The sequence below is a fragment of the Phaseolus vulgaris genome, chromosome 8 (genome assembly GCF_051622355.1).
Source record: "Phaseolus vulgaris cultivar YP4 chromosome 8, ASM5162235v1, whole genome shotgun sequence".
In the NCBI taxonomy this organism is placed as follows: domain Eukaryota; kingdom Viridiplantae; phylum Streptophyta; class Magnoliopsida; order Fabales; family Fabaceae; genus Phaseolus; species Phaseolus vulgaris.
Genome location: NC_143505.1, coordinates 55515935 through 55566444, shown reverse-complemented (window position 1 = coordinate 55566444; position 50510 = coordinate 55515935). Strand labels below are relative to the sequence as shown.

Here is a 50510-nt window from a genome sequence, read left to right as displayed (position 1 = left end):
TTGTTTCTGAATTAGAATAGGATAATTTTTATTTAGCTTTACTGAAAAATCTTCACATTAACTTATTTAGATCGTCTAATACCTTTTTATTAGACCGTTTAGTGTTTCCTTGATCATCTAATATTTTATTGAGATCATCTAACACTCTTTTAACTTTCTACGATGTTTGATCATATATTCTAATATTGATAATTCATGTTTGGCCTTCTAATCAAGATTTGACTATCTAATTCATGATTCACTTTTCTAAAGTTATGTTAACATCCTACTTCATGGCCGATCATCTAATCTATAGTTGATTTTTGTTCTTTTATCATTATTAGTAGATATTTTTTAATGATCACATGACTAAGGTTTGTTATATGGTCCCTTAATTTTTAAAATATTTAATTCAAATAAAATGTATTTATATTTGTACCTATAAATATTACACATTTCAGGATGTTACAATTTTATGTATAGTCTTTTAGGAATAATCACATAGTTATTACAAAGTTTTTTTTTCATTTGCGTATTGTATTTGAATAACAGTAGTTGTATCATAATTTTATATCATTTTCTGTTAAATCTTATAAAAACTAATAGCAATAATAAAATATAAATTTTTCATACTTTAATATATTCTAAAAATGATATTAAATTCATATAAACTTTCAATCTAATTTTGAAAATAAAATAGGATTCAATTAAAAGTAATTGAGTGATGTAACACTTTTTTAAAAATTGAATAACAATAATAATAAATTTATCATTTTTTTTTAATATTTTAGTATGTTTTAGAAACTATACATTAGTCTATCTCTTTCTCTCTCTCTATATATATATAGAGAAGACATTAATTTATTTTATTATTAATCTAAATTTTTGTATATCGCTATGACGTAAATTTTCAACTTAATAGTGAGTTTTGAGTAACAGAGATGTAATTTGAATTCTCCTCGTAAGTATTATATGCGAAGGGGGAGATAATTTGAACTGTTAATAACTTTTAATTGAATCATACTTTACTTTTTAAAACTTATTATTAGATTGGAAGTTTTGTATCTCATACATTTTGTATATAAATTATTTGTTGTGTTATTTCTATAGATTAAATAAAGTATATTAAAATAGAAATCATTGATAATTTTACTATTTTTTCAATTTTTTAAAAAATTAATATGAATAATTAAATGGTTAGATCTATGATTTCACTTTCTATACAAAATTATTGATAAAACAATATTTATTAAAATTTAATTCAATCTCTCCCATATACTAACCTTTTTATTTTTGATTTCTCCTTGGAAGAGAATGCTATGAAAATCATTTTCCAGTAAAAAGACATCAAACCATGTTGTCCATAAATAATTAGGGTACAAAGATGCTTTCTTTATCTTTGTTGAATGAGATATGTGCCCTTAGGTTTACTGTTTCTAGGGTTTGGTATACCTCCATTTACATTCACTTAATGCCCTTTATCACAACTACACCAGCGTTTAATTTGTAATCTTCTCAATGATTTGTCTAATCCATCCTTAATTACAATAATTGTCAAACGTTGTTTTATACCCATTTTTGTTAAATTCTAAACACAGATAAGGTTTCTTCAAATCTGTTTTACCAAAAGCGATTACTTTCTGAAATTAATTTTAACTAAATTCGAAACAACTTTTCAGTTTCACAACATATGGAAATAGAATAATGTTTGGTGCACTTCAACACCTAATTCTTTACCTCACATCTATTGATCTCTATTTTTAGGAAGCTGAATCTAAGTACATAAAATTAAAGTATTATTTTAATTCATGCAAATATGCTTCCTTTCCTTAATACTTTAGCATTAAGCTTCTTTTTTCTCTCTTTACTTTCCAGATTTTCTTAGTGCTATTTTATTCATAAAGGGTAAATTTTGTTCCATCATCTTGTTTTTTTATTGTAAATAATATGCTTATTTGTTAAAGAACTATTATTCACGAGGACGTTAAAGGATATTCGTTTATACAATCATTACAAATTGGATTCTTCTGCTTATAATAACAGAAAAAGATAACGATATCCATATCAACAGAGAAAAATCACATTCGTTCGTATCTTTTATATGTTCAAAAAATGTTAATAAAACACATGTTTTTTCATATTTGGAAGAAAGCAGATATTCCCAATGTTCCTTCTACTCTATTAAAAAAATTAACATCATGGCTTTAAAATATGTTAACCACTCATTTTCGGTAACATCGGCCCTAATAACCGGAGAAGAATAGTGATAAAAGTATGACTTTATGCTATTATTGATAAATATTATACGCAGCAAATAGCACAGTATCTACTTTCTGTTCTGAAATCAATCATCTCCGGAGAAACTTATTTCAAAACAAAAGCCAGAAAATTCTTCTTGTGCACAACACACTTTCATTTGTCTTATCAATAGGACTGTGGAGTTTATGGGAATCCCATGCAGAAAAAGTTTGGCATTCAAACCATGTCATGGGGTTTTATGGTGTCCACTGAAGCCAGATACTAGATGAAATGAAATATGACTCATCTTCCCTAATTAATCATGGAGGATGGTAGCGTCCCCAACCACCACATGTGTGTTCATTCTATTCTATTACACAAACTAAGATAACCAAGTTCAATACATTTTTTAAAACTGAAAAATGATCATCCAAAATCGTGAGGAGAAAAATGATCTTTCAGACATGTGAAAACCTAAATTTGTGGCCTTCGGGCATTAAACATGCAAGGCCCCTGCTAATCATTATAACATATCAAATACAAGACCTAATTTTCCGACATCTTAAAGTAAATGTCTCTACCCTTAGATGTACTAGTCCTATTCACTTCTACTTTTACACAATTTCTCCAAACTATTGTTTGATTATCGTAACAAAAAAGAGGTATTTATAAGAGTAAGATGTTTTTTGGGTTTCACAAACTATCCTAAAAACAATACTTGATAAAAATGTGATATGTTGTTTCTAATCCCAACATCTTAAAAGAAACACACGGTTTTAGTATTTGATAAATGATCAAAAACTAAATTCACGTCGCCTGTATATCACTCACTTTTGAGAAATGTTTACACAAAAACATGTTAAAATTTTACACGAACTTAAATCAAATCTTGAGATAGTGCGAAGGATAAAAAACATAATTTTCTCTATTTTAAGAAAGCCCTTGGTCAAACAAAAAGTTACAAAAGTAATACGAAACTAGCAATGAACACACCCTACATATCAGATCCATATCATCGTCATCAACTACGTTACGGTCTCCAAAGCAATGATATTGGTAATTATATTTCAAACCCTTGCAAGTAACATCAAAGATTTCTTGAAAAAATCCAGATTCTTGAACGATTTTTTTCTCATCACAAAGAACAATAATTAGGATAAAACAAAACTGCATATGAATTCAACACCCTACTCACTGTTGCACACTCAAAACCCAATCCCAATGCAATGATAGAATGCAGATTAAGCAAGATGATGACGAAGAAGCAAGCAAGGACAGTGTGTAATTGATTAGAATGTAATTTATTCTATGATCTGATTGCCATAATTTTTGTACAAAAAAAAAAAGAAAAAGAGTAAGTTCTAATTGGGGTAAGGTAAGGTAAGAAGCAGATCCATGAAGAAAGCATAAGCACCAACCAGTATTCAGATCAGGTCCAATGCTATGACACAGGATCCAAATAACTTACAACAACACAGCCACAACCACCACCACACAAACCTCCATCCCACCATGCCTATAATATTACTCTACAACACCACAACAATCTAACAACTCGTAAACATTAATTAATTAAAGGACATCGATTGAACAACAAGAAGAAGATGAGGAGGAGGAGGAAGATTATACCGATCCGTCATCAGAGGCAGAGTACGGTGGCCGGGATGTCATCGTCGGCGCCGGGCGGCGGGAGGTTGAGATCAAAGGGGAGCGGTTGCCGGAACGAGGAGGTGAGGACGCAGTCCTCGTCCTCAACGACGGAGGAAGAAGAGTCGCAATCGCTGTGGCAATCGTCGAGAGGAGGGATAACAACAGGGCTAACGACGGGCTTGCGAGGGTGGAGAGTGGAGGAGGAAGGAACCCTAGGCCCGCTGAAGGACTCGACCGTGCTGCTCATGCCGCTGGTGGTGGGCCGGTTCACCTGGACCGGGTCGAACTTGGAGAGCCCGTGGGCCTGGTATAGCGGAATCTGCGAGTGCGAGTGGTCTGTCTCGGGGTTGGGGAAAGGAAAATTGGTCTTCGCTTTGGGCCCGCGGAAGGATCGGGCCGCGGCGTCGTAGGCCCGCGCGGCATCCTCTGCGGAATCGAAGGTGCCGAGCCAGACGCGCTGTTTTTTCCACGGATCTCTTATCTCCGCCGCGAATCGCCCCCAGGGGCGCTTCCTGACTCCACGGAAGCGCGTCTCCTTGGGCGGAGGGTGGTGGTCCGCCGAGGGATGGACGGCGGCGACAGCGGCGGTGGGTCTCCCTCGGCGCATGTTTTACCGGAATAGTTTGGTTGAAGAAGATGGTTGGATCGAGAAGCAAGAGAGCAGCAATTTGTTAATCTGTTTTGTTCTCCATTTCTTTTCCTTTCTCGTTTAGGTTTGTTTGGGGTGGCATGATCCTCCTTTGCTCCAATAGATTCATTATACTCCTCTCACCTTAAATCTCCTTTTTACCCTTTTGTCCTTCTCTGTGCTCTTTGGGGCTCTCTGCCCCTTATGTGATTATTGTGTTAGGTCTTTGCTTCTCCTAATTATTCTTGTTATTCGCACCAAAGCGCAATGCCCAACCACCACTCTCTCTCTCTCTCTCTGCAACCAACCGTTTCCACTTCCTTATTACTTTCTTTTTCTTTTCTCATATCTAATCCATTCAAATTTACTTCATTCATTCTAAATACTATCCTTATTGCATACTTAAAGCTTCCCAAAATCTATGAATGCTTTTAATTATACTCTGTCTCTTCTTCACTAATGGAACTCTAAATCACCATTTACAAAACTATACTACATATAAATACATGCTATAACAAGTAAAACTCTATCAACTACTGCACCTTCATTTCAAAATCAAAATATCAAGATTATTAGTTTCAAATGCATGTATAATCTTATGAAAATTGTAGATACAATCATTTCCCTTCATAAAATCTGGGGAGAAACACTCACCTAAAATGTTTAAATTATTTAAAGCTTCAAATTTTTTAGTTGAAGTTGGAAGAATTTGAGCTACATTTTCATACATTTACACCGTGATTTAAAAATAGTACTGCGGAACCACATTCATGCGTAGGCGCAAAAACTTACATTTAAAATTAAATTAAATACTTCATACAACAAGAATTGTATATATTTATGACAAATGTTATACTTCCTTGTGATTTTTGTATAAGCCATTTTCATAAAAGAATACTGTAGTTAATAAAAAATTAATCATAAAAGATAATTATTTTGGTAATTTTTTATTTTCACTTGATTTTTGTCTATTTTGTTTTAGAAGTAAGATCGCCAAAATTTTATAGTAAGAAAAAATTGATTTTAATTGAATGCATTAAATTTTGCTAATTTCTCAATATTTTTTATAAAATGTTTAATTGATAAAATAAAAAGTGCTTGTCATAATAATCTAACTAAAATTCATTCGTTAATTAAATTAAAGCATTTTAATATTATTAAATGAAGTAATGTAAATAAAATTTACTTATATTTAAATATAAAAAAGGTTTGATTTTCTTTATAAATGAGAACAGATGAAGTAGATTTTAATTAATTTCAAACAATTCAGAAAATGCATCTCAGACATTTTCCTTTGGTATATTTCTAAAAATATGAGGGAGTTAATTGAATATATATACATTCCGTCTTGTGACATATGTGTTAACCAAATAATAATGCTTTGCACATTTTCTATCATACAAGGAAAAGATATCAATAGAGAAAACAAAAGGTGTACTTAACAATATAAATAATATAATGGATATAAATAATATATATATATATATAATTTTTTTTCACTCTAAAAATAAAAATAACAAACCAAGAAAACCCAACAAATATATGAAAAAGAATATTGATTTTACTAACCTAAATTTAGAACAGATATTTTATTTTCATAATTCTAATTCCCTTACCACTCATTAATATTAAAGATATGAATGAAAAAAAAAAAATAGTCTACTAAAAAACTAAAATAGTAGATGTTGAAATTTATTTTGTTCCCCATATATGATAATTAATATTGTATGTAATAAAAAATATTTTGTTCGTCTTAAAAGCATCTCTGCCTATCCAACAATACAAAAAATAACTACTTTTATAAAACCCTTATATTAGAGTAAGGATTACAAGTAGGTATTATAAATAATATGAAATGGTGAGATCCACAAAAAAAAATATATATATAATAATATTTTTATTATTTTTTATTTTATAGGTTAAAATTTATTATTAACTTGAAAGATGAGCACTACTTTTTTTTCTTAGCATTTATCTTTACCTTTATTCAATTGACCACTACATACATCTTATAAATACCTTGAATTAATCTTTAACCTTTCCTCTTCAACTTCTTCCATAACTCTCATACCAACAAGTGTTAATGAAACCTAATACAAACTCTGAAATTGAATTGAAAAGTAGGGATAAAACTCTATGTTCTTTCATATGCATAATTTGATTAATATACTTATTATTCTTTTAATAAGTTACAAAATCTTTAATCTAATAAGTTTCTCATTAAAATAATTAAAATGAGTTAAAAATTAAAAAGACAAAAACAAGTAAGATTTTTCACAAGTATCTCTTATATCTTAGTACGGAATAAGAGATATATAATTGTTTCACTCACTCTAATGGAACAAATAGAGAGAATAGATAAATGAAAGCATATTGAAAACAAATATTTCGTTTTCTTTAAATCCACAATCTTTTTAATTAGAGATGTTTATCTTGTTTTCTTTATATTTTTTTCTTAAAAAGTTATTTTATTTTCATTTTTTCCTTTTATTTCCTTCAATAATGGTCCTAGCTATAATAGAAGACCAATTATGTGGTTGAGTTTTATTGGAATGAAGTTGTCATGTTTAGGACGTTACTATAATACTTAATGTATTATCAAGACAAGATGGTTAAGTGCAGTCAAATTTGACTCGTGACACTACAAATTGTTATGGTTCAAACTTAAAAAATATTGGATAAAATAGTATAAAGTTCTAATATTTTGGATGCAGTTCTTTATTTAATAGCTTTTATACGACATATTGTTTGATATAATACATCTGTAAACAATATTTATTCTTAAATTATTTCACGATATCTATAAAATTTAATGGCTTTATATGCACCTTTTGTTAATTAAATTATAAAAATAAATTTTTTAAATTCTTATGTTCTTTGAATAATATAATTTGAAATGTATAAAAAATTATAGATAATACCGTCCCATCATTCTTAACTTAGGTATTATGGGAATTATGCCTACTGAGTATTGTGCGTAAAAAATGTGATGTTAAGTTTAAAGTAGGGTGAATTATATTATCACGAATAACTTTGATTCAATTAACTAATAAAAACAAGTTTTATACCATTATAATATGTAATATTAATGATTCTATAAAAAATGTTTTGAATACTTATAAAGTGAGAGTTAAAAAAATCAACAAGAAATACTCAGTTGTATTTGTTGGAAATCTCACATCGATTAGAAATTAAAGTCTTTCATGGTATATAAGTAGATGCAAGCCGGGTTTATGAGATTGAGTTAGGCTTAAAGTTCACATCGTAATAACTTGACAATTATAATCAAACATTATTACAAAACAATAATTAAACAAAACATGAATAATATCATTTGAAAAATAACTAAGCAAAACTAAGAAGTGAAGGTAATCAACTTTCTGAACTCTAAAGATTAATAGTTTATTTCAAAGATTACAAACTTAATTAAACATTTTTTTTAATCTCAAGTAAGTGTCTTTTTTAGTTGAAAAAATATTTGGATTATCTCTTAAAATAATTATTGAATTTTGTAAAGAATTGTGAGAGTTATGTAAATTTATAATTGATAGTTTTTAATTCATAAAAACTAGTTTAATTGATCAAAAGAGGACTAAGAATAAAGATTTTAGGGTTAATCAAAATACAGAAATATTTTTGTGATTACTGCAATATAACTGTTACCTATACTCAATGTGATCTAATAGACGTCAATTATAAAAGAAATCGTCGCCTAACTTGTTAAGCATTAATTACACTCCTCCAAGTAAAAGTTAAGTTTGGAGCATATTTTAAATCTAAGTTAATACTTTAACAAAAAAATCAAATGATAAAATATATAGATGATTTTTCATCTAAACAAATTCTTCATCGAATTTTTTTATTTTATTTTTTTGTTTCATTATGATTTCAGTTTCATCAAGAACTCTTTTTTCAAAGATTGAATCAATTTGTTTTATACATATGTATATATTAACAAGATATTATAAAATATTATTTTATGTCAATTTGAGAATGGTTGACAACAAAGATTTGTGTAGTGAAGTGAGCAAACTTAATATTTGATTAAAACTTTGTGATTAGTTGGTGTAACTAATTTGAAGTACGCAGTTTAATCTTTTATACATTCCATAGTAACTTAAATGTTTAATATTATTTGCAATTATTACATTGAAACTTCAAGGTTGTATATCTAAGAAGGCAAGTAGGTTGATGATGGAGGATGTAATATGACATTATGTATATGTTCATACATAGGAAAAAGTTTCTTTAACACCATGAACAATGAAAAACATATATTTTACAAACACTTATATTAATAATATTTTTAATTAAAAAATAAAATAAAAATGAATAAATATAATTTATTGAGATGTGAAAGGTATGTTTTTACTGTGTTAACAATGTCAACATATCAGCACCCTTATACATAACTAATGCATGGTGATATTTTCATGTTTTGGTACACGAATCTAAACATTCAAATTGGTATATAATTAATGTAACATATGAAAAAGTGTAAGATTGGTGAGATGTACTTATATTATAGTATTCTAATTAGTCATATTCATGAATATAATGAGTTTACAAATATAAAGACTACCTCAAGTTGGTCAAATGAAACATATATAAAATAAAGTAGTTATTATTAATGGTGTATTAAAACATACTAGGGACAACTACGACCATCAACATGACACTGATGAAGAAAATCGTGCAAGTGTTAATAAAGGTGTCAAGGTTAGAAGACTATAACCACAACTTAATCTAAATGTTAATGTGCTTAAAATGAGGTTGTATTTATGACGTTCAAGAAGGTTTATACAATTTGGCCAGTGCTCGTTGTCAAGGTTTTAAAAGGATTAATAAAAGATTTGATAATTTAAAAAAAAAACAATTATAAAAGTATAAGATGTTGTGCACTTAACATTTTCTATATACAATTCTCTACACTTTTTTGCTAGTTTGTTTTAACTTGGATTACTATAATTTTAATATTTTCTTACACTTTTATATTCTTTGATGACCACAAGGTTGATTTTATTTAAGTTTTACAATTATAATTAAGACATTGTTAATATATATGAATTAATGTCAATATTACATTTAACTAAGTGTTACTATTGTATAAATTATTCTTAGTTATTACATCTCATGAACAAAGTTTTTTAACTTTCAAGAGTGTTTTTTATTTGTATCAATGCATACAATTAATTACTTAATGTGATTCATGATTCAAAGGACAGTCAACATCATTATTTTCACTTATCATGACTACTTATCAACTTTCTATGTCATAATCATATTATTGAAACATTCATAAATTATAATATAAGCTTACTCAAAATTTACTAAAATGTTTATGTTTTGAAAGATATAATATGTGGTGCTTACCATAAATTATGTTCTTATTTGTGCAAAAGTAACATCTAAATTATATTAACATTCTATTATATTTAGTCATTTTTATTGCCATGACAATGACACTACTTATCTAATTTAATTATTTCAAATTAATTGTAATCACTCAAATTTTTCACTCATTCTCATTTTTCTCAATTATTTTAAAATATACTATAAATTTCTCTATAAACATTATTTCCTAATGATAAATTTTATCATGAGTTATATTTTTCAGAAAATGTGAAGATTTTTAAAAGGGATTTTTACCGTCATACTTTTATTAAAGATGGGGAAAAAATTATGAATGTGAGGAAACAATAGTCTTTACCTAAACACCTAAGCTTGTTTTAGTTTTGGAGACTTTGCACAGTGTAAAAAAAAAGTGTATTTGGTATGCATATAGAATTTGAACACAAAATTTATAAACTCACTGAACACATAATTTCAGATCATGCAAGCATAATTTTGATGTTGATCTTAAAATCCTTCAAAAAAAAGTTAAAGACAATGTATCTAGCTTTAATATTTGTAGGTCACAATTCATTGTGACTCATGAGAATTATTATTCATTAAGTTTTGAAATCATAATCTCAATGTTCCAAATCAATTCTACTGAATATTGAAACGAGTAGGCAACTTGGTCCACGAGGTGCAGCCATCATGTTTTTATTCCCAAAGCAATCATTCCATTTTATTCGATAGTGGTGTGACATGAAAACGTAGAATCCTTTCTATTATTCTCTTCTGGAATATTCGCAAACATAATGTTGATGTATCCAACTTCAACCTGCTAAATTATAACTAGTAATCTGTGATTAATCGATGGTTAATTGTTACAATAAGTGATTAGTAGTTAAGTATGATTAATGATGAGTTAACAATTCATTGGCCTAACTCTTCCAACTTGAATGTACCATTGCTAATTGGGACATTGGTTGTCTTTTCCCACACTTTGTTTTGATTCATGGGAACATTCCTGTCTTTTTCTATTTCTTTTTCCAACCATGTTAATTATATTAATTGGATCAAATTTCACCCAATGGAACTTCATTTGGCTTATTATCATTTGTCTCATGTAGTAAAGGGGTGAGCTATCTCAGTGTAATTTGGAAAATCAACTTTAAAACTATATACACTGGTTTTAAAACATAATATATTATTTTGTAAGTGTCAGTTTCTTCTATTAAAAACAACTTTAAAGTATTGTTTTACATCCTTAAACTTGTTTTTGTATCATATAAAATTGAAAACTTCATCAACCTAAATTGTAAATTTGTTGTTTACTGTTACAGGAATCTTAAACAAAGTTTTAGAACATGATTTTTTAAACTAGTTCACTTCACTTGTCCTGGTGTAGACTTCAGATTTTGAAGACAAGATTTAAATAAATTTGTTCAGTCCAAAGGATTTGAACTCTGTGTTCAGTTTTCATTGCAGGCAAGGCCCATTATCAAATTCCAACTATAAATGTAGAAGACTAAAATTTATCATAATTCAACATTGAAAAATGAAATTGAAAGCTTTGATTTTTTTCAATTACAGACCTGTGTTGAAAAAAGTTTTGCCACACAAAAACTTGGCACAGGTGGTTCGAAAATCTCATGATCATGTAAGAAAATATCTTGTGTACTCAAACAAGATCATATCTTACTATTTAAGAAAAAGAGAATCTAAATCCATTAGAAAACCACCACCAATACCACCACCCCAGTGGGTAATGCATATGGATTCCGTATTCCCTTATTTGTCTTCTTCCTTTTTATTTTATTTTCTTTCCTTCTTTATTTTCTCCTTCAAATTGGTATTTAGAATTCTAACCATGTCACAGAAGAATTAAATCCTCCATGTGTACTTTTCCTAAATTACAAGATAAAAAGACAAAAATAAGTTTGACAGACCCTACTCACGTGATAAATAAGTCTTCTATAATTATTGTCTTTCTTGTTTATACTCACATCAGAGACATGAAAGACCCAAATGACCAAATCTGCTACAAAGCAGGCGACAATTATCTTCAACTTCCAAACTCCACATTTCCGTCTCTCTAAATTATTAATTGTTAGTTATGCAGGCCCTTAAAAAACGGGGTAAAAATTTGGTGACAAGTTTTTCATGCATTCCTGAGTTTTTCATTTTGCATTTTTAAGTGTTATACCAAACCAACCTCAACAAGGAGAGGCAAAAAATGAAGGGTCATAAACTTTCTACCTGCATTTTATTCACCACAAAAAATGCATTCCATTCCCCACAGGCTAGCGGTTGTCACAACAACCTCTGAACAACAAACTATCCAACTCGACAGAATTGCAGGTGAAAAGGGGGGAATAGATGGTATGTATGATATACTTCTCCTGAAAATGTGGGGAAAAATAAATTGTCCCAAAGAAAAATAAAACTTGAAGTAGTTTAGTCATGTAAAGGCTCCGAGGAGGCTGGGAAGGAATTTGGTGTAGTATCAGCTTGTTTGGATGAATCTTCTGTGCCAGCTTTTGCATCAGAGTGCTGAAGCTTGTTGTCACTTGATAATTTAGAAGGAGATGTCTCAGGTGATTGTACACTTGACAACCCTCTTTGGTTACTAATGAGAGGAGCATCAAGTGCAGATAGAGCAGGTGAGGTCAAGCCATAGTTCTGAGGGATAGTCAATACTGGATGATCAAATTTGCATGTTGGACCAAATTTGCACATTCCATAGATTCTGTAATAAGAGCATACAGCTTGCCCCTGCAGATAAACCAAGATTGGAATCAGGAATCTAAATACCAGAAAGCCGATTAAAACATGGATTGTGAAAATAATTTGTTAGGACATTAGGGAGGACAATATCAAGAAAATTGTTAAGCAATAAATAGTACATGCTCTGATTTTTTCTACTATCATGTCATGCAGTCACAAACTATTATGCTAGTTTGTTAACTTTTATAATAGTTACTTTACAAGTGATATCAAAAATTATTTTTGATGGTTGACAGTATTAAACATGTCGTTTAATGTAACTAGGCATCTGGAGAAGCTGAACTTACAGGTCTCACAGGAAGGCCAAGTGGATTTATTAATGATTGAGATACTCTTTCTTTTGGATGGTGGAACTTGCAATCAGATCCATATTTGCAGGTCCCAGTGCTCATAAAGTATCTACATTCTGGTTGATCAGGTCGATTTGGGAGAGCTGAATTTATGGCCTGCCCACCGAAAAGTGACTCCCCCAGATTCATGAAGTCATAAACAAGATTAGATCCAAGATAACCAGTAGGCATCGTTGGGTTCATACTTCCCTATTTTGAGAAACAAAGTCGCAGTCAAAAACAAAAGATTTTAATTCAATTTGCATAAAGTGCCGTTAATATGCTCCTTCTATGTATGGAGTAACCAAAACCCAACATCATTAATTATCATTAAAAGGCGAGATACTCCAAAGATTTCCTAAAGAACAAGCCACTTTTTGTTTCAGATATTAATAGGAATATAGATTCCAAATGTGCTTCACAATCACCAAAATAAAATAGATGGAAAGTGTAATGAATAACTATGTATTTATGTATCTAGACATATCGGTCAGACATTTGGAATTAAAACATGGTAATGCTAATTTACAATCCACTTGCATTTATATATCAATCATACAACAAAATTCAGGTGCCTTCAAGTAAATAGCTATTGCCTAATGCTTCATGCGGCAATCCAAAACTATTATTATGTGCGAGTAAATTTCAGTACGAGAGAGGAGATGTAATAGTATCGACTTCCATATTTTTTTCCATAACAATTAGCAAACGTAAATAACCCTTGCAATCATTCATGCAGAGAAACACTACCACACAGGTCGAATTCAACTACAGAATAACACAGTGAAAACAAAGGCCAGAGCAAATATATAGATAAACAGGACACTCAATATCCTTAACTAACCATGTAGTTGTTCCAGCTCTGCATGGGTATAATGCTTTGTGAAGAAGACAGAAAAGGAGGCACATAAGATTGAACACCTTGCCCAGATAAATATGACATTCTAGGTACTGCTGACCATGCAGGAAACCCTCCAGCATATGGCAAACCTGATGTAGGGATAATTGTTGTTGAGGTAGGAGAACCAGCCAAGGGATATGCTCCAAGGGAAGCATGCTGTGGATGGTGAAACTTGCATGCAACACCAAACTTACAAGACCCGGTTCTCATGTAATAGGGACATGATTTTTCTTCCTAAATGCAACAACAATAAAAAAATGTTGAAAGATTGCAATGGTTTCTTTTATCAACAAATGACCAGTAATCAATTATAAAAATGCTGAACGTGCAAAGGGATGAGCAAACCTGACGCATTGGAAGACCTAAAGTATTGAATGACACAGGAGCAGCACCACGCCTGTCCTTTGGATGGTGGTATTTACATGTTGATCCATACTTGCATGTCCCTGTCTTAAGAAAATACTGCAATGCACATCTCAAACAAGTTAGTCAAATTGAAAATCTCTGGAATGGTATAATAAATCTCCCATTGAAATTCTTCAGATTACACTAAGGTTCCTTAACCCGATATTTATAGTATAATAGATGTGTAACTTAAGTTCATATATTTTATTCCTTTCCTAGTTTAAGTATGCTACAGCTGGCATTAAATAAAATTTTGCCATCATAATGATATCTGATAAATAAGATCTATAGACAAAAACCAAATAATATGACCACTAAAAATCAAACAAATCATCAATAGAAAAAAAAATGGTAGACGTTACACTGACAGCATAACTACTCTATTTTTGTCCAGTTCATTAGGTATGCTACTGCAGTTTGACATTTTCTTTTCCATCATTTAATGATTTGTTATCAGTGAGCCAGTAATCAGTAGCTAAACATTTTAAACAGACCAGATCTATTATTAAAAGGGACCACAAAAAGGACAAATATAAATGCAAAAAAGTAAGTAAAGTTTCTGCCAGAGGAACATTGTAAAATATGAAACGCATAACTTTAGAATTTCTTATGGAGTTTTCTACAGACGCAAGATATTTTATTTTCATAACAAACAAACCTCAAACTTCGTTAGATTTCACTGTAGTGTTCTAATATAAAACGCATCCACAATCAGTTTCATATTGTGACTAATGAATCAACAACTATTCCAAAGCTTAAGTTGCTAGGTAAAGACGCAAGAATGGTTCTAAAACTACATCCCTAACAAATTCAACACAAGAAAAAGTTGCAAACAAATACATTTGAAGTCACCAAAATAAACATACCTCACAATCAGGTTGCCCGGTCCTCTGAGGGAGTTCTTCACCATAATGAGTACCCTGAACATCTAATTAAGTATGAGAAACTTCCCTTTGTTTGCATATGATAAAACTGAGAAGTAGATTGAAGATTTGCAATAGGAAATAAAAGATTACAATTATAGAAACTACATCCTTTGTCAAATGTTTGGCCAAAGGGGTCTCTTAATATATATTCATAAGACAAGGAATGAAAACGGAATAAAAGAAAGAACTCTTACAATTGAAATATGAGCAGGGTGATGGTAGCGACAGTTACTCCCGTAACCACACATTCCAGTTCTCAAATAATACAAGCAATCAGGTTCACCGGGTCGATCTGGATATTGGGTAGATTGAGCTGCAGCATCTCTATCCCAATTATCATTGATTTTCAAACGACGAATCGCTTCTAAGAAACAGATCAGTCAGGAATCAGGCAAAGTCTGCCCAAGCTCTCATTTAAACAAATTTAAGCAATAGCTAACATTTTCACCTCAAAAAGCATATAAATTATGTAAACCCACGCGTGATCAAGCATAATACCTTAGCTTAGGAAAGAAAACATGAAAAGAAAAACTAAACCATGTTTTGAAAAATCCCCAAAGGTCTCTCGCAATACATTGTGTGAATCATCAGAATTCTCCAAATCAGAAAAATCGTACCATAAAGAAAGCCACGATATGATAAATGAAACAAAATCGTTTTGTGAAGACAATCTAACACCTAACATTCCCTAGAGAAACAATACAAAGGCATGATGATTAAGCGATGATCAGGACCATTTAAAGCCGGAATCATGACAGAAAAACAAAGGAAAATGAATCACCAGAAAAATCTGCACCACCTTCAATGTTGTCACCAGAAGGTGTAGAATCAGCATTCCTGTGAACCTGTCTGTTTTCTGGCATCTGGTAGCGTTGAAATGATAACAAGAGACTCTTTTGGTTGTTCGATCAAACCCAGAAGACCCTTTTGAGCCTTTAAGAAGAAATCAGCGCACAACACTCTCAAATTAACTCACCCCACATGGTAAAATGATCATCAGGAGACAGTGAAAATTGACCAAAGACTGGAAACAAACAAAACTTTCCCCGGAAAAATAAAAAAATATATATATCAAAAGCAACACAAAACAAGGGTGCAAAGAGAGAATCAGAGGGAAAATTGAGAAGAATCAAATGTGAAATCGTAAAAAGAGATTTAGTAATATTCCAATTGGATGAAAGTTGGCGTCAAATTAGATTAGAGTTCCTGGTTGTGGTTCTGCAATCTACGGAACATTTTGGATCTTTGAATGTGAAACCCGACAAGTTAATAATAATAATGTTAATACAGTAATACTAAAGTAAGGTTCTTGCGCGCGTGTACGAACATTAAATTCTCTGTACCATATTACCCTCCACGTGGCACCTCCATAACACGTTTACGTGAACCAATATTTATTTCTTTCACTATGGCGCGTGCACTGCAACCACTACTACAAATTTGGATTCTTAACAAAATTTAATTAGCCTGAAAAAGTAGATGCCAATTATGGAATTCTCAAGTTTTTACCAACTCTTAATGTTATCTCAAATCTCCACATTTAACCACTTTAATTCTTTTCATAAATAGACCTCTCCATTTTTAGCTTCTCCTTCAACCACTGATAATCTTTTTTAACAGATAAACCTATATATACCATTTTTATATCATAATTTTCATATCTTAATTTGCCTATTTTTAATTTAATGGCCACAAAACTTTCTTCTGCAATGCTAATATTGTAAACGAAATAAATACTTTTTAAGTTAAAAATAAAATTTTAATACTATTATCTGATTGTTTTAAATTTAATTATCTAAAACCTATATTCATTTTCATTACAATTTCTGCTTAGTTTTCATATACAACTTTTACCCTTACTTTCCATTAAACTCTTTTTTAATACGACGGAGCCACAAAGTACGACCTTTTGAGACACGGAGAACCAAACATACAATATTATAAAATTGTGCATTTCATATTAACCCAAAAAATAAATATAGATTAAATTTTTTATTATTAAATATAATATAAATAAAACTGATTTATGTTTGTATCAGTCTAGTCCTGTTTTTAAATTTAAATTTGATGTAAATTTATTTTTTCATTGCTATTGTATTAGAAATGTAAAATGTAATAAAGTTTATGAATAGTTAATAGCAACTCGGCCGTTGGTGGTGAAAATAATAGTGCAACACTATTTAAAATTATTTTATTTATAGAAAAAAAAAAACCATCGTTTTCTGTCAACCATCGTTAATTGCTTTTTAGTAATGTTATGTAACGTTGGATTTCTAATTCCATTTTTAAATGTTATATGTCCTGCACTCATACATTAATTATTTTATTTATTATCATTTTTTCAACTCATATATATTTAATTACTTATATTATACACAGTTAAAAGTTATTAAATGTTTCATTAATAATTGGACTGTAACTTTAAAACATGACGTGCGTGTCACCAAATAACATCACACGATCAAGTATTTAAACCTAAAAATTGTTTAAATAAATAGTATCATTAAAAAATAGTAAAAAATGTATATTTCAGAGAATAAACTGTGAAATTGTGTCCGTTGAATCTATCTTGACTTTCAGATATTACCGACGGTTGATGTTTTTGCCGTCAATGCTAACAAATATTTTAAAGAGAAAAAAAAGGAAGACTTTTCAAATTTCCTTCCATCAATGAGATGAGAATTTGGAGGATCTTGGCCGTCCAATTACGAGAAAGAGGATTTCACCGTCTGATTCACGTTACGGTGGACTCGAGTAAAACGGTGAGAGACGTCATTTCAAACGGTGCCAGGTAAAAATACGAAAATGCAGCATTGACGTATCGGTGTTGCTGAAAAACGTCGCCGTTAAAGGGAACCAAGAGAAGCTAACTTAGATACGCGCCACCTGGAAAAGAACTAGCCATTGATTGGAAAAGTCAGTGGTGGGCCCATCGTTTCTTCTTGTCGGCAGCTTTATTTTAATTAAATCAATGAAGCATGCGTTTTTGCATCATCAATACACCCATGATGTAATATTAACACTGTTAATATTATAATTATCATTCAAATTGTTTTTCTAACATTTAATACACCAAAAAACTATAATTCCCCCCACAAAATATTATATTTACTAAATTCTATACTATTTTACTTAGCATATATACAGTTAAAATATAATAAAGACAAAACATCATTCTAATAACATTGGAAAACCTACACCCCCACATTAGTCTTTAAATATATATTGTAATTATTATCATTTTAAGTTACACGATTTGTTTGGATTATAAATTAAAATGTAAAGAAAATGCATTTTTAGAAGAAGAAAAGAACATTTTCAGAGAAATGCATTATCCATTCTCTGATAAGGTAATGAAATGATCTTAAATCAGTGTAATTGTTTGGGTTAGGAAGGAAAGATTAAGTTAGTATATTGAAGATGTGGTTGGTTCTAATGATTAGTGTCCTTTAAGAATGGGTAAGGGTGGTCCAAAGCTTAAGCCATTTTGATTTTTTACTGAAGTTGTGGGGTAGGCATCAACCAACAAGCACAACTCATTAACTACATTCTTTACCATTTTTGTTCATCCTCTGGTCAGAGAGTTAGGTTGCCTTAATATGAAGTTCTGTTCTCCAGTATAATGTGATCCAGCAGGAAGCAATTAGAACAATGTGTTTTTCTTTATTATTTCACAGTTAAAAGACAAGTTTACTTTTGGAATACCCTTTCTTGCCAACATAACACAACTGCTTAATCTTTATCCCCCATCATGCAAACTATTTAGATTCCTTTATCTAAATATTAGACATTCATGTGTAGACTTGCACACAAATTAAGTCATGAGAGAATTGTAAGAACTAATTTGAAGGAAACAAGAGGAGACAAAAGATTATAGAAACTGATCGAAAGTAATTTTATAAGATTGTAAAACTGTTGAGATGATCTTATTCATTTTGATTTACTTCAATAATATATAATAAAATTACAATTATTGAAAGCTATTAAATATAAATATTAATAGCTAATAGCTCTATAAACTGATCATTAATACAATAATAATAGTATAATAATTTAATAATAATAATAATAAAATTAAAATTAATAATAATAAAATCATAATTAATAACCAATAATAATATTTACAAAATGTCTTGAATTTCTGCATGATGTGCAAAGGAGGGTAGGAGGTGATAACCACCGCTTGGGATCAGAAAGATGAAGGAAGAAGAAATTGTTTCTGGAAAAGGGAAAAAATAACTGTCTACTCTTATTACTTTTGCTATGTACAATATATACGAAATACAAAATACAATAGTTTGGGCTTCAGTCCAAGGAACAGAATTAGAAAGCCCAAAACGCAATATCCCCCCTCAAGCTGGTGCGTGGATATTCAGCACGCCTAGCTTGTGAAGGAGTCTATGGAAAACATCATTGTCAACTGGTTTAGTGAGAAGATCAGCAGGTTGATTTTCAGTACTTGTGGGTAACAGATTAAAGAGACCTTGCTGAAGCCTTTCTCTTACCACATGACAATCTATATCAAGGTGTTTTGTCCTTTCATGGAAGCTGTGATTTTGAGCGATATGTCTAGCAGACTGACTATCACAATACAGATTTGTTGTGCTATGAGTTGTAATGTCCAGATCCTCCAGCAAGAAAGTAATCCACTGAACTTCACAACAAGTTGCAGCTAACGCACGGTATTCTGCCTCAGAAGAAGACCTGGATACGGTGTTCTGTTTCTTGGTTTTCCATGATATTAGAGATTCTCCAAGGAAAATACAGAAACCAGTGGTTGATCGTCGTGTCAAGATGCAAGATGCCCAATCAGAGTCACTGAACGCTTTGATTTGGATATCTGTGTTTTTCGGGTAAAAAATTCCTTGAGCAGGGGAGGATTTGATATACCGGAGAATTCTCTGTGCAGCTTGATGGTGTTGTTTTGTGGGTGCTTGAACAAATTGACTAAGGCATTGAACAGCAAAACTGATGTCAGGTCTTGTGTTCACCAAGTAAAGCAAGCGGCCAATGATACTTCGATATGCGGAAACATCATGCACAGCAGCTTGTTCAAACAGCTTTTCATTTTTCTTGACCATAGGTGTAGAAACTGGTTTCGCACCAGCCATCCCTGCATCAGCTAGTATTTCAAGAGCATATTTCCTCTGGCAAATGTGGATCCCTTTCTTTGTTCTAGCAATCTCCAAACCTAAAAAAAATTTTAATTGCCCAAGGTCTTTGATGGCAAAAGCTGCATTCAAAGAACTCTTAACAGCTTGTATCTCTTTCATGTTATTCCCAGCTATTAGTATATCATCGACATATATGAGAAGTGTTGTAAAAGTGTTCTCAGTTTTTCTAATGAACAGAGAGCTGTCAGCTTTTGAATGAGTGAAATTAATTGAGTAAAGAAAGGTAGTAAGTTTATCATACCATTGCTTGCTTGCTTGCTTCAAACCATATAAGGATTTAGTCAAGCGACAAACCTGGTTTGCTTTTTCAGTGGTGATCCCGGGAGGAATGTCCATGTAGACTTCCTCTTGTAAATCCCCATGCAGAAAAGCGTTATCCACATCTAGCTGCTCAAGGTGCCAGTCCATAATAGAAGCAACTGCAAGGATGCATCGCAGAGTGGTGAGTCTCGCAACTGGTGAATAGGTCTCCATGTAGTCTATTCCTTCCCGTTGTGTATATCCCTTCGCAACAAGTCGTGCCTTATACCTCTCAATCTTCCCATCAGCTCTTCTCTTGATTTTGTATACCCATTTACATCCAATGGGAGTTTCGTTTGGAGGAAGATCTGTGATTTCCCAGGTTCTGTTGAATTCGAGCGCTTTTATTTCAGATTCCATAGCCTTCAACCACTCAGGGTGTCCCTTTGCTTCTTCAAAGTTTCGGGGCTCGATTTGTGATGAAAGGGACAAAGTGTATTTTAGCTGTTTATCAGATAATTTATGGTATGAAATGACAAAATCAAGAGGATAACGTACCTTTGAGTTCAGATTCTTATTGCACGGTGCAACCATCATCTGGTGATGATAATCTTCCAGATAAGTGGGTGGTCTCCTAATCCGTGTGGAACGCCTCAGATCATCATGAACAACATTGTTCTCGTTTTGTCTCTGTTCTTCTTGTTCGAAAAGGCTCTCTTCGGGTTGTTCAAGACCATCATTCAGATACATCATAAAATCGTTTCCTTCTTGAGTAATGGGTTGATTGGGTTGACTATTCCTATTTTTCAGATCACAAAAACTAGTTTCATGGAAAACAACATTTCTAGATACATAAATTTCTCTAGAGTGTATGTCCATGACAATATAACCTTTCACTCCTTGTTTATAACCAAGAAAAATGCACTTACGTGCTCTAGGATCAAGTTTGTGCCTATTTTGTTCCAAAGTGGAGGCAAAACACAAGCAACCAAAGACTTTAATATTAGCTAAAACAGGCATGCATTTGTACAAGAGTTCATAGGGACTTCTATTCTGAATTACAGGTGATGGTAAGCGGTTTATCAAAAAAACAGAGTGTAAAACAGCAAAAGACCAGTATGCATTAGGTAGATTTGATTGAAACATTATGCACCGAGTGACGTTAAGAATGTGTTGGTGTTTTCTTTCCACAATAGAGTTTTGTTGTGGAGTTTCATTGCAAGAACTTTGATGTATGATACCATTTTTATCATAAAAATCATTCCAGCAGAATTCTTTGCCATTATCCGTTCTAATGGTTTTAATGCTCTTATCAAATTGGTTCTTAATGTGAATAACAAAATGCTGTAAAAGATTTCTAGTTTCACTCTTATTTTTCATAAGATGAACCCAAGTATGTCTACTAAAATCATCCACAATGGTTAAGAAGTACCTGTGACCTTGAATAGAAGGAACACCGAGAGGACCCCATATGTCAATGTGAATAAGATCGAAAACAGATTTACTAAAACTTTTACTAAGCTGAAAAGGTAATTTGTGTTGCTTTGCAAGATGACAGGGAGAACATATATTATCATGATTGAAATGTATATCATTGTGTGTTTTGGCTAAGTGTTCTAAGACCTTATTCGAAGCATGGCCCATCCTACAATGCCAAATATCAAGTTTTTCAGCAGTTTTAAAAACAACTTCATTATGTACAGAGTTAACAAGACTATCCTTCCTATGTGCATACATGTGATAAAGCCCATCCTTGATTTCAGCTTGACCAATCGTCTTCAAGGTAAGCTTTTCCTGTATCTGACAAACATCATGTGTGAAAACAAATTGACACTTCAAGGATTTTGTTAGTCTTTGCACAGATATAATATTTAGCATGAATTCAGGTATGTACAAAACGTTATGCAGTATAATATCTTTGGTTAGGAAAACAGTTCCAGCAAAAAAAGCAGTGACCCTTTGATTGTTGGGAAGCTTAACCATTACTGGTTTTATCTTGTAGTAATTTGTGTAAATAGAAATAGAGCAGGTCACATGGTCTGTGGCTCCAGTATCAAGAATCCAGCAATTCATACCTTTTTTACCTGTGTTGTTGTCAGCTGTTGGGAAGTCTCCTATGGTGTTATTAACAACCTTTTCTGTTCCTTTCGAATTCTGCATCATGTCCAAAAGGTGTTGGAGTTGCTCCGGATTGATAGCTTTAAAATTTTTCTCATTGACAGCGTCATTGAATATGTGTTTTCCTCTCTCGTTCTCATGATCTCTATCTTCTTCAGTAGTGCCTGCATTGTAGTTGACTTTATGCTTCATCCAAGGTGGGTATCCGTGCTTCGAGTAGCACTCGTCTGCGGTGTGATTCATTTTGTGACAGAAGGAACACTGTTTTCCATATCCTTTTCCCCTTCCTCTGCCGTAGTTGCGCCAGCCTTGTCCATGGTTACTGGTTTTACTGATTTTTTGATGTTGTTGATCGGTACTATTTGCTAGAATCTTTGTATCCATTCCTATACTTTCACTCAAGTGCCTTTCTTGTTGCAGAACCAAAGAGAAAACTTTGTTAATACCTGGCAGAGGTTCTGTTAGCAAGATCTGCGTTTTGACAGCATTGTAAGCTTCTCCCAAACCCTTCAAGAAACTCATAATGCGCTCTGAATCCCTGTATCCTGCCATGATTTTCATCATATTGCAGCTACATTTCATTTTACAAGAACAACTCGGTAATGGCCTCAAAGAATCTGATTCTTCCCACAAGATTTTGGAGTCGGTATAATACTCTGTTATGCTTCTTTCTCCCTGCTTAATAGAATTTATTTCTTGCAAAAGGTCAGATAAACGGAAATGGTTGCTTTTTGAGAACCTTTCTTTGAGATCTTCCCACAGTTCCTTCGCATTATCAATGTAAACGATGCTTTGTGCGATTTGTGTTGAGATGCTGCGTGTGATCCATGAGATAACCATAACGTTGCATCTCTCCCATGCTTCGTATTGACTCTCACCGTGCGATGGCTCAGGAATATCCCCGTTGACGAACTTGAATTTATTTTTCGAAAGCAGAGCACGTTTCATCGCCCTACTCCATGAGTGGTAATTTGAACCATCTAACAGCGGAGTTACAAGGACCATACCTGGATTTTCCCCAGGGTGTAGATAATACGCACTGGTTGGGTTTTGTTGATCATTTTGCTGTGAGGGTTTTTCTTCAGCCATGAGTTGCAGAAACGACGAGTATCAAGAAAACAGGGGAAAGGAAGAACAATAATGGCAGCGGAGCAGAGCGGGTTTAAACCCGCTCTGATACCATCTTGAATTTCTGCATGATGTGCAAAGGAGGGTAGGAGGTGATAACCACCGCTTGGGATCAGAAAGATGAAGGAAGAAGAAATTGTTTCTGGAAAAGGGAAAAAATAATTGTCTACTCTTATTACTTTTGCTATGTACAATATATACGAAATACAAAATACAATAGTTTGGGCTTCAGCCCAAGGAACAGAATTAGAAAGCCCAAAACTCAATAAAATGTGCAATATCAATTCAATAAAATCTTTCAACTTACTACTTACATAATATATCACTTCAACTCAATAATTGTTACTAAAATACCACTAGTTTGTGTGATTCCACATAAACATTTTCAAACTATTTAGGCTACACATAAAAAAATAGTAGCAATGAAATACATAAACATGAAATTTAAACCAATCAACAATAAAAAAAAATTGAGTTAAACACCAAAGCAAATGAATGACACTTGAGCAAAGCTCTTCCTTTAACATCATTCTTCCAAAAAAATAACAAAGTTTTTGTTTCTTCCTTACTTGATTTGTGGGTAAATTTCTCAAATAACAATCCACATTGTTTAACTGACAAGACTAATGCTTTAACTATATAATTTCAATGGAATTATTACTTCAACAATCATTTGTTGCTTTAGGGATATTCAATTGAATGTTTGACAACAATATTTTATACTTATAAAAATTTAATCACTTGACTGCACTATACTTGAGTGAACAATCAAATCCTTAAACAACAAATGATAAAATAAAAGAATTTTTAAAAAAATATACAGATTAAATTCATCAATTCTATAATATATTTGATTTAAGTTATATTCAATCGTATCAATTCACCAACAATATCATAATTAAATAAATCATTATATTAACTAACAATCAAAATTCTTAAAAAATAATTTAAAATAAACTTAAAAATATATGGATCACTTTTATAGTTTTATTTTTCTCCTTAACAATAGCAACTCTAATATTAAAAAAGATAGAAATTTATATGGAAACTTCTACAAACATAGAAAAACTCATCTAACAAACCAAAATATTGATAAAAAAACTAAATCAGTTTATATAATAATTTTCTCAACTAGTTAAACATGTCAAACTTTAGAATACTCATGTATACAGAATCAGTAATAAAAAGGATAAAAAATTAAAAAATAAGAGAAACTTACTCCAAAATAAAATATAATTAATGAAAACGATTTATACCTAATCTTCTACTAGTTAGAATGTAAGAAAATGACTAAAATTTGTTTCAAAGAGTTAAAAATATTTCAAATTAATATTTTTTTGAATAAGAATAAATAAATCTCTAAATATTTAAAGTTGTTTATTTATATTATTAATTAACATATAATTAGAACTGTAATGCTTATTATTAAAAAATCTCTCTTTTGAAGGGTAAAAGAAGTTCTTACCCATATATTCTAGAAATTGAAGTGTTGGTAATAGTTGTATGAACGAAAATATTAAGAAAGATTAATTTTAGGACTTAAATAAACAAACAAAAAATGTATTTTAGTACTATAGTTTTCAAGACTAATATAAAAGTGAGGTATGATTTTAGAAACTAAATTTAGTGTTTACTCGTTTGTAAAGGGAATGAATGTGGCTTGAAAAAATTACAGACTAGGCAGCCGGTTGTGACATTACACATTATGTTCGTGTGAACCAATGAAAAATAGAAGAGATAAAAGAAAAAAAGAATAAAGAAGTAAAAGGTAAGTAATTTTATTAATATTTTTATTTATTAGTACTAATTTTGAATTAATTATTTTTTATTATAATAAAAAACGATTCTAATCAGTTATTATTAAAAAAAATATTAAATAAAAATTAATTTTAAAAACAAAAATAATTAGTTAATATATTGATTAAATCAGGTAGTATTTTAAAGACTAAACAAATTATTAAAATCTAAATTAACTTTTATTATTAATAAATAATTTATATCTATTTGGTTGAGATATCATAATTTTAGAGTTTAGGAATGAGATAAAAAAATAAAATAAAAAAAGAAGTAAAAGATAAAGTAATTATATTAATATTTTTATTCATTAGTACTAATTTTGAATTAATTATTTTTTATTATAATAAAAAGTAAATCTAATCAATTATCATTAAAAACATTATTAAATAGAAATTAATTTTAAAAAAATAGTGTATATATTAACTAAATTATATACTATTTTAGAGACTAAAAAGATATTGATATCTAAATTAATTTTTTTTATTGATAATTTTTTTTTAAATTGGTATCTAATTAACTACCAAGATTTTAGTTACCAACTTTAAAATATAAATAATTAGTAGCTAAAATATTGGTAGCTAATTTAATACCAATTTATAAATTATTTATTAATAATAGAAACTAATTTAGATACTAATAAATATTTTAGTTTCTAAAAATATTTAATTTAATTAATATTAAAACTAATTATTTTTTGTCCTTAAAATTGGTTTTTATTTAATGATTTTCTAGTAATATATATTATATTAAAAACTCTTAATATTTTTAAGTAATATAATTTATTATGGTTGAAAAGAATAAATAATGCATTGAAATAACATTTTTTTTATATTTGTATCTTTATTTGTTAATAAAATTCTATTTTCAGATCTGATATTTTTTTTTATATTTATGTTTTGTTTGGATTAGTGAGAAAGTAGAAGAGAAGAAAAAAAATATTTTGGATTGAATGAAAAAAACATATTCAAAAGATTTTAGTTAATTGAATTCATGAAATAAAATAAAAATATAAACATATATATATTAAAAAAATAATTTGTAAAATATATTTTTTCAAATAATTTGGTATAAAATAATTTTTAAAATATAAAATATAGTTAAAATAAATTTTAAATTAAAATAAAAAATATTATCAAATAATAAATTTCAAAATAATATAAGTAAATTACTTTACAAAATATCAAAATGTCAATTAACTTATTTTATTTTATTTATTGTTTAAATAATTTTAATTAATTTTAAATAATTTTATTATAATATAAACAAGTATTAATAAAATATTAAATTAAATTATTTTATTAGTTATTTTAATGATTTTTATTTTAGTTGTCAGTTTTTATAATATAGAAACATATACTAATAAAATATTAAATTATTTGATTTTGTTTTATTTATTATTTTAATGATTTATTTTATTATAGTATTGAAATATATATTATAATTATTGAAAAATGATATTAATGAATGTAAGGATAGATATTACACATACAAAACCTAATTAATTATGTGTTGTATTTGCTTCCAAATGAGTTGTTACAAAATGTGGAAAGTTTAATATTAAACACTTATTTACGTTTTTCATATTTTGAATTTTATTTTTGTACTTTTGTTTTATTTTTATTCAAATAAAGTGAATAAATATATTATATTAAGTTTACTATTATTTATTTGTTTTAGTAATTGCATCTATTTTAGTGACCGTCTTCCTCATCCTTGTGGAAAGAAAATTGTAAGTGAAATTATAATAAAAAATAAAATAAAATTTAATGAAGATGAGTTGGAGGCCATGAAGATAAAGGATTCAAAAGATGTATATAGTTACATCACCTGTGTGCAAACAGTAGCTAATGAACTAAAATGCAATGAAAAGACTCTCACGGATGTTAGGGTTGTGGAGAAAATTCTTCGGTCATTGACCAATGACTTTGAAAATATTGTATGTGCAGTCAAATAATCAAGAAATTTGGGAGAGATGACCATTGATGATTTCGCGGGTTCTTTTGAAGCAGATGAACAACGAAAGAAGAAAAAGAAACAAGTCTTGGAGGAAGCCTTATAAACAAAGATGATAATCAAAGAAGACAAGGTGATGTATGTGCAACACAACCGAGGAAGAGGACATGAACGCGGAGGTCATCGTTTTGATCACAACAAAGGTCGTGGTCATGGAAACAACAATGAAGATAGGGGACAAATGAACCAGCAAAACTGGTGTGGACAAGGTCGTGATCGTGGTGGTCGTTCAAATCGTTCAAATGTTGAATGTTACAACTTCAAAAAATATAGACATTCTGCAAAGGAGTGCTATGTCAAGAAGAAAGTGGAAGAAAATGCAAATTTAGTGGAGGAGGATGAGACCAAAGATGAAGGAATTCTCATGATGGCCAATGAAGACTTCAATCTGGATAGTGACATGGTACAATATCTAGATACTGGTGCTAGTAATCATATGTGTGAGCACAAACATCTCTTTCTTGATATACAAGAGATAGAAGGTGAACATGTGTCTTTTGGAGACTCAACAAAGGTTCCCATTAAAGGTTGAGAAAAATATGTTTTTTCTAAAAAGGATGGAAAACAAGGCACTATGAAGGATGTTTATTACATACCTGATTTGAAGAATAACATTCTCAGTATGGGACAATTAATGGAAATAGGTTATTCGATTTTCATGAAATAACGAATTTTGCACTTGAAGGACAAAAATGGACAAGTGTTTGCAAATGTAGAGATGACGAAGAAAATTTGGTAACATGGAAAGAAGTTTTACAAAATTGGAAGAAAAATATGTTGACATGGAAAAAGATAAAGAAAGTAAAGTCAATCAAGTAGAATAACTCCATTAGTTGCTTTTGGCAAAAAAAGAAAAGGTGAATGAATTACTGTCCAAATTAGAATCCCTTTATAAGTTTTCAAAAGCCCTTAAAGTTATGAAGAAGTTGGGGGCAGAACCAAATGTCAATGACAAGTATCCGCCATGTTTTGTTATAATTGATGAGAGTGTAGGAAATACTTTAGGTAGTTTGAGTGCGGGGTTCAATAAAGTTTCTTGTGACAATAAGAAACTTAGTTCATATGTTGTACTTGAAGATAGTGGTTATGATTTGGGAGAAGATGGTAAATGGAGTGCTGTCGCGGCATCATCTAGAAAGAGATATATTGTCTAATGATTATGTTTCAAGCTCATTGAAGTCAAAGTTTTTCTTAAATCTTTTTAATTCAAAGAATGAAAGTGGAAAAGATTTTGTTTGGGAAATTAAAAGTAATTCAATTCAAAATTCTAGATGGATTGATGCAGTAAAAAAAATTTGAATTTGCTTTTAATCTAGAACAGTATGATGACTACTGAAAAATATGGGAGAAAGTTGGAGTAAGAAAAAATAAAAAATTAGAAAAAATCAATCTTAATAAACAATATATGAAAGGTTTAAGTTTTAGAAAAAAAATTGTTAACACGAGAAAAGGTAAAATTTAAGAAGTATATTGTAAGAATATTTAAAAATATTATATTCTCAATTAAAATATAACATTGAAATATAAGTTCTATTATCTGTTCATAAATTATACTGTTGGATGCGGACTATGGTTTTTTTTTTTAAAGATTAATATTAATATAGATTACTAAGTTTGGAAAAGTGACATTATAATAACAAACGTACTTGAAGATATTTGAAAAAAAAAGTACACGTACTGAGAGATAAGAAATACTTGTTTTTCTTTTTATTTTGTTTTTGATAAATATGGGTTTGATTTATGTGTCTCACAACTTTTGTTTTTTTTTTTTCTAAATGTAGTACAATTTTAAAACAAGTTCTTGAAATACAATTTTTTTTTTCAAATTGAGTAAATCATATGTTTAATATATAACTTATTCAAAATAAAATCACTTCCATTTATGATTTTAATGTAAAATCGTATGTAAAATATATGTTTTTAATTTTAAAATATAATAATCTATCAAATTAAGAAAAATTTAAAAAAAAATGAAACTAGTATATTTCATATACAATTTCTATCTAAAATAGTATTTAAAATATATGTTTTTCAATTTTTAAAAATAATAATATGTAAAATAAAATAAATAAAAAAACTAAAAAGAATACGAAATACGAGAAATAGGTTTAAGTTGCTGCTTTTAATTTTTTTTATATATATAATTAAGAAAAATAGGCTTTTATAAAAAAAAATTAACTAAATATTTTTTATTATATATAATTTTCTCATACATATTAAATGGATAACAAATAACTTTCAAGAAGTCAAACAAATATTTTATTATAAAAATGAAAAACAAATTACCATATCAATGTAAAATGTAAATTTTTTGTACTATTTTGTTTCTATGTGAATTACAATTTTATTCTCTATTTTAAATTTTCAATTAAAATTTCAGATTTATTTTAACTTTTCGAATTTTAGATTTTATTAATTTAATTTTTCATCATATAGATTATATTTATTTTAATCATTCTTCTAAAATAATTGTATATGAAATATACTAGTTTCAAAAAATTTAATTTGACAGATTATTATATTTTATTTTGAAATCGTAAATAGAATGAACAATTTTAATTTGAATGAATCGTATTCAATAAAAAAAATTTATGCCCATATTAAATTGGAAAAAATAAAACCTACAACTTTCTTATAAATGATGATGGCTGCAAGGTAGGCATAGAAGGATGTCTTATATATGTTTTCTCCATATCCCATAGTGCCCTTAAACCTACTATGCATCTTTTGCCCATAAAACAGTTCTTCACTTAGGTTTAGATGTTTCTTCAACTCTATGATCTCATTTTTGTTTACTTTAATAAAGGATTGTCTGAAAACTACAAACTGAGATCAGTAACCTAGTTTAATGGTAATGGCTAATTTATTAATGCAAATGAATAATTTTCTTCAGAAACCGTGTTTTGATAGGAAAAACAAAAATACAAGGGAACAGAAGACGGTTTAAAATGAAATGATTTAATGTTAATTTGGGAGGCGGAATGAAATAATGTGATGGTGGCGAATCAAAGTGGATCCCAGTGAAAAAGTGATCGTTGGATACGAATTACGATGCGAGTGAGGCACGAGCAACGAGGCCAAGTACCTTTCGCTCTCACAGCAGACAACGTAAGATTTGGTGGTCCTAAGATACGTGGGAACAAATGAAGTGACCAATGGTAGCGGAACACGTGTCCCATGACCCACTCCTCCGAAATGAAAAGTTGAATCAGGTGGTCTGGAAGAACAGTGAAAGATGAATGGAACTGTAACTGCATCTTTTGGCAAAGTCAAGAAACTTGATGACCCTGTGAGCCTCTAGGGTGTAGACTCTAGACCATGCTTCATCAACTACTCACTACCTTCTTCCACGTGTTCTCACTTCAACGCTTAGTCATTGGGATTCATTCACCTTTTACTTGTTGCCAAAGAAAACTATATATTATATATTATTATTTTCTTTATTCTCTTCAATTTTTTCTAAACTCAAATATTCATACTTACATAAGATCATAATGGGGTAATTTATGAAAAATAAAATATTGTCACCTCTCGAAATCACTTTAGGTCTCTTTATATATATAGGTATTTTTCAGACATTTATTTAATTATTTTTAATGATATTGGACATAAGTGCCATGTTACATTTGTCAAAGACCCACCTATTATTATTTACTATTTATGAGAGACACATCACAATTAACACACTCACGTGATCTTTGGATTTTTTTTTTCATTTAAAGTATAAAATACTAAAATTTTCTCCCTTCTTCAAAACACTCCTCTTAACTTTCACACTTTCAATTTGGTTCAGTATTACGTTAATATATTTACCAAAAAATAAAAATATACTTTGATGAAATTTGCCACCTATAACAACTTTCTCGTAAAAAAAAATTACTTTGACTTTTTTAATTTATTAACTTCTTGAGTAAGAAATTCATTATTCTTGCAACGTAAGTTAAATAAAAACACATTACAAATATGTCTTCTCAGCTTAACATGTTTTTCTTATTTATGGAAACTTTAAGAAGATGATAGTGTTCTATATAAAAAATAATCACTTATGTGTTGTCAATTTAATAGTCAGAGATAAAGAGGACAGGTCAACAATAATAATGAACTGTGCAACATCACACAGAGGGTGTTGTTGACTATATACCATGCTAAAGATTAAATTATTGTATAATAATGAAAAATAACATACAAAAATAATCAGTTTATATTTTTAATCAATATAAAAAGAAAATATTGAAACTAAAAATCCCAACTTAGTTGTGAAATAACATAATATAATATAATTATGTATGTTTGGATTCTGCCAAAAAATCAAGTTAGAATTCGATAATTAACCAAACATTTGAATGTAATTGATTTGTTATCTTTTTCTCTCTCTTTATATATAATACAGAGATCAATAAAATACAACACATTCTCTTTATAAAAGATTATAAAAGATATCTAATGTATGTATGAGGTTAACTAACTCAACTCTTAACCCATTGTACATTATAGAATAATTTGATTCTTATAAAATATAAAATATAGTCTTTATTTTGTGAACTGAAAAATAGTTATGAAGATAAGTTTTTATTATATATATATATATATTAAAATTAGTATCTAAAATTTTGATAATTAATTAGATACTAATTTTTTGAAAATTATTTATTAATAATAAAAATTATTTAAAATATGAATAATTTATGAGTTTATAAAAAATATATAATTTAATTAATATAATGATTAATTATTTTTCATTTTTAAAATTAATTTTATTTAATAATTTTTTTAGTGAATTATTTTATAAATATGAACACAAATAAATCCTACAACATTCATTCATGATAAAATTTGATGCTCTCTAAAATTTCTTCAAATTAAATCGATATTTCAGTCTTTTAAATTTATATATAAACATTCCTTTTATTTTAAAAGCATTGTATTTTCATTTTTTTACATTACAAATGTACTCACTTAAGTTTTAAACATAATATATAATAAACATCACTATTATAATTTGTGTTGAAAGAATCGAATTGAATTCACTGCTTCAAATAGTAAATCCAAGTGTGATTCAATTTAACTGTCTCTTTGAGAATCGGTAAACTGGTGGTAATTTTTTTACAACTATTTAATAATTTAAAATATATATTATTTATATGTTATTTTTTGTTTTTTTAAAAAATAATTTTAATTTTTAGAAACTTAATATTTTATAATTATTATGAATTTTTAAAATAAACTTAAATATTACGAAATATTTAATTTTTATGTATATTCCAAATGTTATTTTGTATTTTTTTTTAATATTATTAGACTTTGATATTATATTCATTTAATTTTTTTACCCATAATTTTATATCAGTATTATTTTATTAGTATTACTTCAACCAATAATCTATGAACATTATTTTAATCAATTTAATAATCAAAATTTTAAATCAAATATTATGATAGTGAATAAAATTGAGAATATAAATGTAGTTTGAGAAAATCTTATATGGTGTAAGTGTAATTTACTCTATATCATCTTAACATGAACAATTAGTTTCTTAAAGAAAAATAATTGTTGAGCTAATTTACATGTTTGGTTATTACTTCCTGCACTCTATGAATTGGGACTTACACCCAATCACTTATGAAATAAAACTTCCAAAGACATTTTTGGAATTTTATAAATTATTGGGAGGAAACAATAGCGTATATGTTTATACTACCTGGACCCAAACCAAAAGGAAAGCCCATCATTACAAAAGTGTTAAATAGCAGTTTAAATATTTAACATGATTATATATTTAAAATTTGTACTCTATATTAATGATCAAAATTTTAAAAAATATAACTATAAATACTGTGAACAATAGGATAAAAAAGAGATAAAATATATACCGTATTTTTTGTAAAATTTGAGGGTATAACAATATAATTTCTTTGTAAGTATTTATAAGAAAATTAAGAAAGAAAAATAAGATAAATATTTTTATAAACTGAAATTAATTTATGCAGAAAATAATTTATAAAAGACTTTACAAAATTTTTTTAAAAATAATTTACATTTTATTTATGTTAATTTTAATTTATAAACAATATTTTGCTTTTCCCTTTCGAAATTTTTTTGGAATCCAAAACATGCCTTTAAAACTACTTTATTCCTGCTTGTGTATATTTTTCTCACACATTTTTCAGTTCGTAGCTCATATGAGAATATTATATATTCATATACTTTATTCTTTTCCTGTAGTTCATATTGGAAAAATCAATTATTTAAAACGAACTACAAATAAATTAACATTAATTTCTAACTTGTAATAAAATAATACACTATTCCTAAACAAGAAAACCCATGTTCTCATCCTCACAATTTCCAACATATGAATCTAGAGAACAATCATGTAAAGAAAAAAGGTCAAACAAGGAATAAATTAGGGGAAAACCACTAAGATTTTTCAATGTATGAAGCAAATGTAAGATATGGTCAAATAATCAATGTAAAGCACATATTCCACACTAGAGGAAATTCCTTACTCCTTGCACTTGCATATGTTCCCTATGAAGGAAAACAAATATTATCATTTCTAACTCAAAAAATTTAGTAATAAATTTATAAATTTTTTTTATCTAATGTAAAATTTTCAATTTACATTTAAATTTTTAACATCTTTCACAATTTAAAAATAAATACATCGAATTGAATTATCAAACTATATTGATTGATTAATCACTTGAAAGGAATTTGTTCACCTTTGACTAAAAGGGATGAAATAATATGAATACCATGAAAATTACACTTAACCTTCTATTATTCATATTCATACAAGACAAAAGCTTTTCTCCTGGAATTTGGCCACATATATTCCCATTCTCTGTATAAACATCACATTAGCACCAAGAAGTGGTAACTTGTATGCAATAAACTTTGAATGACATACATGTAGCCACATCAAGGTGCATGAGAAGTGATAATCATTGACTTTTGAAGGTCACAACAGTTACTATAGTGGGGTCATGGAATTTTAAAAGCACCCAATTAATGGCCACAATGGTCAAACTTTGGCATGAAGCACCATCATATAGACTCAAAGTTCACATCCAAATGCAAAGTAAAATCAACCATATGTTAAAGAGAATCAATTTCCATGGAAAAATAAACATTCTTTGGTAATTTGAGTTGTAACATTTTATGAGGTTTTATTTCAAGTAGTATTTTCACATCTCACTTCAACATTCTTATGTTTTGTTACTTTTTGTTTTTGAAATATTTATTGTTTTTGTAAAGTAAGATGTATATCAGTAATAAATAAATGTAAATAACACAAAAAGAAGGAGAATAACTAGTTCACTAACAACAGGTTATTGAAATTAGGTCCAATTATAACATCAACATTTTAAATTAGGTCCAATTATAACATCAACATTTTGCTGACCTTAAATTTTTAGACATTTATGAAACCCTAAACCAATTTATGAAACAGTTTAAAATGTCCATAGTTTTTAGACATTAGAATTTAAAGACAATATGAAATATATTTTTAAATTTAGAATTATATCATGGATTATCTAATTTTAAATATATTTTAGATTATATAATTTAAAATACATTTCCGATTTCAAAAATATATTCCAACCTTTCATCTTAGCAATTCTGGAAATGTATTCTGAATTTTACAAAGTAAAATGTATTTCCGAGTTAAACAATCTAAAATCATAATTTGCACGGGATATGTTTTCATGTAATTTGACATATATTTTAGAATTGATTTTTGAATTATGTAATGGAAAATGATTCTAACCATAGACAATTTAAACTTTTTCCACACTTATATAGTTGCAAACAGAAATTATGGGGTGGTAAAAGAAATTGCCCTTTTGGTTAACTAAGTGAGTCCAATCCAAAGCCCATAGATTATACATAAAGAACAATCTTAACAATAAAGCTACCACCTAGATGCTCATAGTTACGGATCCGACAAAAAAAAAAAGGTATATAATGACTATCATATTTATATTGAATCACAAATATACTATATCATATTTATATTAAATCAGAATGAGAATAAAAATGAGAAGTGAAGTGCACTAGAACCTGTGAAAGATAATTTGAATAACGCAATGGGTTCTTTGATCTTTCAATTCCAAGCTTTGTTTAATATAAAGTCGTGAATTATGTTGATGCGTGATTATAAAAAAATTGATTTGTGTTTTTAATAGAAGTTGTTTACTTGTTCACTTTATTTATAAAAATGGTTATTCACTTTTAATTGAAAAATAGTTTTGTCCTTTTTTAATTAATTTTTCAATTAATGTTGATTGAATATGTTTGAAGTCATCGATTTTAAAAAAATCATTAGGAGTTTACAAAGGAGAAGATCTTCAAAGTGAAAGAAATCACTCAATTAAGAAATTTGGAACTCATACAACATATTATTATTGCAAGGCTTGGAGATCTTGAACTTAACCTCACATTTTGAATGAGCAATGATTTTAGACATTCTCATCTAACTTACAACATTCAAATAATTTTTTATGCATGAAAGTATGGAGTCGAAAAAAGGATTTGCTATTACTTTTGTAGTCGAAAACAACTTAAGAGTTTCGATTGAAGTTAAAATACAAAATTATAGATAAACATTCAAATAAGATTTAATGCCAAATTTTATTGACAATGAAGGACAAACAATGCACTTCCATGACTTGCCACTTCTGCTGATAATGTATCATTAGTTTTTATACTTGTTCTACTCCATGTTTCGGTTCCGATACAAAGTCCATACTTTCTTCTAGCTGGATACACAATAGTTAAGTCTACTATGTTTGCACATATTGTTGCTTTCTCACTATTCAGATTGAAAAAAGCAACATAGATCTCCCCTAAAGACAAGAAAAACCAAAAACAACTAATGTTAATTAAACAAAACTTAGAGTAGTTAAAGTTAACTAACTTATGCTAACATTTAATGTAGACTTTTCCTTAACTTTTTCAATTTTAATTGGAGAGTAATATCAAAATAAGATAAGGAAGTACATGTAGGTTTTGCTCATGTTATTTTACTACATATCAATTTGGTATTGCAGAAACACTGAACTAGAAAAGTCTAATGGATGAAATGAGGATAGACAAACCTGTTCTTCCAGTTGCAATCCAAGATCTAATCCCATTAGGAAAACCTTCAGCTGCATGATTGGTCAGGTTGCATTATTGAATAAAGTAAACAAATAAATGAGTGAGAGCACGAATAGTTCTACAAAAAGATAAGTTTTTCCTATTAATATTTACCTAGGAGATATTCTACTGTTGCACAAAGGCCAGAATCACTATTAACCAGAGTCCCATTAGATTTTAACTCCCACATGTGTGCAGATTGGATATATCTCCTATTCCTGCATTAGCAACATTGTAATATGATTTACTGCAAGCAAGTAGAAAAAAATCTAGATAAATAAGTTGGAGAATGGTAAACTATGATTACAATGATGCCATTTGAAGTTCTCTCTTGTTCACACAAAAAGGTTCCTCGTGATCCTGTTTTGGATTCTTGTAACAGATTCTCTCAAGACTTTGGTTGTGTTTTTCATTAAACCAACCACTTGCTTTTGGATCAATGCACTCAGTGAGAGCCATGGAGTAAGTAAATTGTAATTTTGTGACATTGTATTCTCCCATATTGACATCATGTAATCTGATATGAGGAAACTACATAAAAAAAAATAGAAACAATGGCAATGTAAGATTTAAGAAACATTGATTACAAAAGAAAAAACAAGAAAATTTTCACGTACCTCTTGATTGTTTGAGCTAAAAGAGTTTATCTCCAAAAGGGTAGGATTGGTGATAAGATCATAGGTCTGTTGATCAATTTTCCGTAGATCCCCTCCATACATAATGGGAGATTTTGCCATACAACACAAAGTCATCTGTGATATATGAGAATAATAACACTTAGTATTTATTAATTTTCGTGAATATATATGTCAGCTCCAATATACAGTAATTCAATTATGTTGTGTGCTTTGCATATGTACCTGTGTTCTTTGCTCATCTTGAGTAAGGTTAGTAGACCTATGTGGACCTTCATGAGCATCTATAGAAAAACAAAATAGAAAAAAGAAGTTTTATATTCTTAATTATCTAACATGTAAACAACTCAACGCAATTTTGAATAATTAATATATATATATATAAATAAATATATTGGATGAAATTGAAAACATACTTTTTCAAAGGCATATTCTGTTTTTGTTTGAAAAAGTTATGGAAAATGGTAGCTATTGTTGGGGCTTTCAGGTGAGATTCACTAGAAAGATTCCATAACAATGAAATTTCAACCAAACCCAAAACCTTAATACAATGAGTTTATGGGTCTTATTTTTTATATGGTACTCAATTCTCTCATTTCTACTCATCTTTCTTATTTATGCTCACACTTGGGTTCCTAACAATCTCTCCCTCAAGTAAGAGTCTCATATATATATTGATACATTCCCCTCAAGTGGAATCATTTCTAACCATGAGTACCTCGCTAGTGACTCTGTACCGTCATTAACATTAATAGGACATGCTTATCTAAACCTTCCATCGGGAAGACTTTCAATATAAGGATCTACTGGATCGTTTGAGTTGGTCACCAAGACAAATTATTAATTTGATAACACTGGATTCAACGGGGAGATTCCATAACAGTGTGACCTCAATCAAACTCACTAAGAGATTGACACCAACTCCAATCCAAAACCTTAAAACAATGCATTCATGCATCTTCTTCCTTATATGGTACTCAACTTTCTCATTTCTGCTCATATTTATCATTTTAATTCAATGTGAGATTTAGACTCACACTTGTTCCTAACCGCTACTTAACACAAATCAAACATAAATGTAAACATGAGAAGGAGAGTGTCATGAACCTTACCTATTGAACCAACTCAATTGAAACTCAGTGTGAAATAGTATAGTTTTGAAAATTATTATGCAGTGGATGTAAACTAAGAACTATTTAGAATAACTTAACTGGCTTCATCCTAATAAATTAAGGAAAAAGTAGTAATGCAGGGGCATTTAGGCTAACCTGGATCAGTTATCCATCCAAATGGTAGCATGTCCAAATCAGGCCAAGAGCTTCCATTTAAACCTTCTGCTCCTATTAAATTAGATGCTGAGAAGTCTCTGAAAGATAAATCAAATGTATTAAAAATGTAGACAATTTTGATGGTAGAGTAGTAGAAGAAAGATGGAAGAGAAATTCACATATTTTGAAGTCAAACATTGAAAGAATTTGATCAAATACCTTGATACATTAAAATGAGATAAGACTGCTGGCCACTTATCCCAATCATCTTGTGTTATACGATATGTATTAACTAGACTATTAACCCTCTCAGCCATTTCTGGTGTTGCATTGACTCCAGGAGATAGAGAAAACACAATAGGATTGTGAAAGCCATTAATAATCTGCATACATGGTAACTCAAATGACAACACTGTTCTTCATGTCTTAGCTTTTGAATGAAAAGGAGAAAAATGATTGAGAGTTTTGCATTATACCTCTGATACAGTTGTTATCTCACCCAAATCCAGGTCCTCACCAAATACACAATCTAGTTTCACTGTAACAAATCAAAGCAGAAAATTCATATAAATGTGGCAAAGCTGAGAGGATAATACACACAATTTCTTATTGCTTATTTGAAAATATTATGATTAAGATCAAATGTAATAAATGAATGTGTTGCATAATTTGTGATACTACATGCATGATAAGAAAAATATATATAGTTTATAAATACCAAAATCAACTCCCCATGAAGCATATAACTCATAAATTGATCTTAAAAAGGCTTTTCCAGCTCCTGTTGTTGTATTTATAGCCATGAAACCTTTATCCATCCATTTACAAGCCCTTGATGGGATTCCTATATCTTTTGCATGCCACACTCGACCAGATTCCATGTAAGGTTGTCCCTGATAATGGTTCAAGAAGAGAAAAGTAAATTCAAAAGAAAAAATGATGGGTATATAGTACACCAATATTTTCTTTTTACATAATTTTTAATTATATTGTCATTTTTATGAACTTATATCTTTTAATGTTTATATATATACTGTTAAAGTGAAAATCGTATAACTAAAAGAATTTTTTATTAAAAATGTAAGGTTAATATCTTGCATGTATTATTGTTAATATTTTATATTTTGATTGAAATCATTTTAATTTATTTTTCAAAATGATATTCATTATGTTTTGAACATAATTATTTTATCTACATGGAAAAAAAGTTTCAACTCTTCAATTTTTTTTTTTTTTTGTATTGTTTTAATGAAATGGATTGAACTGATTGAAGATCAAAATTAGTGGTAGTTAGAGATTATTTACTGAGAACTAATTGAATATTTAGTAAGCAAGGTTAAGAGTTGCATATGCAAATTTAGGATAAGAACACAACAACAATTAGAAAATATGAATTTTGAATGAAAATTAAGTTTTTTTTCCAAGAGCTCGATAGAGCTTTAAATTATATAAGAATTCAAATTTAGATCTTATTACGCTAACATGTGATGATTAATCTCAATTATTCACTTTTTCATTTTCTTTACTATGATATGAATATTCTTTCTTAATTATTTCACTTATGAATCTCAATTATTTTACTTAGACTCAATATCAGAATAATTTCTTTCCATCTTATCAACCTCACTTATGAACATCCTTAATTTTAACTTTTTTTCACCTTTAATTTATTTCCAAAAGTATTTAAATTATTATTTAATTTTAAATTCTATTGGTGTTTTTTAAAATTGTTTTTTCACATTAGACTCGAAGTTTTCAAAATCCCCTTTAATTACTTCAAAAAAATATTTATATTAAAATCTTAATAGATTTATAATCCGACATTTTTTTCTTTTCTAAAAATCCAAATTATTTACATTTTTCCATTTCAGCTAAAAAAAATTGTATAGCAGATGAGATAGTTGTTAATAACGTTTAAAGCTAAGTTGTGACTAAATACTAATTGTAGCAAGCTATATTGCAGAATGAATAAACTTGTATCCAAGTGGAATTAAGTCTATCCTTTAAATAAGATATCATGGAGTTGGAATTTAGTTCAGAAGAATGAAAAGGTGATTGAAAAGCAATCACATGCATGGTTACTAGAGAAAGAAAAAATAAAAATTTGCAGGAATGAGAAGCAATATACCGTAATTGTATCTAGTATTGGCGTGTTGTTATTGAATGCTTGTGTACTGATTCCAGCCATAAGATGAATCCCAAACTTCAGACTCATATCATGTACTTTTTTAGCTACATCACTGAACCCTCTCCCTCCTCTTGAAGAAGGCCATCTTTCAGGATCAGGGAGCATTCTTCCCCATTCATCAATCATATCAAAACCAATAGAATTTTTCTCACCCTTTAAACTCCTATACCAGAGGAAATCCACAACTGCATACTGCATTTCAGAGCAAATATTATATGCACACATATTTTTCCTTACTGTATATTGGACTGTATATCGGATCTCATCACATATCAAGCCATCTCATTGCTATCGGACTACCTATAAATTTATACTACACAAGTTGATAGTCTCAACTTGAAGAAATGCGTCAGAGATGATTTATATTTAAAACTTATTTTATAATACTATAACATATTTACTGTAATACAAATTGTAGAGTACCTCATATCCATGAACAGATAAGTTCTGAGAAATTATATTAGCATTCTGTAAGTATTCTTCTTCAGAAATGATCCAGCTAAAGCTATCGTAGGAGTTCCAACCTCTTGGAGGGGTGATAGCATTTTGAGATGACACACTGAAATCAACAATAAATAATGTTCATTGTTTGCCTGCATATATGCTCATTAATTTTGTGAAAGAATCTTAGAAAATACATGCAAAGACCAGAAAGAACAACATGGTACATTGCTACTGTGTTATGTACTTGTGTGATTTTTCTCATGACTAATGAGTGATGGTAATGAATGATTAACCAACAGAGCAAGATTGCACCATATAAAGTGCTGTCCATAAGATAGTATAAAAGCCTCACTTTTTATCTTTTGCAATGGATTAATATTGAAACCAAGGCTAGAGAATGTAATGCTGAAATACCTTTGAATTGCACAAAGACATAGCAGGAAGCAAAGAGAGATAGGTGAGATGCATTTCATGGTTGCAGCCAAGTATGTTCTAACCATGTGGGAGATTCTAGTATTTATGAACTTTGCCTTAGGCCTTCATGCAAACACCAAAAAGCATGAAGTCTATGAATGAAGAGTGGACTAAATGGATAATTTAATTTCTGAAATTTTGGATTAATATCTGAAACTGAATTTTTGAATGGGATTTGGTTTAATAAATAAATTAATCTTTTCTATTTGTGTTAAACATATGTTATTATTATCACTTAATTTTCCAGATTAAGGACTAAAATGAAAAACAAAGATTAATTTTAAAATCAATGATGAAACCTTAAATGATTTCAGGAATTTATTTGTTTTTTTCTTGCAGGGGCTAATTAATATGGTAATGAAAAACAATTTGAGAGACTAATTACACCAATTTATTTTAACGTTTTTTTAGAATGGATTGTTGCGCTCTAATCTATATGGAAAAGTTTTTGTTAACACTCAAATAATAAATAACATACTTTTAACACCCAATTATAATAATATAATAATATGTTAAATTAAAAATAAAATAAATATAATTAAAATAATAATTTATTGCTATGTATAATGGATATGTTTTACTATTTTGAATGTCAAAGTATACCACCCATTTGGACAGAAAAAGTTGGCAATGTCTTTCTTTGATATGGAAAACTTATAATGCCAGGATCATTTAAGGCAATGTGAAAAGTTTTGACAAATTTAGATGAATGTTCACTTTCCATTGGATTGGATGTATTTAAATTTAACTTTTACTAATTTAATGAAGAAACAAATTATCAAATTAATAATATTTTATATAATTGTAATAATTAATTTTAAATTAATATTAATGATAACATTAAAAGAAAATAATGATAACATTAAAAGAAAATAATGATAACATTAAATTATTGCATATATATATACGATCTAAAAAGAAAATAATAATGCAATACTATATATACTATCTAAAACACATTAAAAATACAATAGAAAAAAAAGATAGAATGAGTTGTTTGACTTTATTTGTAGTAATAAAATAATTATATATACATAGTGTACTTTTGTTATATTGATATCATTAACATTTAAAATGTTATAAATTAGTATTTAGGATAAAAAAAAGCTATATTATATTATAATTAAAGACTTTAGTTATCAATTTGTCTTTGGATTTTTTTTATTTAAATATGTTTAGTAATTTAAATTTAAAAGAATTAATTACCTCAACTTTAACTTCATGATTAACATAATGAAAAAAAAATAGTTTTTGTTAAATTTATCATTTTTATTTTTTTCCCCTTTATGAAGTCTATATGGAAGTAAATATAATGAAATTTTACTTTTTAAAATAAAAATTAATGAAAATTATATGTTTAAAAATCTAAGTTACTGATAAATTTTAAATAATTATTGTGGTGTTTTTCTTAAAAAGGAATATGAAAAAAAGGGTTGTGGCAGAAATAAATGGAGTGTGAAGTGTTTAAAAAAGAAAAAAATATATATTAGGAAAGAATGAATCGTGGATATCACCAAATTAAAACAAGCTTTTAATTATAGTGTAAACATCACTTAACCATTTTTAAAATTTTGGTTTATTAAAAAAATGTAAAAACTCTAATCCTATGCATATTGGACATATATGTATATAGGTTAGTAAATGGAGTGTGAAGAGTTATATGTGTGTGTATATATATATATATAACTTTTTAGTTTAAGTATAAATATAATAATACTATTAATACTTATTCTTAGTTTTTTTTATATTTTTAAAATTATTTATTTTGTATTATATTTCAAGAAAAATAAGAATTAAAAATAATGATTTTATAAATGTATGGTTAATATTAAAATTATATGTAATAATTTTATTTACATATAAAAATACAAACAATTTTTTTAAATAATATATATCTATATATAGATATTTGTTTATTTAAAAGATACTTTAATATGATGATTTATACATAAAATTTATTTAAGTGATTGGATAATTTACACTAAAAAAATAACAAAGTGGTTCACTTATGTTTTAAGAGATTTAGTCATGTTTTTTTGATGAGATTGAAATTATCACGAATAGTTCACCTATTCTTTGATTATCTCTTCTAAACTAAATAATTTATTAGTATTTTTTACACTAGTGTAGAAACATGAAACGATGTTCCTTAAGCTACTATATTGGTTGTCATGAAACCTTCGTCATAAATAACATAATGACATTTTTGTAAATAAAACTATTGCATTTTACATCGATAGTCTATGTAGTATTTTGTGAGCATTAAGGCGTGAAACAATATTCATTCTCAATTTCAGTATTCTCTTCCACAACATACAATACTTCAAACACCTCTCTTTCTCTAACAACATTCTCGTCGCAAAATAATAACTTTTTCTTATATCATGTTACTATTGTTGCATTTTCGTATGAAACTCTCACAAACAACAATATTTTATCCCAAACTCACCCTCTTTTTTTTTTTATGTCATTGTTATTGCTTCCTCCATCATGGTCTTCTCTAATGCAATGGCACACCAACAACACGTTATAAACCTTCACCACCACCTTTAGTGTTAAAGGTGTCTAATTAGGGATGACAAAATAATTCATAGTCACGAATATCCCTTTTTTGATCATGAATGTTTTTTTTTATCAGTAAAGATGAATATGATAAGACTAAGAAACTAACACAATGTCTTTTTTTTACTAAAAAATTAATTATTTTTTGAAATGTTTCTTTAAAAAAAGAACACTTAGATGAATAATTACTTTGAAGTACAACTTCAAAATGAAAAAGTCATACTCTAAAGTGGATAAATTTTTTAGCATACACATGCAATATTCTCAATATCAACACTTGTAAAATAAATAAAAGACAGACAACCATATCTTTGTTATAATGATTTAATATTTAGAAATAATTTGATAAACTTTTAGAAGTACATTTGATATAACAAAAGACAAGTTACTATCTTCTACCTTATAGCTTCAACATTTGTGTTTATTTCAATGTTTGTAAAGTTATGCCTTAAAAAAGGTGGGAATCTGTCTAACAAAGACCTTTGGATCAATAATGAACATGAAAAAGAGTATAGAGAAAACAAATACATATGATTAACAATAGTATGTTATATTATTGATTAAGAGTTTGATTATATATAATGGATACAAAAAAGATAATACCAAAATATATTTATAATAGAAATCAACAAATTATTGTTGAGAGCCTTCCTTAAGTAGGGAATGCATGTTTACCATTTTCAACTTGGAACACAAACTTTGAAATTTTCTAGGATAAATTTTTTTCTTAAAATATCATTTAATTTCTTAAAACATGAGATTGACAAAAACGCGAATAAACGAACATTGATCTTGTTACAAACTATATGAAAATCGATCTCGTTATGTTTAGTTTTTAAAAAAAAAACTTGATTGGAGACTATTTGAATGGTAATTGGTTGTTCATATATAGAATGTTGGATTGGATTAAAAGAATTCAAAGATCTTGTAAAAGATAAATGAACCAATGAAATTCACATGTAGTGGATGCTAAAGCTTGATATTCAACCTTAAATGGGCTTTAGAAAATTGTAAATTGTTTCTTTGAACACTATGAGACGAGAGAACAACTAAGTTAGAAAGAGAAGTGATGTGAACCATAAAATTACGTCTACCTTAGATTGGAATTCAAGTCTCATATTTGTAAATAAGACTTGGATGCACATAGTCAAGTCTTTATAAAAAAAAAGTAACTCATAAGCACGGTAAATAACCTTTGAATTGAATGTACACTTTGAAAACTTACATAACCTTTTATACGCTCTTTGTATAAGAGTGTTGCTTTGCTTAGTTGAGTTTTCCCAAGTAACATTTCTTTATCTTATCTTCTTGGAACAATAAAAAAATGTGTCAAAACATCTTCAAAGGTCTTAGTAAACTATTTTTTGTTGTGTAAATTTGGTAAGGTAATCATCACCTTATCTCTTACCTTTTTCGTCACCCAAATTAGTCAAGAACCATAAAAAATAAATTACTTATATTCATCCAAACCCATACACACCAACATTAAAATCCACCATGAAAATAAGAGAGTAATCATCCACCCATTTTTCCCATACTTTGCGGCCAAACCCTTTTGGCCTAACTAGAGACACCCATAATTCACCAAACCTAGCTTATTAGATCTCTTTCACAATCCTCTAATTAAAAATTCAAAAAGATCAATAAATATTATCAAAAACCACCACCTACCATATACCCTGTTAACCATATAAAGAAATCTTATGTTTTTTTTTTCCTAACTAAGTTTTAAATTTCCATACGATTGAGTACCCATTCAAAACAAAATTTGTCCAAGGTTCCTATTATTTGATCTTTTTGGTAATGGGTGACATGATCATTAAATTATATAGTTATCATTGACATGTTGTCAACATGTTACTAATGTGTTGATGTAAATTTTGTTATCATCAAGAACATGTTAGTTAGGGATTTTTCAAAAATGACATTTTGTGGTAGGTTAAAACTACCACATGTTTTTATCTTTATAGTTCAAAACAAACACGTTGTTTATGGCTAGTGCAAACGAAAAATATTTTATGTGAGGGAAACAAAAACAAAAGTAAGTGGTGGGAGAAAATGGAACATGCTACTAAAGGAGATGATAATGTTATGATGTGTATTAAAAGTGGTGGAGGACATGCAATTGGAGAATACAAGTTGAAGGTGGTGAAGCCAATGTGTTAAATAATTCTTAGGTTTGAACTCACACAAATAATCTCGTACTATGGAGACAATGGTCCCATGAGGTAAAATTTTCAAAGTTTTTCACTTTTTGTTGTAGTTCTTGTTGATATTATCTTGATTGTTTTGTTGTTATGGTGGGAAACACATGTTGTCATTATAAAAAATAAAGAATAATAATCTTTTATCAATTTTATGTTTTAAGTGTTTTTAAGATTTCAAAGAAATGAGTTTGCGCATACAAGTTTACCACCACGATAAATTAGTTCATGAGTTTGTGGTCAAATCGAGGAAGAACTTACCACATTGACATTATAGACATAGAAAAATGATTCTACTTGGAGTTAGTGAATATAGTGAAAGAATACTTACAATGTAAAAGTGAATTTAGGATGTGGTGGTTGGTGAAGAAAGACAGGTTGAAGGAGTGAGTTAACTATTTTTTTGAGTCATAATTGTGATGTAAAAGTCTTTATTGACGATGGTAATGTGAACCACGAAAATAGTTTGAATTTTTATTCTGTGAGGAGATGCAAGGGCTTTTATTTGAAGACAATGAGCATGAAAGAGTTAGCAAAAATGTTAGTGGTTTTACTCTTATTAAGTTGGAAAGAAAATACAAAATGTATGTATTAGTTGAGACCGATGAGTATATATGTGACATTAGTGACAATTATGTTAGTGATAAATCAACATGTTTTTATTTTTTACCAGCAAAAGATAAATCAACATGTGACATTGATGAAAACCTCAACATTCATGTAGTTAATTATTTTGAAACAAAAGTGCATGATCTAACTAAGTGGTGAAGATTGCATATGATCAAATAAAAAATAATAATAAAATCATGTAACCCAAATGATGGATAAAGTATTTATATGAGATCAAAATAAATATGTTAAATGCGTGAAGAAGTGAAAAAATTTCATTCTTCATCATTGATGAAAATCCCACATCGATTAGAGATGAGGACAATTCATTGTATATAAGTGGGTGCAAACCCCAACCCCATGAGCCGGTTTTATGGGGTTGAGTTAGGCTTAAAGTCCACTTCGTAATATGGTATCAGAGCCATTTCGATCCTATCCTAGCGAGTATTTGTTGGGTTTATCAGGCCACCACCCATAATATGTTATCCCACGCACGAGCTTCTATCTATCAATCTCGGCGTGAGGGGGGTGTGTTGGAGATCCCACATCGACTAGAGATAAGGACAATTCATTGTATATAAGTGAGTGCAAACCTCAATCTCATGAGCCGGTTTTATGGGGTTCACTTCGTAATATGGTATCAGAGCCATTTCGATCCTATCCTAGCAAGTATTTGTTGGGTTTATCAGGCCACCACCCATAATATGTTATCCCACGCACGAGCTTCTTTCTATCACTCTCGGCGTGAGGGGGGTGTGATGGAGATCCCACATCGACTAGAGATGAGGACAATTCATTGTATATAAGTGGGTGCAAACCCCAACCCCATGAGCCGGTTTTATGGGGTTGAGTTAGGCTTAAAGTCGACTTCGTAATATGGTATCAAAGCCATTTTGATCCCATCCTAGCGAGTATTTGTTGGGTTTATCAGGCCACCACCCATAATATGTTATCCCACGCACGAGCTCCTATCTATCACTCTCGGCGTGAGGGGGGTGTGTTGGAGATCTCACATCGACTAGAGATAAAGACATTTCATTGTATATAAGTGGGTGCAAACCTCACCCCATGAGCCGGTTTTATGGGGTTGAGTTAGGCTTAAAGTCCATTTCTTAACATGGTATCAGAGCCATTTTCGAGCCTATCCTAACGAGTGTTTGTTGGGTTTATCAGGCCACCACCCATAATATGTTATCCCACGCAAGAGCTTCTATCTATCACTCTCGGCGTGAGGGGGTGTGATGGAGATCCCACATCGATTAGAGATAAGGACATTTCATTGTATATAAGTGGGTGCAAACCTCAACCCTATGAGCCGGTTTTATGGGGTTGAGTTAGGCTTAAAGTCCATTTCTTAACATGGTATTAGAGCCATTTCGATTCCATCTTAGCGAGTATTTGTTGGGTTTATCAGACCACCACCCATAATATGTTATCCCACGCACGAGCTTCTTTCTATCACTCTCAGCGTGAGGGGGGTGTGATGGAGATCCCACATTGACTAGAGATGAGGACAATTCATTGTATATAAGTGGGTGCAAACCCCAACCCCATGAACCGGTTTTATGGGATTGAGTTAAACTTAAAGTCCACTTCGTAATAATCATAGTCATAAAAGACAACAACAATAATAAAAAAATGTGATGTTTGATGTACTTGAACAAATTGAGATCATCACTCAAGCACAAAAATCAAAACTTCAATGTGATTACAAAAAATGTCACCATTTTCCTTTTCTTAAATTAAGTATTAAAAAACCAACACAAAAATACATTAAAAAAATAATTATATAACATAATGACCATATATTACTTTATTAAAAAAAATCAATGATTTTTTTTTAACTTACCAATAGAACGAAAAATTTAATATGTAGTTAATTAAATATTCAAATATATTAGAGATTTATAACTTATTTAAACTTCTACTTTTTTAATATACTATGATAATATTTTTCTCCAAAAATATATATCCACCCGTGTTTGAAACAAAATATCTATAGCATCAATCAAGTTGCAAAGGTCCACCTAGAAAGGCTAAATAATAATAATAATAATAAAATATTAACAAATGTAAGTTTTTCTTCTTTAATTTTAATTAGAATAAATCAATATTACGTGAAAGATTTACACTATCAATGAACTATATAATTAGAACTTATTAGCCTTTTAAAATAACCACTTAAAAATAATATAGGATGAGTTTTATTTGTTATAAAATTGAACTCATATTCTTTTATCACGTAAAATACACATCAGTGTGTCTTTTTCATACGAAATGAAAGATTGGTATATATGATTTTTGGGTCAGCCTTATTTTTTGCCTTAAACCAACCCACAAAATGTACCTACGACAATTAATGGAGGGATGTTTTGCACAACTGAGTCTGACATTTCATTGTTTTGTTCTACAAACCTTTATGCATTAATAATATTATATCTCACTTCTTTTAAAAACTTAAGATATTACAAATAAATTGCACAATAAAACAATCAATATATGAAGGGATACTTTTAAAATAGCATTTATTAAAAAGAAATTATTTTCGTTGTCAAACTATAAACTTATTTATTTTACTACTTTATATAAGTTGTTTTTTTACTAAAATGTTTTTGTTGTGTTACATTTAATTTTGTATTGTTTAAAAATTAAATCAATCATTTTTAATATTAATATTTTTTATTATTATTTATTGTCTTATTTAACTACAATGCTATTTATTACCATCGAAAATTTAGAATAATAAACTAAATATAATCTCTCTTTTTATAAAAAATTGTTTGAAATAATAGGTATTTATTATTGTGAATTTTTAATTGTTAAATATGAAAAGTATAAAAAATGGACTAGAAAATTGATTCGAAAAACTCATAAATAAAGTTAAATTAGACAACAACAAAATATTGAAAATAGAGATATTTTTTTTTTAAAGTTTAACATGTATTTGATCACTTGCTCATTTTCTTAAGGTGAGAATAATTAAATTTCACGCCCATCATCTATACAAAAAAATTTCTTTTTTTATCTTGTAGTAGAAATAAGTAAACCTACACACCATTTATTGACATTTTAAGCATAAATATTTGCAATATATATGAGAGGAAAAATAAATTACTATAAATAATAAATTTTTTCATTATATATTCAACTTAGATATATAAAATTCTATTGAATGGATATAGGATGGTAAAATCGGTCGATTTGACCCGTTGGTCCCTCATTTAGACTAGACAATTTAATATTTTGAATCCGTTCATCTATATTAACCGGTTCTCTTAGCTTGCTGCGGACTAATTCAACAACTATTATTTTTTAATTTTTGAAATTTTTAAAGAAAAAT

General features: G+C 29.0%; 3 protein-coding genes across 7 annotated transcripts; all 3 read right to left on the bottom strand.

Annotated features, from left to right (window-relative positions):
• Positions 1-3502: 3502 nt before the first annotated feature.
• On the bottom strand, positions 3503-4756 carry LOC137823969 (ethylene-responsive transcription factor 3). The gene has a single exon (XM_068629372.2). It carries the CDS (start codon positions 4472-4474, stop codon positions 3857-3859), a length of 618 nt encoding a protein of 205 aa, XP_068485473.2. The 5' UTR covers positions 4475-4756; the 3' UTR covers positions 3503-3856.
• Positions 4757-12063: 7307 nt separating this feature from the next.
• Positions 12064-16593, bottom strand: LOC137824365 (zinc finger CCCH domain-containing protein 3). 5 transcript variants are annotated; one of them, XM_068629994.1, is made up of 7 exons: positions 15956-16593; positions 15369-15535; positions 15115-15168; positions 14189-14305; positions 13787-14077; positions 12901-13152; positions 12064-12601 (listed from the first exon to the last, which is right to left on the bottom strand). In XM_068629994.1, exons 1-7 carry the CDS (start codon positions 16035-16037, stop codon positions 12284-12286), a joined length of 1281 nt encoding a protein of 426 aa, XP_068486095.1. In that variant the 5' UTR covers positions 16038-16593; the 3' UTR covers positions 12064-12283. The 5 variants fall into 5 exon arrangements, with proteins under 5 accessions (XP_068486095.1, XP_068486096.1, XP_068486094.1 ...); XM_068629995.1 differs by having other exon boundaries at positions 15369-15538; positions 15974-16476; XM_068629993.1 differs by having other exon boundaries at positions 15369-15538; positions 15956-16448.
• Positions 16594-36164: 19571 nt separating this feature from the next.
• Positions 36165-41953, bottom strand: LOC137825905 (putative alpha-galactosidase B). Its single transcript, XM_068631708.2, has 13 exons — positions 41736-41953; positions 41301-41436; positions 40818-41069; positions 39408-39582; positions 39166-39227; positions 38909-39072; positions 38690-38787; positions 37647-37705; positions 37404-37538; positions 37094-37317; positions 36901-37004; positions 36747-36797; positions 36165-36494 (listed from the first exon to the last, which is right to left on the bottom strand). The coding sequence occupies exons 1-13, from the start codon at positions 41819-41821 to the stop codon at positions 36280-36282; spliced, it is 1761 nt and encodes a 586-aa protein (XP_068487809.1). The 5' UTR covers positions 41822-41953; the 3' UTR covers positions 36165-36279.
• Between the last annotated feature and the right edge of the window lie 8557 nt (positions 41954-50510).

Coding starts and splice junctions, on each gene's coding strand:
- LOC137823969 (XM_068629372.2), bottom strand. CDS start 4,474: ATGCGCCGAGGGAGACCCACCGCCGCTGTCGCCGCCGTCCATCCCTCG.
- LOC137824365 (XM_068629993.1), bottom strand. CDS start 16,037: ATGCCAGAAAACAGACAGGTTCACAGGAATGCTGATTCTACACCTTCT. Junction 15,539..15,955: donor AGGTGGTGCAGATTTTTCTG/GTGATTCATTTT, acceptor TCTGTTTCTTAG/AAGCGATTCGTCGTTTGAAA. Junction 12,602..12,900: donor TTGGCCTTCCTGTGAGACCT/GTAAGTTCAGCT, acceptor GTTTATCTGCAG/GGGCAAGCTGTATGCTCTTA.
- LOC137825905 (XM_068631708.2), bottom strand. CDS start 41,821: ATGGTTAGAACATACTTGGCTGCAACCATGAAATGCATCTCACCTATC. Junction 41,070..41,300: donor TATCTGTTCATGGATATGAG/GTACTCTACAAT, acceptor TCTGAAATGCAG/TATGCAGTTGTGGATTTCCT. Junction 39,073..39,165: donor AGATAACAACTGTATCAGAG/GTATAATGCAAA, acceptor CCATGTATGCAG/ATTATTAATGGCTTTCACAA.